The sequence below is a fragment of the Medicago sativa genome, chromosome 1 (assembly GCF_051527215.1).
Source record: "Medicago sativa cultivar Bolivia chromosome 1, Bolivia_mono, whole genome shotgun sequence".
Taxonomy (NCBI): domain Eukaryota; kingdom Viridiplantae; phylum Streptophyta; class Magnoliopsida; order Fabales; family Fabaceae; genus Medicago; species Medicago sativa.
Genome location: NC_140749.1, coordinates 27340872 through 27401819, shown reverse-complemented (window position 1 = coordinate 27401819; position 60948 = coordinate 27340872). Strand labels below are relative to the sequence as shown.

Genomic DNA, 60948 nt, shown 5'->3' with positions numbered 1-60948 from the left:
TGACTCTAGAATTACTTCATGAGGAGTAACCTATTGTACTTAAATGGTACAAGATATAAAATAGAACATCTTTCAGATGAATATTTAGCGACTAGTGTTTGCATATTGAGCATCACTAGAGGAGTTATTTGTTGAAACAAATGATATTGACTCAGTCCACTATGGAATGAATCTGAGATGAGAACACTAGAGAAAACTAGTGAAGAAGCAAGTTGATAAGATACTTGCTAGTTGAAATCCCTTAGTGGATAAAACCGTTTCCAGAAGTATTAATTTATTGTGATAGTCTGCAGCTATTACAAAATTTTACCACAATGGTAATAGGCGATTATTAAGGCACGAACACATAGAGAAATAGAGAGCTAGCTACTCTCAAAAGGAATGGTTAAACTAGATCATGTACGTACTGATAAAGAATTAGTTAATCCTTTGACGAAAGGAATTACTAAAAAGAAAGTCCTAAACACATCCAATAGGATGGGACTTATGCCCAAAGGTCACAAGTGATGGTAACCCGACCTACATGACTGGAGATCCCAAGAAATAGGTTCAATGGGTAATAACAAGTCACAAGTGATAGAACATGCTATGATAAAAGTAAGAAAGCATGATTCCTGCAGTGATAGAAGGATGAGATAATAGAAACTCTTAATGAGATCTATACTCTATTTGGAGTGGAGTACGTAGTAGTACTCTTGATAGACTCACCTATACGAATGTGGAACTAAGGGCCGGTTCCTATGGGATTCGGGGCAGAATACCTAGAGCGTTCGTTAAAACCGGGATACACGTGCAAGGCCATAAACACACTGGCTTTTAGAATACACCTTATGAAAAGGATTGTGTGTGGGTTCTATGTCTGAGATAGAGTTCAATGCTGTAAGCAACTCTTGTTAATCGGAATTTTACTCGCTATGCAAAGGTTCAAGTTGTAGGCGACACCTTTGTTTACTAGCAAATCTTATGGAGACGTTTTTGACGTTATTTATGAAACCATTTTTTAAATTCAAGTGGGGGATTGTTGGAACATGTGTGGAAATTGAGTTAAAAGACTAAACACAAATTCCCATGTTGGGTAGAACTAGTGTTGTGTGAATTGAAAAAAGTGGACGTCCCACATCGGATGGAACACACACATTAGTAGTGTTTATATAGTGGGGGTGTACCTCTAATTAATGGGGGTACATAAGCACTAGAGAAAAAATATATATTGATATATATTTTATTATTTGGAAATGATAAATTAAATAATTAATTTAATCATTATTAGAAAGTGCTTTCTTAGTCCTCAAGTTTTGCTAAAATATTTTGGTACATAATATAATATATTTTTGTACTAAATTTAATATATTTTAGTACTCAATTAAGATATTTTTTGTACTAGATCTAATATGTGAATTACTTAATCACAAAGTAATATGTTACTTGTTCCCAAAGTTTCTCATATTACTTGTTCCCAAAGTTTCTCACTTATTAGTTGTGAATTTTCCCTATAAATAGAGAACTCACATAGTGCATTCCACACAACGAAAAGAATTTCATTGAGTTGTCGGGAATTCTTTTCTTCTCTTCTCCCTCCGACTTGTGTTAACAAGTTTCTTCTGCTTCTACTCCTTTATGTCCCTTTCGGTTTCAAATAGAGCGGTTACGTACCGTATCGAGTGGCTTCGATCAATCGATTGAACCATATTTCAAGAGTGTTCTTAAGACCATAGTCCCTTTTTCGGTTTAATGCCCCTTCGGAATTAAGAGTGGTCTTAAGTTCATAGTCCCTTCGGAATATAGAGTACTATTAAGATCATAGTCCCTTTTCGTATAACTAATGTCCCGTCGGAATTAAGAATGATCTTAACAGTATATAAATTATTTCAATAATTTTCTATTTAATGAGAAATGGTGGTATCACCATATTTGAGTGGTCGTAGTGCCATATTGATGTTTTGGAGAAGTTAAAGTTAGAATGGTGGTAACACCATATTTGAGTGGTCTCAGCACCATAATAGAATGGTAATAATACCATATTAATTTGAGTGGTTTCAATATTAAAGAGTGGTCTTAGTACCATATTTGAAGGTGTAATTCTCGAACGATTAACTATAGTGCAGTAGTTAATCGAACAGTTGTAGCTGGGCTTGTTTTATCCTGGAGGCGGCGTGGTTGATAGTCTACCTTGCACAACTTTGGGTAGTGCCACGAAACGTCTTAAAGAGAGCGACCTGGTCGTAACTCAACCTAGTAACAACTTCGGTAGATAATAGAATTTGGAAATCCAAATACAATAGTTTGGAAATCCAAAAACAACACAACTAATTATTATTAACAAAAAAAAATCCTCAAAATTGAGGGACCAAAAGCATAGTTAAAAACTGCAGAGGCAAAAACTGCAAAAAGTGATATGTGGGAACTAAATTCGTGAAAAATGAAATAGGGGGATCAAAACAGTATTTAAGCAAAAAAATAAATAGCAGAAGCCTGCCTACGCATAGGTACAGCATGTGAAAACTTTTATGCTCAGCTTACATGAAAAATAAAGCTTGATTTACTATGTTTTTGCATGCAGAGTTCCCATGGAAAGAGATAATAATATCAGTAAGCTCCAATCCTTGTTAATTGAATTCTCTCTTATTTTTATTTTTTTTTGACAGAATTGAATTCTCTCTTATGAGAGCTTGAATCTTGCTCAAGGACTCTTTCAACATTAAGTCAAAATTGGATGATAAGTTTTCCCTGATTAATTTTATTTTAAAGCAGTAATTAAGTTCTCTACACTCTACTATGGATTATCTTAACTGAATATTCGACCTAAAGGTAGTATCTTCAAGAACCTCTTTCGTTTTCGGGTCAGTCATGTTGCCATGATCAAACCAAACTTCGACGACAGATCTCTCACATATAGTGCCATTGCAAAGACTGACAGGATCTACCACAACAGCTCCAGTTAAAGAAAAGATGAAGGAATTAAGTGGTGGAATATATTTTTCCCGCGAACCACATCGTTCAATTACCTAAACCCTTGTAAAGTATTGCTCCTTAACTTTCTTCATAATCCATTGCTGCATTAGCTTGAGAGAATAGCAAAATCTGCTCCAAAAAATCTACCTTCTTTCTTTCCTGTTTGCAGCTTCTTATTTTTCCCTCCTAATGCTGGCTAGATCTTAGCTGATCTCTGATGGCTCCACTGACACCCCAACTGCCCTAGCTTTCTCCTCAAGCATGTCGTTCGCAAAAGCACTATCCAATTTTCGCTCCTTAATTCCATGGTTCTGTGTATCAACCATAGTCACACGGTTCGCAATTCGTTTAGGTGCGTGGTACGAATTCGGGTACGCGATTCGCCACTCTTAGAAAATTCGGTACGTAGGGGGTATAGAGAGTCGGTACGCTGTTTGGGTTCGTGGTACGTTCAAATATAATAATCGGTACGTTAGTGGATAAAAAATGTTAAATTAACAAAAAAATAAAAGGATTGTTTCTTTTTTTTAAACAAAACTTTTCAGTGGCAATGCAAATAATTGTATTATTAATTGTATTGTGTTGACTATAAAGGATTTTTTGGTGGCAATACAATTAATGTTAATAATCAATTACAAACAATACAGATTCTTTTCCTATGCAACTGAAGTGGTGTTGTAGCAAACCAAAACACCACGTGGCCCTCGAAACTTTCCATATACTCGTTCTTTTCCTGGAACTTTTCCCAAATTACCCTTCATCTTCAACCTATCAATTAGTTACTGCAGAAACGGCCACAAAATTGGAAATTTTCATGGCATCTTGTAGAAACAGGCACAACAAAACATCTGTCTGAAACCAAAAATCACGTCTGAGAGGTTAGAACGCAGTTCTTGGTGATGGTTCGTTGGTTCGCTGTTTTTGCCGAATTCAGGTGAGAATTCTCGCGAACCAATTCGCAAAAGAACCGGGAACCGTTTCGTACGAACCAATTCGCGGTTCCTAGGAGGATGGACGAATTATGTGACTATGGTATCAACAATGTCGACTGAGATTGTCAAGCCTCAAACTCGACCCTTTACATCTCACTCTGCAGTCTGTTGACTTGATCAGAAATTCTTGATAGGACTTCGGTATTTGCAAGAAACAGAGCAGCCAGAGACCTTCCAATATCCCTAATGACTTGTTCAACCTCCTTAACTATGTATCAACACTTCATAAGTAAGTAAAAACGGCCAGTACTTCTCATCAAATTACTTGCCTTTTTTACATCTGATTCAAGAGTTTCAGAGCGACCCTTGCAGCTAGTGATTCATTCAATTCTTGAAGCTGCAATTCCTTTGGGACCGGTGCAATATCAATGTGGTGTTTTGAAAGGAGATATAAACTGTAACACTCATACTAAATTTATCTAGAATATTTAGCATGTGCTTTAACTTGGTATTGGATACATTAAATTTACAACGGAATTCCAACCGAATAAATACAAAAATCATGCAGGTTTGTACAACTGATAACTTGATACAACTGTCAAATACATGTATTTGATACATATATGATACCAAAAGAATAATCTATACTAGTACAACAGGTGCATATGAAGATAAGTCATTGAGCCTTCTGTATCGTCTTCCTTTGTCACAAACATCCTGCTGGTCTAATGAAAAAAGGGAATTGGGGTGAGACGGGATGTCTCAATGAGTTCCACCTATCCTAGGCTGTAGGCAATCTCGAGGAACCCTACGATCGCCATCTGTCAATACACAACCTAATTTAGGTTTATACTGTTCTGCTCTGCATAACTAAGCGATCGGGGAAAAACTAGGATCGTTATTGGTGTTCTAGCAAAGTCTTATCATAGTCATAAACATATCATATACATAATTGAGTTAGAATGTTAGCGTTGAACAAACAATCATTACCCGAGTGCAGTAACCCCGAATACATTCCCATACATAACCGGTGAAATTCCTATATGAGGCTAACACCGGACTCCTCTAGTCTTCACGTTGATTTCTCTAGGAAATCCCACCCAGCGTATCCTGAAGCCTCGAAGGACGCGATTTACTTCTTATGCGTGGATCTCCTAGCTAGGGAGAGTCCCATCCAGCAAACCCTGCAGCCTCGAAGGACTTACTTCTTATATTGATTAATGTAACAAGTCAAACAACATTACGTATTTATTCAAATATATCGCTAAGGGTGTTGATAGGGTCACAACTGTATTCCAGCAGAAAGATGATAAGTGTTTCGATGAGATACAAAAATATTATGACTGTCAATATTTGTCTCTTTTCGAATCTGTTTGGAAGATTTTTGCCTTTGATATCCATCATCGTTGGCCTTCTGTGCAGCGATTGACTTTTCATTTAGACGGTGATCAGCGTGTTGTTTTCAACGATGATGCAGATTTAGACTCTATGTTGCTTCATAATAGGGATAAGAATACTATGTTTCTTGCCTGGATGGAGGAAAATGGAGAATTTGATGTTGGTCGTTCTTTGACTTATATTTAGTTTCCAGGCATGTTTACATATGATTCAATTGAGGGACAATGGCATCTACGACAGAGAGGTCAATCTTTTGGGAGGTTAACTTTTGTGCTTCCAAGTACTGGAGAATTGTATTATATGAGATTATTGCTAAATGTTCAAGTTGGATGTACAAGTTATGTGAATATTCGAACTGTTGATGGTCTTGTGTTCCATACTTTTCATGAGGCATGTGGTGCTTTAGGGTTGTTGGCTGATGATCATGAATTTATTGATGTGAATTTATTGATGTTATCAAGAAGTTTATGTTGTTGCTTCTGGTCGTACTCTACATAAAAATTTTGCAAATTTGTTGCCCTCCATGTCCATGAGTGACCCTGTGAGAGTATGGGAACAGACTTGGAAGGTTTGATGGGATTTTGTATGTTAGACGTCAAAGTTTGAATATGCCAGGTTTGTTTGCGGTTGATAATGTTTATGTATTTTTTTAATGTTTTTAAATTGTTAGATATTTTGATCTTGATTTTGATTTTGATTTTTACATTTTAAAGTTTGTGGGTTTTTTTGTAGAGTCGGTAATTTCTGCAGAAGAATTGAAGCAAATTTGTTTGAAGGAGATTGACGAATTTCTTCATCCAAATGGAAAATGCTTAGCTGACTTTGAGTGTATGCCCCAGGTTGTGTAACGCCCGTCTTAATTATTTAATTAATTTAGCGAGGCTTTAAATATATTTATAAATATATGCTTATGTGATTTATGATTTAAGTGATTTACATGATTGATGTGTGTGAATTATATGATTCATGAAGTTGAGTGATTTATATGATTTATAAATGAATTATGAGGAGTATATGATTTTGTGAAGTTGTTACGTTGGGTGACTTATTTTATTATTAAATAAAATAAGATATGAAAAATAAAATAAAATAAAATACTAACAAGTTGGGTTGTGTTGTGAGATGAGTAAGTTTAGTGGTGAGAAGAGTAATACAAATGTTATAAATAGAGGGTTAGGTTGAGAGAATAAGTTTTACAACAAACGTGAACCGTTTTTGGAGGAAAAGGGAGAAAAAGTCAGAAAGAGAGAAGAACAAGAGGAGGCTGTCGATTTCTGCAATAACCAGGTAAGGGTGAGACCAACTTTCAATATTATTAAGGGTATAATTCTGTAGAATGAATTTAACATGATTAGGTTGAGTTTTGGTGATGTTATACCCTAATTTTGGACCTAAAAATACTAACTCAATTCTTCTTTTCTTGTATTTCAAGTCATTTGATATGTCTCTGATCAGTTGCATCTTTCTCTGCATTTTATTTCAATGTTATTTGCAAAGTTCACATAGAAGGGTATTTTAGTCATTTCCTATGTTAAAATTTCTTTCAATCTTTGAAAAATTGTTTGAGTCCTTTCAAATAGTTTGAGCAAGTCTTTGTTTCAATTCTATGTCAAAATCCATTTCAAAAATTGCATTTGAAGTCATTTTGAGTCAGTTTAGCCCCTAGGGGCATTTTAGTCTTTTCCTGTGTTAAAGCCCTGTTTAAATTCTAAAATTGTCTCTGAGTCTTTTAATATTGCTTGTATAAGCTCTTGCTTCAATCCCCTGTTAAAAAACCATTTTAAAATTGCATCTGAGTCATTTTCAGTCGTTTTAGTCCCCAGGGGCATTTTGGTCTTTTCACACAAAATTTCGACAGAGAGAGGTTACTTTAAAGTACCTCATTTAAGTAGTTGGTTCGTTTTAGTCCGTTTTGTCAATTTTAAGCGTTTCACTTTACGTTATTTTCCATTTTGCCAATTTTAATTCAATTTTACTTTAATTTCATTTTAGTCCCAAAAAATTCTAAAAAGTTCCTTTCCTAGTTTCAAATATTATTTTTTAGTCCTTTTTTTTCTTATTATTTCGAAATTTCATTTTTTAAGATTTTTTTTAAATTGCAGAATAGTTTTTTAATTCACAGATTGGTCCTTTTAGTTTTAGAATTTGCAGATTGGTCCTTTTGTCCAAGTTTTTGTCCAGGTCATCATTCCATAACACGTGGCAGGTCCAAAGTGGCTTAGAGTCCACATGTCAGCCTATATAAAGGCCACATCATTCAATGCGAGTCAGAGATCAATCACAACACGCCACATCACAAACACAGTTCAACTTTCTCTCTCTCATTCTTCAAATTCCAAATTTCAAACTTAAAATCAACCAACAAAAACAAAAACATCTTTTGGAAGAGAACTACGGTGGATTTGATCCCTTAAACGGGTACGTAGGCAAGGACAAAATTCCTTCAATTCAAATAAAATATAAATTCAAACACTTTCTTCTCCCTCCAATTCTTGACTTAGTAAACTCTTAGGTATAAATATCATTTTCCAAATAGCATTTAAAAATAAAGCGCGCGCGTAGAAATTAAAGACGGTTCCTATAGGATACTATAGTCGTTATGGGTGCCTAACACCTTCCCGTAGCGAAAACAACTCCCGAACCTCGATTCTCAAGGGTTTTGCTTACTTTTTCCCTTCCCAAGAAAAAATGAGATATCACCGGTTAAAAAGGTTCAAACTTAATCAATGTTTAACACCCGAAAACCAAGATAAAACAGGTGAGAATTGGGATTAGGGTTAAAAGATCGATATGATGATTAAACCATGAAAAGATGTTAGATTGATGCAAAATTAGTGTACAGACCTTAGATATACATTAGAATGTTGATTAGATGTTATTTGGATGAAAGAATCATGAAAATAGGTGAAAAGTTGTAATTTTTAGGTTTCTGGCCGTACTGACATTCATCGCTCGCAACTGCGAGCTAAGAACCAGAGCTCGCCACTGCGAGCAATACAACTCGCAACTGCGAGTGACCTATGAGCTCGCCATTGCGAGCAGGATAGCTCGCCATTGCGAGCAAGGACTTTAGGAATCCCAGAATGCACGCTTTGCTCGCTGTTGCGACCAAAGTTACTCGCCACTGCGAGTTAGGCTGTTAGTTGCCCAAAATTGTCCCGATGCGATCCTTTCGCACGTGTAGTCATGAATTGATCTTAGAAGTAAGAAAGAGGGTTGTTTAGGATACTTTCAGAAGTTCCAGGAGTCTGTTTAAGTGACTGAGATTAGTAGTGATGATGTATAAGAATTATTTATGATGATTTATGATGATAAGTTGTTATGATTCATTTCCTTTAATGTTGATATGTTATTTTAAACACTGCTATATGTTGTAATTGTTGTTGGTTGCTGCTGTTGATTGTTAAAGTCTTGAAGTTGCATGAGTCGGTCTAAGTTGCAAGAATTTAAGAAGTTGTCCATGATTATGGAGTTGTATAGGATGTTCACGTTGTTGTCTAAGTTGTAGGAGAGGTTGAGTCCATTGCATACTCATTAAAGTTGGGGGCTTTAGGCCCGGCAGCCTTAGTGCTCATTAAAGTTGGGGGCTTTAGGCCCGGCAGCCTTTGTGCTCAAACTACGTTGGGGGCTTTAAGCCCGGCAGCTTTATGCTCACATGTTGAAGAGCCTAATTACGCTCATTTACGTTGTTGAATGGTACCACATGCATTTGCATATCAAGAAGTTTCACGATGGTTTAAAGTTGTTAAGTTGTTAAGTTGTTAAGAGTTGCATTGTCAAGTTGTGTCGCATTGTCAAGTCAAGAGTCGAGTCGATTATGAAGTTGTTTATGATTATGATTATGAAGTCGATGATGAATTTGATTAAGAAGCTATTATGATGACTATAAGATGATAAATGATGTCTGATGATGATGTTTGATTATGTTTTGATGATGATGGTTGTTATGTTTTGATGATGATGTTTGATGATGATGTTGTTTATGATTGATGATGATAATAATATGATACTAAATGAATATTGATGCTGATGTTATGATGTCTTAAGTTGTTAAATATATGATGATACTTGGTTATGATTTAAAGATGATTTTGCTTATGAATTAAGAATGATATTTGTTTACGAACTAATGATGATATTTGATGATAATAAATAATTATGATTTGTTAAGATGCTAAGTGATAAATGTTTGATATGTTAATAATGTTTATGTTGTTAAATGCATTTGATGAATGATATGCTTAATTTATTGACTGTGAAATCTCACCCCTTCTGCTTGAAAATGTTGCCCTTCGTATGGGTAACTTGCAGGTATTAAAGACTAGAAGTGTTCGTGAGTGGACTCCTCACTTGTGTCTAGGTGCTCTGATACGTAACGGGATGGGCTTGCTTTCATATCTATTCCTTACGTGTCTTTTATGAACTTTTTATGAATAAGTATTGAACCAAATTATGAGATTTTCTGATAAGGCCTGCGTGCCAAGAGTTTATAATTGTTGAACTATTTTCCGCTGCGTAGTTTCAGATTTTATGATGTTGAACTTGAAGGATAATTATTATTATCTATTTTATGATTTTCAAGAAGTATGTGACATTCCGTTTATGATTTAAATACTCTGATTTTAAATGAAATTTTCAAGTTGGGAAAACGGGGTGTTACAATTGGTATCATAGCAGGTCGGTCCGTCCGGCCAAGTAGTTGAGTCGCGTTGTGTCGTTTTACAGTTTTGCACTGTATTTAAGTTGTACTTATTGTTGATTGCTATGAAGAGAACCAATACCTGATATGAACTGGTTGGAGTACAACCATGTTCATATTAATTGTTTAGTAAGTCGGTGTACTTTTCTTTCGCCGAAGAAGAAAGTGGAGCAGAGTTTTGTCTACGAAGCAGCTGAAGCAGTTAGAACGCGAAGGAATATTGATGTTTGCGTTGATGGCGTCTTTGTCCATTGAGGAACAAGCAGTGATTGATAGGTTGTAAGTGGTGTGCGATTTCCCTGAAGTTTTTCCTGATGAAATACCTGATGTACCGACGGAGAGAGAAGTTGAATTTTCTATTGATCTTGTTCCGGGAACGAAGCCTGTGTCAATGACACCTTATCGTATGTCAGCTTCCGAGTTGGCTGAGTTGAAGAAACAGTTGGAGGAGTTGCTTGATAAGAAGTTTATAAGACCAAGTGTTACACCTTGGGGAGCGCCGGTATTGTTGATTAAGAAGAAAGATGGTAGTATGAGGTTGTGCATTGATTATCGACAGCTGAATAAAGTAACCATAAAGAATAGGTATCCACTTCCAAGAATTGATGATTTAATGGATCAGTTAGTGGGTGCACGTGTGTTTAGCAAGATTGAATTGAGGTCGGGTTATCACCAGATTAAAGTAAAAGATGAAGATATGCAGAAGGCGGCTTTTAGGACGCGATATGGACATTATGAATACAAGGTGATGCCTTTTGGTGTCAGTAATGCACCAGGTGTGTTTATGGAGTACATGAATCACATTTTTCATGACTATTTGGATCGTTTCGTGGTTGTAATCATAGATGAAATTTTGATATATTCGAAGTCTGAAGAAGAGCATGCTGAACATTTGAAGATCATCTTGCAAGTACTGAAAGAAAAGAAGTTATATGCCAAGTTGTCTAAATGTGAATTTTGGTTGAAAGAGGTAAGTTTTCTTGGCCATGTTATTTCTGGTATTGGTATTGCAGTGGATCCATCTAAAGTTGATGCAGTTGCATGATGGGAGACTCCAAAGTCAGTTACCGAAGTTAGAAGCTTTTTGGGTTTAGCAGGTTACTACCAAAGATTTATAGAAGGATTTTCTAAGTTAGCACTTCCGTTAACGCAGTTGACGTGTAAAGGTAAAACCTTTGTGTGGGATGTTCATTGTGAGAACAGTTTTAATGAATTGAAGAAGAGGTTGACGACGGCTCCAGTTTTGATTTTGTCGAAACCTGATGAACCTTTTGTGGAGTATTGTGATACGTCCAAGTTGGGTTTAGGTGGTGTGCTTATGAAAGATGGTAAAGTGGTTGCTTATGCATCAAGACAGTTGAGAATTCATGAACGAAACTATCCTACTCATGATCTTGAATCAGCTGCATTTGTATTTGTGCTTAAGATTTGGAGACATTACTTGTATGGTCCGAGATTTGAAGTGTTTAGTGATCACAACAGCTTGAAGTATTTGTTTGATCAGAAGGAATTGAATATGAGACAACGAAGGTGGCTCGAATTGTTGAAATATTATGATTTTGGTTTGAATTACCATCCAGGTAAAGCTAATGTTGTTGCAGATGCCTTAAGTAGGAAGACTTTACACATGTCTGCTATGATGGTTAAGGAGTTTGAATTGCTTGAACAGTTTAGAGATTTGAGCTTAGTTTGTGAAATGTCGTCTCGGAGTATTAAGCTAGGAATGCTGAAGATTGATAATGATTTCTTGAAAAGTATTAAAGATGCGCAGAAAGTTGATGTTAAGTTTGTAGACTTGTTGGTTGCTAGTAATCAAACTGAAGATGGTGACTTTAAGGTCGATGATCAAGGTGTGTTGAGGTTTCGAGGTAGGATTTGTATTCCAGACAAGGATGAGATAAAGAAGATGATTCTTGAAGAGAGTCACAGGAGTAGCTTGAGTATTCATCCGGGAGCTACAAAGATGTATCATGACTTAAAGAAGTTGACTCTGAAGTTTATTGGTCCGTATTAGATATCGGAAAGAGTTGGAACGGTGGCGTACCGAGTGGGTTTACCCCCGCATTTATCAAATTTGCACGATGTATTTCATGTGTCGCAACTGAGGAAGTATGTTCCAGACCCGTCCCATGTGATTCAGAGAGATGATGTGCAAGTTAGAGACAACCTTACGGTTGAAACCTTACCAGTGAGGATTGAAGATCGTGAAGTGAAGAAGTTGAGAGGCAATGAGATACCTCTTGTGAAAGTCGTTTGGGATGGAGCGACTGGCGAAAGCTTGACGTGGGAGCTAGAGAGTAAGATGCTGGAGTCTTATCCAGAGTTGTTTCCTTGAGGAAAATTTTCGACGACGAAAATTCTATAAGTTGGGGAGAGTTGTAACGCCCGTCTTAATTATTTAATTAATTTAGCGAGGTTTTAAATATATTTATAAATATATGCTTATGTGATTTATGATTTAAGTGATTTACATGATTGATGTGTGTGAATTGTATGATTCATGAAGTTGAGTGATTTATATGATTTATAAATGAATTATGAGGAGTATATGATTTTGTGAAGTTGTTACGTTGGGTGACTTATTTTATTATTAAATAAAATAAGATATGAAAAATAAAATAAAATACTAACAAGTGGGGCTGTGTTGTGAGATGAGTAAGTTTAGTGGTGAGAAGAGTAATACAAGTGTTATAAATAGAGGGTTAGGTTGAGAGAATAAGTTTTACAACAAACGTGAAACGTTTTTGGAGGAAAAGGGAGAAAAAGTCAGAAAGAGAGAAGAACAAGAGGAGGCTGTCGATTTCTGCAATAACCAGGTAAGGGTGAGACCAACTTTCAATATTATTAAGGGTATAATTCTGTAGAATGAATTTAACATGATTAGGTTGAGTTTTGGTGAGAATTGGGATCAGGGTTAAAAGACCGATTTGATGATTAAACCATGAAAAGATGTTAGATTGATGCAAAATTAGTGTACAGACCTTAGATATACATTAGAATGTTGATTAGATGCTATTTGGATGAAAGAATCATGAAAATAGGTGAAAAGTTGTAATTTTTAGGTTTCTGGCCGTACTGACATTCATCGCTCGCAACTGCGAGCAAGAACACTCGCAACTACGAGCTAAGAACCAGAGCTCGCCACTGCGAGCAATAAAACTCGCAACTACGAGTGACCTGTGAGCTCGCCATTGCGAGCAGGATAGCTCGCCATTGCGAGCAGGATAGCTCGCCATTGCGAGCAAGGACTTTAGGAATCCCAGAATGCACGCTTTGCTCGCCGTTGCGACCAAAGTTACTCGCCACTGCGAGTTAGGCTGTTAGTTGCCCAAAATTGTCCCGATGCGATCCTTTCGCACGTGTAGTCATGAGTTGATCTTAGAAGTAAGAAAGAGGGTTGTTTAGGATACTTTCAGAAGTTCCAGGAGTCTGTTTAAGTGACTGAGATTAGTAGTGATGATGTATAAGAATTATTTATGATGTTTTATGATGATAAGTTGTTATGATTCATTTCCTTTAATGTTGATATGTTATTTTAAACACTGCTATATGTTGTAATTGTTGTTGGTTGCTGCTGTTGATTGTTAAAGTCTTGAAGTTGCATGAGTCGGTCTAAGTTGCAAGAATTTAAGAAGTTGTCCATGATAATGGAGTTGTATAAGATGCTCACGTTGTTGTCTAAGTTGTAGGAGAGGTTGAGTCCATTGCATACTCATCAAAGTTGGGGGCTTTAGGCCCGGCAGCCTTAGTGCTCATTAAAGTTGGGGGCTTTAGGCCCGGCAGCCTTTGTGCTCAAACTACGTTGGGGGCTTTAAGCCCGGCAGCTTTATGCTCACATGTTGAAGAGCCTAATTACGCTCATTTACGTTGTTGAATGGTACCACATGCATTTGCATATCAAGAAGTTTCACGATGGTTTAAAGTTGTTAAGTTGTTAAGTTGTTAAGAGTTGCATTGTCAAGTTGTGTCGCATTGTCAAGTCAAGAGTCGAGTCGATTATGAAGTTGTTTATGATTATGATTATGAAGTCGATGATGAATTTGATTAAGAAGCTATTATGATGACTATAAGATGATAAATGATGTCTGATGATGATGTTTGATTATGTTTTGATGATGATGGTTGTTATGTTTTGATGATGATGTTTGATGATGATGTTGTTTATGATTGATGATGATAATAATATGATACTAAATGAATATTGATGTTGATGTTATGATGTCTTAAGTTGTTAAATATATGATGATACTTGGTTATGATTTAAAGATGATTTTGCTTATGAATTAAGAATGATATTTGTTTACGAACTAATGATGATATTTGATGATAATAAATAATTATGATTTGTTAAGATGCTAAGTGATAAATGTTTGATATGTTAATAATGTTTATGTTGTTAAATGCATTTGATGAATGATATGCTTAATTTATTGACTGTGAAATTTCACCCCTTCTGCTTGAAAATGTTGCCCTTCGTATGGGTAGCTTCGAGTGGAATTGCATCGTTACTTCTCCCTGGTGGTAGAACTAGTAACTCCCAGTTTGTGATTCCATTGGATTCATCTGAAGAGTTGTGTTGTCGAATTGAGAAAGAAAGTAAAAAGGCCCTTTTTGTTGATTATGACCAGTTAGATCATATGGGACGAAGCGCCTATGATCAATCGATGGGTATTTGAGGCTTTTTATAGGACCTTGCGCAATGTAATGACCAATGTTGTAGATGGTGCAAAGGATTTACCATTTGGTGGAAAAACAATTGTCTTTGGTGGTGATTTTCGACAGATCTTGCCAGTAGTTCCTAGAGGTGGCCGGGCTGATATTGTTCATGCAACGTGTATAGGAAGTGTTGAAACTTACAAGGAATATGAGGTTGCAATTTTCAGGAGATCCAGATGAAAATGAGTCTTTAAGACTGTTTGCTAAATGGATACTTGAAATTGGCGATGGAAATTTGGGAATTGATGACGATGGTGAAGCTGATATTGATATACCTGGGGATATTTGTATCCAAACTTCTGGGAACCATATAGGTGATATTGTTGAATCAACTTACCCACGTTTGCTTGATAACATGAATAATTCAAGTTTTTTCAAGGATCGGGCTATTTTAACTCCTACTTTGGATTTAGTTGAAAAATTTGATTATTACGTCATGTCTCTGATTCTATGGGTTGTGAGTTTGAAACATATTGCATTTTTTTAAAAGTCTCTTTGAATTTGGCTGATGTAGATAATGTAAAAAAAATTCAATTGTTAATATATTGTTTTTAGTGTTGATATTGTGTGTCGCACATGCCGGCGGTCTAGTAATAAATAAATAAATTTATGATACTCCCTCCGTTTTAAAATGAGTGTCGTTTTAGGTGTTTACACACATATTAAGAAATGCAATGATTAAAAGAAAGAGAATGATTATTTTACCAAATTATCCTTATTAAATATTGATTAGTTTTAAAAGTAATATTTTGGAAGTAGTGTGCAGAGTATTAATTGGAGGGTATAATTGAAAAGAAAAAGTTATTATTGAATTGGAAACTGAAAGTGACATTCATTTTGAAACAAATTTTTTTTGCTAAAGCGACACTCATTTTGAAACGGATGGAGTATATTACATATCAAACCTAGACCTTAAAATTTTAACTGGGTCATACTTAAGTTTAGCAAAGAATTCTGCTCTTTACCCAAACGGTTATGCTCATTCCCAAAGTAAAAGTCCAAAATGCTCCTACGCAACTTAAGTTGCGCTAGTGTATTATGAGCAATAAAACAGAAATACACTAGCGCATGTTAAGTTGCGCTAGTGTATTCTGAACATAAATACACTAGCGCATGTTAAGTTGCGCTAGTGTATTATGAGCTCATGTTAAGTTGCACTATTGTATCACCACAACTTAACATAAGCTCGGAATACACTAGCGCAACTTAAGTTGCGTAGGGGCATTTTGGACTTTTACTTTGGGAATGAGCAGAACCGTTTGGGTAAAGAGCAGAATTCTTTAGCAAACCATAATTCGGCCCAACTATTCACAACCCTAAAAACAAATACGTTTGCTTTGTTTTGTCAACAGAAAAAAAAAAAAAAAATACGTTTGCTTTGTGTCAAGGAAAAACATGTTTTGAATAGGTCATACCTTGCGGCTTGCAGAGACTAATTCAACCTAGCATTGACTGTTCCAACCTTATTGTTTTCAAAGTAGGTCATACCTTGGAAAAACGATAAAAAGAAACGCAAAGCAAGGTTCAAGAGAGAGTTGTATTTAGAAGTAGAAGATGAGTAACAAGAAGAAGAAGAAGAAGAAGATCAAGAAGAAAAAGGATGTTCCGATAGAGGCTTCCAAGGACATGAGTGCTGAATATGGTGACAAGGCTTGGAACACTCTGGAACGTGCAATTCGTCGGATATACAATCACAACGCTAGGAATATTCTCAGTTTTGAAGAGCTTTACAGGTTCTTTCTCATCATTCTTATTTGTGTTCACTGTGCTTGTCTTTTAAGATATGTAGTTGCAGTAGTTATCATTGGATTTAGGGTTTTTTAAATGATCAAGTTGGTAATGATGATGATATGTCTATGGTTGTTAGTTAGCTTATTTTCATAATTAAGTATTTGGATTTAAGGTTGTATTCCTATGATAATGATGTTACTATTTGTGGTTGGACTTTGAGGCCTACTTTCCTTATTGTCCTCTCCCTTATTTATTTGTTGGTAAAATCTGAAATAATGAATCGTTTTCGCGGATAATTATATGATCTTTCTATATAAATTTTGCTACGACATAAATGAACTTTGTATTTTTTTCACCTTTCCATAATTCCATACGAGCCACAAATTTCATGTTTCTAATATTTTATCATCTATATATTGTGGATTCAGAAATGCTTGCAATATGATTTTTCACGGTTTTGGGGAGAAGCTATACTCTGGACTGGTTGCCACCATGACTTTTCATGTCAAAGAGATGGCTACATCTGTTGCAGCCACTCAAAGTAGTTCCTTTCTGAAAGAATTAAACAGAAAATGGAATGATCACAGCAAGGCATTACGAAAGATTAGAGACATTTTAATGTACATGGATACGACTTATATCCCAAAGACCAACAAGACACCTGTTTATGAACTTGGTCTGAACCTGTGGAGAGAAAATGTTATTTATTCAAACCCGATAAGGACTCGATTGTCGAATATGCTTTTGGGATTAGTATGCAAGGACTATGCTGAGGAAGTTGTTAATAGAAAACTGATTAGCAATATAACGAATATGTTAATGGATTTAGGTCCTTCCGTTTATATGCAAGAATTTGAGAATCCTTTGCTGCAAGTTTCAGCTGAGTTCTACCGGGCTGAATCACAGAAATTGATTGAGTGCTGTGATTGTGGGGATTATCTAAAGAAGGCTGAGATGCGCCTGAATAAGGTAATTGATAGAGTGAGCCACTTGTTGGACCCTAGCATTCAAAAGAAGATTACTATTGTGGTGGAGAAGGAGATGATCGAAAATCACATGCTTATATTAATCCATATGGAGAACTCTGGGTTAGTAAACATGATTGGTGATGATAAGTATGAAGATTTGAGTAGAATGTATAACTTGTTCCATCGTGTCAACGGTGGTCTCTCACAAATACGAGAAGTGATGACTTCATACATTAGAGACTACGGTAAGCAGCTTGTTACTGATCCAGAAAGGTTAAAGAATCCGGTTGAATTTGTGCAGAGGCTCTTAGATGAGAAAGATAAATTCAGCAGGATTATAAATTTGGCATTTAGTAATGGTCTGAACCTGTGGAGCGAAAATGTTATTTATTCAAACCAGATAAGGACTCGATTGTCGAATGCGCTTTTGGAATTAGTATGCAAGGACTATGCTGGAGAAGTTGTTAACAGAAAAGTGATTAGAAATATAACAAATATGCTAATGGATTTAGGCCCTTCCGTTTATGTGCAAGAATTTGAGAATCCTGAGTTCTACTGGGCTGAATCACAGGAATTTATTGAGTGCTGTGATTGTGGGGATTATCTCAAGAAGGTTGAGATGCACTTGAAATTTATTGATAGAGTGAGCCACTACTTGGACCCTAGCACTCAAAAGAAGATTACTATTGTGGTGGAGAAGGAGATCGAAAATCAAATGCTTAAATTAATCCATATGGAGAACTCTGGGTTAGTAAACATGATTGGTGATGATAAGTATGAAGATTTGAGTAGAATGTATAACTTGTTCCGTCGTGTCGACGGTGGTCTCTCGCAAATGCGAGAAGTGATGTCTTCATACATTAGAGACTGCGGTAAGCAGCTTGTTACTGATCCAGAAAGGTTGAAGAATCCGGTTGAATTTGTGAAGAGGCTCTTAGATGAGAAAGATAAATTCGACAGGATTATAAATTTGGCATTTAGTAATGACAAGTTGTTCCAGAAAGATTTGAATTCCTCATTTGAATTTTTCATTAACTTGAATCCTCGTTCTCCAGAGTACATTTCACTATTTTTAGACGATAAGCTTCAAAATGGTCTAAAGGGAATTAGTGAGGATGTTGTAGAGATTACTCTTAATGATGATGATACGTATGAAGATTTGAGTAGAATGTATAACTTGTTCCGTCGTGTCAACGGTGGTCTCTCGCAAATACGAGAAGTGATGACTTCATACATTAGAGACTACGGTAAGCAGCTTGTTACTGATCCAGAAAGGTTGAAGAATCCGGTTGAATTGGTGCAGAGGCTCTTAGATGAGAAAGATAAATTCGACAAGATTATAAATTTGGCATTTAGGAATGACAAGTTGTTCCAGAAAGATTTGAATTCCTCATTTGAATTTTTCATTAACTTGAATCCTCGTTCTCCAGAGTACATTTCACTATTTTTAGACGATAAGCTTCAAAATGGTCTAAAGGGAATTAGTGAGGATGTTGTAGAGATTATTCTTAACAAGGTTATGGTTTTATTCCGTTATTTGCAGGAAAAAGATGTGTTTGAGAAGTATTACAAACAGCACCTTGCAAAGCGGCTTTTGTCTGAAAAAAAAGTTTCTCATGATGCCGAGAGGAGACTCATAGTTAAGCTGAAGACAGAATGTGGATACCAATTTACTGCAAAATTAGAGGGCATGTTTACAGACATGAAAACATCTCTAGACCCGATGAAGAGCTTTTACGCCAGCCACCCTGAGTTAGGTGATGCCGATGGTGCTACACTTACTGTGCAGGTTCTGACAGCAGGGTCTTGGCCAACTCAATCTAGTGTAACATGTAACATTCCGAATGATATGATAGTACTTTGCGAGAAATTTCTGTTATATTACCTCAGCAACTATACCGGCAGGAAATTGTCGTGGCAAACTAATATGGGCACAGCAGACTTAAAAGCAACTTTTGGGAATGGTCAGAAACATGAGTTAAATGTTTCTACGTATCAAATGTGTGTACTCATGCTCTTTAATAATGCTGATAGATTAAGCTACAAGGAAATTGAGAAAGCTACTGACATTCCAGCTTCCGATTTGAAGAGGTGCTTGCAATCTTTGGCTTTGGTTAAGGGTAGAGATGTCCTAAGGAAGGAGCCTATGAATGAATATGTTAGTGAGATTGATGAATTCTTTGTTAATGACAAGTTCAGTAGCAAATTGTATAAGGTAAAAATAGGAAGTGTAGTTGCTGAAACGGAACCTGAACCGGAGAAACTGAAAACTCAAGAAAGAGTTGAGGAGGAGCGGAGGCCGCAGATTGAGGCTTCAATAGTGAGGATTATGAAATCTAGGAAGAAACTGGAACACAAGAATCTTGTAGCTGAAGTAACAAAGCAGTTGCAGTCTCGATTCCTTGCAAATCCAACGGAGGTAAAGAAACGGATTGAGTCTCTAATTGAGAGGGAATTTCTGGAGAGAGATAACAGTGACAGAAAATTGTATCGATATTCTGCTTAGAATTGGTATGATTGTTTATTCAGTAGGGTTATTACAGTGGCTAGTGAAACTGTTTTGATGTATCGATACTTAAATTATTTATTAACACAGTCTTTACCTAACAATTGTTCAAGTGTTACTAAATTTAATTAGTAACCATTTTTCTGATTTAGTTACAATTTTCAAGTGTTACTAAATGTCATTATTGTAGTATCCATACTTAAATGCTTGCTCTGTGTGTAAATGTTACTGCTTAGCTTTCCACTTGGCTAACAACAGTGCCTACTTATAAGGGACTTGGTTGCTTGTTATTACTGACTTTATCTACCATCTTGTCTCACCAAGTTAACATTGAACTTGTCTAGTAGATTATATGAAAAGTCTCGCATCACTTATCTATTAGATTACTAATTTAGTCTCTGATTAGTTATAATCGTCTCAATTATCAGCAAATCTGGACAATTTTTATACTCTTTATGTACCATAATAACTATCAAATTTGATCATTTTACATAGATTTTTTTTTTTGGTTACAAAGCTAAAAAAAGAGAAGAAAAACAGGAAAAGGCAGAAAGGAAAGAAATTGGTGATTTTACTAAACTTACCCTTATAAAACATTGATATATTTTCATTATAACAAATAAAAAATGAAAAATAATAAGTTGGGAGTGATGCAACTGGTATTAAGGGTTAAATATATTTTTGATCCCTATAAATATTTTAACTTTTCAATTTAGTTCGTCTAAAAAAATTCTTTGACTTAGTTCGTCTAAAAAAATTCTTTGACTTTTAGAACCCCAAAAGTATTTCATCACCACTTTTGGTCCATCCTTTTAAAACAGTTCATGTATAGATTTCATATTTTTGAATGACATTTTGCATAAATGTTTCTGTAATCCCAGTTGAAACGCTTACAGGTCCCTTTACAATGGTAACAAGGAAAGTAACTGCGCTGAAATGCTCAGAAAGCATTTTGCAGTAACTTCTGTTCCATCAAGATCAATCTTGAAGCAACACATATAGCTAATCAATTGCTTCCTCTAAAATTCTATAACCATATTATGTGAGCAGGAAATAATGTCACCCCATCCTTGAGATACAACCATTTTTCCTATAATATATTATGCAAATGTTGAGTTTGAATTGTATTCATGATTGCAGGTATATAAATAAAAAATTTAAGATTCATGAATAGATGAATATCAATGGTAGAACTGGTATACTTCCAATTTAAGAACAAAATGAGAGCAGCCTCAATATAAAAATTGGTACCATGGTGGCAATGAACTAAAATGAACAACTGATAACTCCTTCAAGTATTCTTTTGCCCAATTGCTTTCTATCCATTCCTCTAAATCATAAACTGCTATATTTTGGTCCCTCAATGTCAAGAATTGTTGTCACTTTTGAAACCTCTTTCGTTTTCGGGTCAGTCATGTTGCCATCATCAAACCAAACTTCGACGGCAAATCTCTCACTTGTAGTACCATTGTAAAGACTGACAGGATCTACCATAACAGCTACGGTTTGTAGTACCATTGCAAAGACTGATAGGATCTACCATAACAGCTACGGTTATGGAACAGAGGAAAGAATTAAGTGGTGGAATATATTTTTCCCTCGAACCATATCATTCGATTACCTGAACTGAACCCTTTTAAAGTATTGCTTCTTAACTTCTTCATAATCCCTTGCAGCATCAGCTCGAGAGAGTAGCAAAATGATCTGCTCCAAAAATATAACTTTTGCTCTTTCTTTCATGTTGGCAGCTTCTTATTTTCGCCACCTAATACTGGCTATCTCTTTGCCAATCTCTGAACGCTCCACCCCAACTGTCCTTGCTATCTCTTCAAGCATATCGTTCGCAAAAGCCTGGTCGAATTTTTTATTCCATGACTCCATTTATCAACAATGTCAAGCTGAGATTGTGAAGCCTCACACTTGACCCTTTGCATCTCGCTCTGTAGTCTGTTGACTTGATCAAAAATTCTCGACAGGACTTCGGTATTTACGAGAGACAGTGCAGCCAGAGACCTTCCAATATCCCTAATGACTTGTTCAACCTCCTTAACTATGTATCAACACTTCATAAGTAAGAGACTCCAGACCGACCCTTGCAGCTAGTGGCTCATTCAATTCTTGAAGCTGCAATTCCTTTAGGACAGGTGCAATATCAAGAAGGTGTTTTGAAGGGACATAGAAACTTTCTTTGTCGATAAGAACATCAATTGCTGCATTTGCTATTCTCGCAATCTGGCTAGTTAGAACAGCCAAAATTGTACCTATTGGTATGAGTTCCAATCCAACCATGTTAAAGGGTCCGTAGTCTCTTGAACATTTTAACTCAGAACCGAATTTCTATTGCGCAAAGGATGGAAGTTGAAGCCACAACACCAGAAAATTGCTTCTATTTTTCCAATCGATCCTTGTATAGATCATCAAAAGTTTTTCTTCATTTGCTCATTAATTCCAGAACATGTCATTGAACTGAAAGAAGGAAATGATAGCGACTAAACAAGAATCAGTCAGACCTACAGATATCATGCCAGATATACCAGTAACGTTAGTGATTCTTTTTTCGTTTTTCTACCTTTCGAAGCAATTAACTTAAAAATTCCAAAATCCACTAAAGTCCGAATAATCAATTCAAACTTAACCATAATTCAACAACACCGGTCAATAGTAACCATAATTCAACACTGGTCAATAGTAACCATTAGTAAAATAGTAACCATAATTCAACAAGATCATTCTCACCATCAACCTGATCATGCAATGTTGAATTGGTTTCTCATTCTATCATGAAATTGTTAACATTGACTCGTTTACTTAACAGTATGTTCCATTTTCTTCAGGAAATTTCATAAGAAAAACTAAATGAAGAAACAATTGAAAGAAGTCAACATTCGTAGCAGACACTATCCATTACAAATGCTTATAAGGTTTGGTATTGGTTGATATAGCTTCTTGAAAATTAATATGAAAGCAAACATTTTCATCCACCAAAGTGATACTTTCTCATTTCCTTAATTTTTCCCAATAGACAACATCCATCGTATAACCAGAAAACATGGCTGAAATATAACAGGATGGCCAAAAGTATAGATATGTCAAGTCTAAGGCGTCGTGTTTGAATTAAAAAAGCATATGATGTCCCGATGTATTCAATGTTTTAAAAACCAGAGCAGACATCAAACCGGCAAGACCTCTGCTCGGTCATGGTTCAACCAACTAATTGATCAAACCAAGATATAATAGTGAGAAAACCGGGATAAAACCAGACAAACCGCTCAAATGACAAAAACGTCGACAATGTTCATTCCCAGTTGAACAATCCAATTTAGTTTAATTTTTAAAACGTTCCATGTACAAAACCCAGTTTCAATTCACTCCTTATTGAAAATCTAATTGAATTTAGTTTTTAATAGTACAATTGCCTTGAATGTCATCCTTTGCCAAAACTTATACTGGCAAGAACATTGCGAGATATAAAAACAAATTTTAAAATTATTATTACATGTGTATTGATCTTATGATTAACCATAAATTAACTAAAATATATGTTTACAACTTGAGAATTTCGCAAACAAGGAAGAAAAAATAAACCTTTTATTTAGAGTAGTTTAGAATTTATTCATCATTATACATAACAACATCATATTTAACTGTATAATGAGTGATACTAGTACATAACCACTTCCCTCAACAAAAACAAAAACTAGTACATAACCACTAAAGAACTATCGACCCACAAGGAGCATCAGTGATTGTTCCTTTTGCGAGCTAGCTCCCTCGCCATTTCCCTAAGTTCCTCTGGTGGCGGTGGCGTATTTGTATCCTTGGGATATTCAATGTATGACTTCTGCAATATGATAACAAGAAAATACAGTTTAAAAGATGATATATCAAAATGACAATTTTAACATAATTGCATTTATTTGGGCTCAGAATGATAAGAACTCAAAGCCAACAAGCAATGACATTCAATTTGGCAAGGAATTAGCTACTAAGACCCAGACTGGATTATTGTAAAAACAAAAAACAAAAACAAAAAAAAAAAACTCCTAATGGATTAAGTTATAACTTAAGTGAGCTTCTGTTACAAGTAATGGCGAAAGAATGAAATCTATCTACATATTCTTGGTAATATCACCCTCCAGTAACAATAGTATTGTCAATCACAAATAACTAGCGGTTTGTTCAAATTCCGCTACTTCACAGTGATATAATGCTGCTATAGTCGTTTACTCGTTTTTTAACTACACTTAATACTAAATAGCGTATCGCAATACAATATCAATTTGTTCAAATCTTGCTACATTATAGGGCTGCTATATCCTAGTACCAAAAAAGTATTATGACTGTCCCGGAAAAATAGAGCTTGTATACAATCCACCATTATTAATGTATTTGGTTTCATTAGCTTGACTGAGACGAAAGACAGGCAACCTTTCTTGATCATCTATCACAATTTCAATTTTACATTAGTGTGACATGTTAGGTAAGATCTTGCCTGATCGAAATATAAAATGTTGTTTTAACTCTGCTGCACTACTAGCGCATGATTTCGTTACAGTATCATCCAATCATGCATTGCTACGTCACTAAGTTTGATTCTTACAACAATCACCTCAAAAAGTTACCCTCTTTTAGTGACATGTAAATGCATGATTGAGTGATAGAAGGGAAACTTGTAACCAATTTATTTTACACGGATAGTACATCCAAATAAAATAGAAGAAATTTACCTGAGTGGTAGAGAACAGTTAGAGCCTACAAGTTGAGTTTTAATCTTTTGAGAAACAGGGTATCGCAGCTCAGGAAAAGAGTAGAGATCAGAATTTGTTTGGCTATTGAATGCTATGAATTTCTTAGATTTCTTAGATTTACATAGAAATGCTCCAAATAACCAGGGAACGAAGGCAAGTTTAATATGTTCCAAAGAAAATGAAGAATCTAATCCTTATGCTCAACAAACATACAAAGTTATGGCAAACACAGAGATGGAAACTTCTTTATCGTCTAATCTTCATCCACATAGCTACCATGTTCATTCGCAAACTAACGGTGCTCAAGCAACAAAATGTGAAGAAGCTGAATTAGGTATATTTTTCTTGGGCTTCCCTCATTCTATTAACGATTTGAAATGTTTTACTTTTGCGCAAAGAAACTTTTTTGAATAACCATTTTATGCTTTTATTCTTCGTTCACTTTTTTCAGTGTATCTATTTTAACACTATGACTCATTGTAATGTTCATAGCATAAGCAAATTCTGATCTCTACTCTTTTCCTGAGCTGCGATACCCTGTTTCTCAAAAGATTAAAACTCAACTTATAGGTTCTAACTGTTCTCTACCACTCAAAGGTAAATTTCTTCTATTTTATTTTGATGTACTATCCGTGTAAAATAAATTGGTTACAGGTTTTCCTTCTATCACTCAATCATGCATTTCCATGTCACTAAAAGGGTGACTTTTTGAGGTGATTGTTGTAAGAATCAAACTTAGTGACGTAGCAATGCATGATTTGATGATAATGTAACGAAATCATGCGCTAGTAGAGTTAAAACATCATTTTATATTTCGATCAGGCAAGATCTTACCTAATCACACTAATAGAGATAATCTAGCTGATAGCGTATAACCTAGCTGATTGAATTTGTAGAGTTTGGTAAAGTTAACCATTGAACTAGAGTATAAACATGAAATGACATAAAATAATATATTTAATTAATATTTAATTTTTTCCAATTAAGAAGACAAGGGTAAAATTGAAATAAATAATGATAAGCTATAAGCTTTAAGCTACTATTTGCTCAAAAAAAAAAAAGCTTTAAGCTACTTGAATTAGCTTATGAAAAAGCGTTATAAGCTATAAGCTCATGAGAAGGTCAAGGGTACCAAACATGTCTGTTTTAGTTAAATGAGCTTATAAGATATAAGCTATAAGTTTTGTAATGATGAATTAAAGAATAAATCTAAGAAAAAAGGTAGAGAAAGAGAGAAGTTATTACTTTTCCGATGAATTTGTGGAGGGAGTTGTCGGTATTGCTAGCATAAACGTACATAAGAACGATTGGTACAGTTACGTATACACCAAACTTTGCAATTTCTAGAATCCCCTTCGATGTTCCCAGTGATGACATTTTTCCTTTCCTTGAAGAAACAAGATGAACTCAGCCACCAAACAACTCAGATCAAATCTCTCTCTTAAATGGGCTGGGCCAATTTCATTCGTTTGATGCTTAATGTTCTGAAAATTGCTTTTCACACTACACTCAATGTTAAGAAAGATCAAAATAACAAATTTAACCCTAAATTTCATCGATAGTTAACTATCGTAAATTCAACGACAGTTACATGTCAATAGAGTTATATTGGTAATTTTGTGGTGTTTCATAGCAACCTTTGATGCGGGAACATCAATTTTCTAATTTTATGTTCCTATATAATTTAGTCAAAAATATGTCCATATTTAATTGTCCTTTTAATCTTTAATGTGTAAAATTCGTCAATTATACATTTTTTTCAATTACTCATATTTGAAAATTCAAATTTGTTTTTTTAAACAAAATTTATTTTTTTAAAACAAAATATTGTTACCTATAATAATGAATCTATGAAGAGTCTAAATTTTATAAATTTATGTCACACAATGTGAATCTTGTTGAAGTCATAATTTAAGTATAAATTTTGATTAAAGGAGTTGGAGGCAATTTGAAGAATGTAGGCTTTTTTAGGAAATTGAAGAACAAAGTTATATTTTGATTAATATGAAGTTGAAATTTTTTATTTTATTTTACAATTATTAAAAATATTGTTTGTTATATGAGAAAGATCTATAATCAAATTTATTGAAAATAGAGAATGTGTGTTAAAAGAAGAAGAAAAAAAGAAATTTATCGGTGAATTAGAACAAAGGTATAATAAGAAAAATTACTCCAAAAATTACTTCATTAATTTAATTGTACCATGCTAGTTAAAAAGAAAGCGAGCGATTAATAATAATAACTAGGCTTAATAGCAGTTTTAGCCCCCTAACTTTTCCCAAGTTGCGTTTTGGCCCCCTAAGAAAAAAAAAACTACAAAATCACCCCAAGTTTTGCACTTGTGACAGTTTTGGCCCCCAAGGCCAATTTTGACTCAGTCTACGCTGACGTGGCACACCCTAAGTGAGGTGTCACGTGTTATTTTTTTGCCAAAAATTGGTCTTGGGGGCCAAAACTTAGGGGGCGATTTTGTAGTTTTTTTCTTAGGGGGCCAAAATCGCAACTTCGTGAAAGTTAGGGGGCGAAAACCGATATTAAGCCTAATAACTAATGATGTTTTCGTCCTTCAAAAAAAAATAACTAATGATGTTTTCGTTTCATGGAAAATTATGTGGAGGTAGAAGTACAAATGTGGAAATGTGAATAATAATTCCCTTATGACTTATCCACCCAAGATTAAGCCACGGTTGGCCTAGACAAGTATAAAGGCCCACATAAACATTTAAGCAAAAGGAAAATTTTTTGAAGATTGCTATTTAGGTACATAATAATTGTTCAAAAATACCTAAAACACATTGAACGAAAGTTAATTGTCGTTTGAACACTTTTTAATTTGGTTAAACTAATTTAAAAGTAATTTAATCGATTTAAAAAGTGCTAAAATAACAATTAATTGTCGTTACGTGTCGAATGATAGTTAATTGTCGTCCATGCTTTTTTTTTGACAAAAATAAATTATATTCATTCATTCAAATTGATAGAGTACATTAATACTATGCAAATTTGATAAAAACAAAAAGGATGAATCTGTTAACAAACTCACAACATCCATGTTAATAGCATAAAATGGCAAAGTACAAAAGCATACACATACGACTATATCCAAGTCTCCGGAATATTTGTGTATCTTGTTTTGCAACGTTGACAACATCAAAGTCGTTGATTGGATCTGCATGGATTGAACCTGATCTGATAATCTGAACCGAACAAATACCTGAACGAAACAAATAAGACAATCAACGCATCACAAAGACAACGAACAAAACAACGTCGCACTAAAACGACGAAATCATGAAAGAAAAATCGAAAGAGAAAGAGAAGAAACAAAAACGAGTTAGAGAGGTGATTTTGGGTCAAAAATTGACCATAATTCACCCCTCTTTAGTGGATGAAGTAGAAGAAACAAAGGTTTTGATGACAGCTCACAAGAGAGAACGGGGTGTTCTTACCAACTGAAGCACCGTAACTTATACAAAAAATGTTATTTAAGGTGATTAAAAAGCAACGATCTTATATTTTTCAAATGTTTCACTCTCCTTTCCATAAATGGTTGGCCAGTATGGCATGGTTTTTGAGGATGATCGGAAGTTCAAACACATTTGAAACACATGCTATATTACACATTTTACATCGGAGAAGCTATATCAAACTAATACCGGTCGAAATTGTGGTAATGGATGAATAATTACTCTAGCTGAATTTAATTATGAACATTTATATTTGGTTACTCATATACCTTGTAGACATTTGAGAGAGAAAGAAATAGAGTGGTGATATGTGTATTAGTGATGTAATAAGAAGAAAAGAAATATAAAAAAAAAAAAAATGTTGAATAGACATAAGAGAACTAAATGTGTCGAAATATTTTTTTGAAGAAGCAAAAATGGTATATATTAACAAAATCACAGGTGTCTTCTCAACATAAGGTGCACTAAGAAGACCCGTCAAATGTTACAATCTGTCAGACAAAATAATACAAGAACATAGGTCAGCCGATACCCAAGCAAAACAACGGGTTTGACCACCATCTCTGACAACCAAACACAAAAGTGGCATTATTAGCCTTCAGCCACCAATTGAAATGGAACTTAACTTTTTCCATCATCTCATAGAGGAATGAGAATTATTAAAAAAACTTGTTATTTCTTTCATTCCAAATTAACCAAACACACATAAGCCAAAGAAGCTGGAGGAATGATCGCCGCACCTTCAAACCACCTAAACAATAAGGGAACTGAATGAAGTGATCATGAAGACTGTGAGGATCGACACATGTAACCACTAACCTAGAATGCACTAGCTGCCACAAAGAGCCAAAAGTGGCGCAATGCAAGAACAAATGAGAAGCCGTCTCGGTCTGGCCACACGCCTCCGTACATAAGGAAGCCTCGGACACTATGATACCACTGTACACTGGATTAGATTTAGTTGGAAACCTGTCATGAAGCAGACGCCAAGCAAGAATAGTCACCTTCAGTGGAACCTGAGAATGCCAAATGAGATCATCTGGGATATCCGCCTGGATGAATTCCTGAGAAGTGAAAAGTTGATAGCATGTACGCACTGAGTAACCCCCTTCAGTATCAGGGAGCCATTGCCACTTATCTGGAACATTAGGCTGCAAAACAATAGTGGAAAGTAAAGTCCTACACTCCACAAGCAACTCCTCCTCCCACGCCCACAAACTCCTCTCCTAACTCCACGCCTCTCCTCCCTCCTCCCAACCAAGATCAAACATAGTAGCAACCGAGCATGACTTATTGATAGATAAGTCAAATAAACGACTAAACCGCGTACAAAAAGGAACCTCCCCTAACCACCTATCATACCACAAATATGTGTCGGCACCATCCCCCACCATGCGCACCACCGACGATGGAAACCAGCGTCCCCCACCCTCACCTACGCCATCTCTAATTTTTGCTATCTCCCTCCACTATGATGAAACACTTCGGCCCCCAACCTCCCCACCTCCTCACCATACCTCGCAACCAACACCTTATACCAGAACCCTTCCCTATCTACTAACAACCTCCAACACCACTTCCCTAACAAAGACCGATTAAACTCCCCCAACCTCCTAACACCCAAACCCCCATGCTCCTTTCGTAAACAAACAGTATTCCAACCAATCCAAGATATTTTTCTATTGTTCTCACTCCCTTCCCAATTTTTTTTTTTTTGTAAAAATAGATTCAATGGAAGAGATTATACCTGACGGAGCTTTGAAGAAGGAAAAAGCATATACATAGAGAGGTCAGGACAGACTTGAGAATAATCAAATGGCCCCCAAAAGAGAGGTAACAACTTTTCCACCCCGACAATCTAAACTTAATTGTATGCATAACATGATCCCAAAACGCTAGTCTACGAGGGTCACCCCCAATAGAAAGACCCAGGTAGGAAAACGGCACATGTCCCACTTTACAATGAAGAATCGAAGATGCCTCAGCTAACCAGGAGTCCGAAATATTGACCCCAACCAACATACTTTTTGTGGATGTTCACTTTCAATCCATACATCGCTTCAAACAATAACAACACCGCTCGTAAAGCACGGACATTAGCCCAGCTCTTGACTCCCAGTAACAACGTGTCATCAGCAAATTGAAGGTGAGAAACAACAACTGAATTCGTCGATCCCACCATGTAACCCTTGAACAAATCGGCCTCAACAGCCGCATACATCATTACATTGAGGCCCTCCGCAGCCAAAAGGAAGAGAAAAGATGATAAAGGGTCACCTTGACGAAGACCCCTTTCAAGCAGAAAAAAGGTGATAAATGCGTCGAAATATAATCACCATTTACCAAAAAAACGATATTTTAGAAAGTGAGAATTATACATCCGGTTCATATTTTTCATGTTATTTCTAGTTACTTGCCAATTCAAATAAATTAAGTATCCCCGTGAGCTTAACTCAGTTATTAGGGATATTGCATATTATATGTAAGGGCTGAGGTTCGAACTCCAGACACCCCACTTCTCGACATTTAAAGTGTGTGAGCACTAACCACTAGACTGTCTGACCAAAAAAAATTGGGTATTTCTCTTTTCCCCCTTTCTAAAGTTTTGCACTAAACCCTTAGGGTATTTTTTTGGTCTTCATGTTATTGGTAAATAAATTTTGACTTATGTTTAATGGTGACTAATTTTCGTTGGAGAATATATTGGATACACAAACTGAATTCTTTCCTCTCATCCAAATTTTTTTTGTGGTACAATCATCCAAAAAAATTATACACGCAAGAGTCGGAAAACACACTTAATAATTAATATCTAACTCACCTTAGTTTTCTCCAAAATTAAAAAAAAAAAATCTCACCTTTACTTTTAACAATAAAAATAAAGTTTTAAATGCAGTTTAATTGGACTGTTGGTTAATATAGTTTATTTCTATCTAATGTGAGACATAGTTTTCTTCTGGAATACCGCCTATGCAACAACTATTACTCTTGGTGTATGAATAGACATGCTTTGATAATATCTTTGATTTTTTTATTTTACTAAACAATATTATTTAATTTTAACTTGAGAAATGATATTTTGACAACCACTTTTTGACAACTTTCTCTCTCATACTCATATGATGTTGTTATCCTCTCTCTTCCTTTTTCTCTCTCCATTGTTTTTGACCAATAAGAAGTGAGAAAAACAAGGTTGGCAACAAAGTTGTGATCAAATCGATGTCAAAATATCATTACTTTACAAAATTTTAACTTTACAAAAGTGGTTTATAAGTTGGTGGTAGATATCTTATGCTTTACAATACTTTTTGAAAGTATGAGAATGCAACAAACTTAGATATTTGAAGGAAAAAGTTTGCAATCCATTGTGGTATTATCCGACTCGAGAGATTTGTTTCAACACTTGTGCATAGAATATACTCGATTTACACCAAAATATTATTTATTCACCTTTTATTTCAAATCAAGATGAGATCAGTTAACGTGTTAATTTAATGTTAAGAGTTTGACAATTATAACTTTAAGGTGTGGATTTGAAATTCCTTCAAGGACAGTGGTAAATTGGTCATTCATGTGACTTTAATAAATTAAAATTTCTCCATTTCCTTTTTTTTCTTCTAACAATATAAGAGTTGATTTTTTGCAGTAGCTTGCTACAAATTCTATGTACTGCACAAAAATTGGAAACATAAGAGAATAAAACACCGGTAGTTCTTATCCCATCCTAACTATTGCATTGCATGGCTCAATCTCAATCAAAAGGTCACATGACCCTTCTTGTTTCCATTTTGTTGTTTTTGATATTTTTTTGACAAATGATGTTTTGGTTATTAGTTGTGCCTTGTTTGCATAAAATTGCTCTACTAATTCTCGTCGTCTTGTCCATAATGAAGCTAGGCGATTAAAGTAATGACATTGACAATGGATAAAATCTAATACTCAATTCTTGATGGTTGAATGCATCTAATAATATATTTTTATTGGCTTAACTTTATTAAGACTTATAATTGAATCATTCCAAGCAACGTGACAGGTTACACTTCACCTCTCAATAATGAAATCTCATTTGCCTTTATTTTATTCTTTTTTAATCTAACTTAGTGCAAATTCCACTTTCTTTATTGTAGATATTTTTTACCTTTGATGTTGAAATGTAGCCTAAAACAACTAACATCTTCCAATGACAATTGACAAACGACATTATTAAATCTTTATTTTTCTTGATGAAGACATTAAACCTTGTTGAAACAACATTAGTTAATTAGCAATACTAAATATTGATTCATATTTTACTTGGCCTGGCTAATTTGTCACTAGTAGGTAGGGAATCAGAAATTATCAAGAGTTTTATATTGCACTGAGAATCGTATTATTATTATTATTTTGCTAAAACTAACAAAATGTAATCACTTATGTGCATGTGTCGTTTTTTCGTGGTTGAGGAAAGGACACGTGTTTTTTATTAACAAAAAATTATGAGAGTTGTAGATATGTAAATTTTCTTTAGGGGAAGATAGAAGACTTATTCCCTCTACAAAAAAGATATGGGACTTATTTTACCAAGAAAATAAAAATAGAGGACTTCACATCATCGAAGGAAGGTAGCCTGAACTATATTTTATTTAAACATAAAAATTGATTGAATGTTTAACTTTATGTAATTATGTTAGTAATTATGTTGATTATTATTTTGTAATTACTCTTCATTATTTTGTAATTACTCTCCTAGAGATCTATTGTAACTATATATACTCTTGCCCTTATCCTGCATCTTAGTGGACTCGTCCCACCGGTCCTTCAAGGCAGCCATGCATTTTAGGTCAGCGCCCTCAGACTCACACTGCCACGGCTTCACAAGCACCCACTGACATTGCAGCTGCTATGCATACCATGTCTCTCACTCCTTCGGACAGCACATGGTACATGGACACTAGAGTTTCATCTCATACAGCAACATTACAAAGTAATCTCTTGTCTTATTCTATTTTGAGTAATTTAAATCAGAAATTAATTGTTGGTAGTGGACAAGATATTCCAATTCAAGGGTCTGGTCACACAACTTTACCTACATCTCACAAACACAAACCCTTAAACCTTAACAATGTTTTACACACACCACAAATTATTAAAAATTTGATTTCTATGCGACAACTCAGTACTGACAATAATGTTTATGTGTCTTTTGACCTATTTGATTTCTCAATATTTGACTCCTAGACGGGGATTTATCTCAGGAGATGTAATAACCTTGGCGATCTCTATGTGGTCACCTCTCCCTCTCACTTTGCTGGTCTTGCTTCCAATCTCTGGCACAAACGCCTTGGTCATCCTAATTCTTCTATTTTGCAGTCTCTTCATAAAAATAAGTTTATTAGTAGTGAACAATTGAGTACCGAGAGTATTTGTAATTCTTCTGCATTTGGCAAACATGTTAAGAGTATTTGATGAAGACATTAAACCTTGTTGAAACAACATTAGTTAATTAGCAATACTAAGCGTTGATTCATATTTTACTTGACCTGGCTAATTTGTCACTAGTAGGTAGGGAATCAGAAATTATCAACGGTTATATACTGGACTGAGAATCGTATTATTAGTATAATAATAATTATTATTATTTTGCTAAAACTAACAAAATGTAATCTTTTTTTTTTCTTTAAACTAGTTACAAACCCATGCTTCGCACGGGTTGAATAACGTATCTTGTAAAAATATTGTTCCAAAAGAAAATGAGTAAATTAATGAATATTGCACAAACTCGGATATTCTAAATAAATCACTTTTATTGTATTTTTAAAAAACTTTGTTATAAAGGAGAAACGAACAAATTAAGGGAAATAGCTGCATTTTTCTAAGAAATTGTTGCGGTTCTTAAATGTGAAAATCAAGCTAGCATACTGCACAAATCTCAGCTATATGTACATTTCTAAAAAAATTACCAAAACATTATAAAGATTTTCTGTAGGAAAAGAGCATGTTCTATTTTGTTCAAGAGATTAGGAAAACAGCATTATAATTAACATGATACTAATTGGAACCAATGAAGGAACCAACAATATGCAGATTAACGTTACATAATAGTTAGGTTTATAAAAGAGACTGCAAGTGTCATAGACTAACCAAAAAGGGATTTTTGTCAATATTTACATCAAACAAAATGAAAAAAAACAAATGACATCCCAAAGTCAAGATTGTTTACGATTACAGTCCAAAGCGATACGCCAAAATAGTAGAAGTTCAAATAGTTGAGCAGCAAAGATCTATTTTGGATCAACTCGAACGTGCAAGTTCTTCGGTGACTTTTCGAAATCAAAGATGAGCTTACCACCTTCTTCCATCACACGTTCTCTGCAGAAATTGAACCACTGCCCACCCAAGTATTTTTCATAGCTTCCTCTTTCGACGGTAATGAGGCGACACTTGTACTTTCTCTGTGTCTGGTCATCAATGAGAGTGATTGTTTTGTGCTTTTCTTTCAGAATTGTTCTTGACACCTCGTTTGGGAAATGCTAAATAGGAAAATAACTGCAATATTAGTCTAATGCATATTAACATGGATAAGATGTATGCGAATATAGTTACATATAATTTATAAAATGAAGGTAGCATAACTGATTTTAAGTTAAAGAAAATGTAACATGACTTCTAATTTATCTTCCTATTATCTTCCTATAAAGTCTAGATAAATGCATGCATGTGGATTATATGTACCCTGTTGGCCAATTAAAATTGTTGAAACAAATAGAAATTAAGCATCACTCACGCATGTGCATTTATAGATAGCACCATTTGACATTGATGTCTTCGAACATTTGGTGCAACTCTCATAATACCATCCAAACTGGTTAGGATTGAATTTAGTTGTTTTCCAAACAGTGATGCAGTATGTATCCTAACACAAATTATGCACATGAAATAAAGAATAACGCAATATGTATTTTTAATTTGTGCGCAAAAAAACTCAAAGCATGTTTGTGCATAAAAAAAGCAAACCTTGACTAAGTTTATAAATTCGGCAATTGGCCTAACTTGAGACAGACTGGAAAAATCGTTGTATGAAGTACGTTGAAAAGAAGTCAAAATCTGACTTAAGTTCTGACTGAAGCTTTGACTCTGAGCTTGAGAAGTGTTAAGGTCATGACAACAATTCAAGAAATATGGTCAAAAAACAATCAAATCAGATTGTGAAATAATAAGTTATTCTAACACTGTACTGTGAAATCATAATGCAAACTTACTAAGTCTTAAACTTTTCAACAACCGGATGATGTAGGTTGATGAGCAGCCTCGAACCTGACCAATTGTTACATATATTTAGGTTGTCATTGACTACAAAATGGAAGCAAAGAACTCAAGGTAAATAGATGGTAAATGATAAAGCTACGAATTATTTTTCCCATAGTGTAACATCAATCACATTCCCACTGCATAAGAAAATACATCTTTCAGGTCATTATCAAACTTATACAAAATCCTATCATCTGATGCTGACAAATTAGAAAATAATACCTTTTATCTTTCAACACAATGTTCGTAGTTTCTTTCCAGTCCCAATTGGCGTTGTCTTGACAATCTCATGAAGAAACCCGATGATTTCTTTAAAAAAAAAATTACCTCTATAAGAACATTATAATCGAAGAAAACAAAAAAAATAAATTAAAGCACATAACTATACCACATAAAACGTTGGTTTTGAATTTTCCATCTTGAATTTCCTTAAATGACTTAAAGTGAAATTCATGAGTAAGAACATTAGTTAACTTGTCATACTTTTGCACCTTTGTACCATGACCAAAAACAACCTTAAAGGGATTAAATGCAATGTCATTATCAAACACATGACAATTATACAAATTATAAATCCTGTTTTCCTCGATCAAAGCCTTCCAATGCTCCAATTCTCTATATCGAGTTATTACATGAACTCGATCACCCTAAATCCGAGAAAGAAACCAAAAAATATAAATAAATCAAAATGTACACTAATAAGTAACATTGATAAATCATAAAGGAAATTACAACAAATCTTAATTAATTTATCTAACCTTTGCATAAAAAATAATGAGCTTCATATGTTGATTCTCATTACTACCAGTCACAATCCTAGAATCCAACAGTCCAAATCCTATTTTCCAAATGTCCAAATCATTTTTGAGATCCTTAATGTAGTCATAGACCCTTGACATTGAAAGTCCTATATGAAAATACAATAATACATCATTTAATTTTATTCACTTTGTTCATTCTGATATCGAAAGAAGCTAACATATTTCTATGTGATCAATTTTTGTATCATCAAATCAACCTGATCTTAAATGCACAAATTTCTGTATCATCAACTTTCTGGACCTCAATGATGTGACTAAAACAAATTCACACCAATCAACTTTCGTACGGCTCAATGATATAGGAAAGAATAAACCAAATATGAAAACTGTTACAGCTTTAGGATTACTCACAAAAACTAAAATAACTCACATGCATCAAATTTTTTTCAACTACAGTACCAGAAGCTAAAATAACAATTGTGTCAAAACCTTACCATGAGCTAAAATTCAATCATCATGTCCTCAACTATACTCCACATAACAAAGGAAGATTTTTCTACAGCCATGCAAACAATTTCTGGTACATAATCCACTAACAATTAAAAAAAACAAAAAATAAAACCCTTAAAATGCAGAATCGTGAAAAAAAGGAAGAAAACCACCCATGATGAAGCAAAAACTAAAACAGTGTCGAAAAATGAACACCTCAAGCCATAAAAATCAGTCAACTCAAGTCATGCATGGTCTCAGAACCATGAAAAATGGAACAAAATGATCTCTTACGAAGAAGAAAGTGTAACAGTGTTCCCAGTTAAACTTAGATACCGTTTGACCAAGGTTTTTTACGGTCTAAAAGTTAATTCAAAACAAAGTTAAAATAAAGGCCTTTAAGAAAGAAGCTAAAGTTGTTTGGTTTCTTAGTTTTTTTTAATTTTAAAGCTATTTTTAAGTTAAATGTTGTTTGGCAAAATATTGTACAAACTTTGAATTTTTTTTTACGGTGTCCGGGTTTCGAACCCCGGACTTGGCATATATTTATGCATTGTTCCTATCAACTGAGTTAAGCTCACGATGACAAAACTTTGAATTTATTATGAATTAACATAATAAATAAAAAAATGTTTAAAATATTTTATGAAGGCTAAAGATGTTAAAAAATAAAAGATTTTTTTTACAAATACTATATTTACTCAATAACGTTTATTTTGTGTAACATGAATACTGTTATACCCTAATTTTGGACCTAAAAATACTAACTCAATTTTTCTTTTCTTGCATTTCAAGTCATTTGATATGTCTCTGATCAATTACATCTTTCTCTGCATTTTATTTCAATATTACTTGCAAAATTCATATAAAAGGGTATTTTAGTCATTTACTGTGTCCAAGCTCATTTTAGTCCTTTACAAATTGTTTGAGTCTTTTCCATTGTTTGAATAAGTTTTTATTTCAATCCCATGTCAAAATCCATTTTAAGAATTGCATTTAAAATCATTTTTAGTCAGTTTAGCCCCTAGGGGCATTTTGGTCCTTTCATGTGTTAAAGCTCTGGTTAATTTCTTAAAATTGTCTCTGAGTCTTTTAATTTGTTTGTATAAACTCTTGCTTTAATTCCTTGTTAAAAATCATTTTAAAATTGCATCTGAGTCATTTTGAGTCGTTTTAGCCCCCAGGGGCATTTTGGTCATTTCACACGAAATTTCGGCAGAGAGAGGTTACTTTAAAGTACCTCATTTAAGTAATTGGTTCATTTTAGTCCGTTTTGTCAATTTTAATCGTTTCACTTTACGTTATTTTCCATTTTGCCAATTTTAATTCAATTTTATTTTAATTTCATTTTAGTCCTAAAAAATTCTAAAATTTCATTTTGGCCCCTTTGTGTTATTTTCTTTTAAGTCACTTCTAATTTTAGGTCAAACTTCTTTTTAGTCTTTTTTTGGTCAATTGCATTATAGTCCCCAAAGTTCCAAATATTGCAAAACAGTCCTGATTTTTGTCCAGTTTATTTTTTTTTAGTTCTTTTATTATTTTGCAGACAGGTCCTTGTAGTTTTCAATTTTGCAGATAGGTCCTTTTTCCAAAATCCAGCAAGGCCGAATTCACACAAGTCCAGTACAGGTGTCAACATTCCATTGGTTATTAAGTACACATGTCACCTATATAAAGGCCAGATCACTGATTGCAGAGACCGAGAATCAATCATTCAATGCCAACTCATCAAAAGTCACAGAAACAGAATCCCATTTTCTCTCTCTAAACAGTTACGATCAAAACACAAACAATTCTCCAGAAAAAGTTCATCCCCAATCTCAAACCCTAGAATTCCAGCATCACAAATTCAGCACAATTACAACAAATTTATTGCAATTCTCAAAGATTCGAGTTCGAATCTTCATCATCGAATTGAGAAAACTGCAATTCAAGCACAATTTCGAAGAAATTATGCGATCACAGTTCGGAGAAGTGAGAAGAAGAGGGATCGAAGCAGAATCAGACCGGTGAAGAAGAAGAAGAGAATAACTGATTTATTTTCAGTTCAAGACTTACCAGAAGCTTGCGGGAATCTTTTTGTTCGAATCTCCAAATCAAATTCAGGTAAACACATAAAAACCTTCTCGTTTTCGTTCACAATCATCATCGAAGGTTTGTAATGAAAAGTAAACGGTGAATCGAAGTGGAAATCTTGAAAAGACTTGAACAAGTTGAAAACCGAAACCCTAAATCTTAAAATCATGAAGATTCACCGTTTATCTTTCAAGTCAGAGTTCGAATTCATCATCAGAGTAGAAAATAGAGTAAATTAGGGTTTCGTTTCAAGAAATTTCGAAAAAAAGTTGAAAACCTAAGAACCGTAAAGTTTCAAAACCAAACCTGTTCGAATCAGTGTAGATTGAAACGTTTTGAACGATTTTCTTCGAAAAACATCAAGATCGAAACGCTTCGAGCAATTTTCTTTGAAAAACATCAAGATCAAAACGGTTTGAACAACTTCTTTCAAGAAATGTCAAGATCGAAACGTTTTGTGTCCAATCTATGCTGATTCATGGTTTATTTGTGACTTATGGCTTGAATCCATGTTCGAAGAACGAGTGAGAAACATGAGAGAAACGAGAGAGTCTGAAGAGAAGAAAGAGAAATTAGGGTTTGAAATGAATTAGACCGGTCTCTCCTGTGTTATATAGGTGTGAACCGGATTGGTTCATGTGAACCGGTCTGGTTCACTCCTGGATCATATGTTAACCGTTGATCTAGCTGTTTGATTAGATGTGTGGTCCTGATTCAATTTTCTGGTGTGTCTGTTTGGGCTTATCATGCGCCATGCACTCCCAGCCCTTAGATCTAGGGTTTTGATGGGCTTGGATCAATCCAGCGCCTCTGAGGCATCTGGATAGTCCAAGATCCACCATTAGCCCTGAGCTTGGGCCTGGATTTCTTCCTGCATTCGTTTTTTAGTGTTTTTTGCTATTTTCTACACTGCACCTTGCTATTTGCACCTCTGTTTCATACAAAAATCTTAAAAAAATTTCCTAAAATTTTCTATGAATTCTTGACCATTTTCTTGATGTTTTTGTGATGATGTTATGTGTTGAAACTGGAGTAAGAATATGTAGTATTTTCTTGTTAATTCTTGACTATATTTGTTAAAAATTTGTGAAGTTTCCTATGTTTTTGTGTCTAAAAAAATTCTTAAAACTTCTTAAAAATTTCACACACATGTCTTGATAATTTTGTGGTATTTTTGTGATGATTTTGCATATTGAAAATTGATAAAAGATCATGTGTTGATTTTCTTGCTATTTTGTGATGTTTTGTATTAAAAAATTTGTGAAAATTGCTTGATTCTAATTCCAATTTCTTGATAAAGATTTGTGACCTATACCATGTGATTTTGTGAAGTTTTAACCACTGTTTGCATATGCTTTTGCTGCATGTGTGTGAATTTGGTTTAATTGCTTGGTTTGCAAGTTATGTTTGTGGATAAATGATGCAAATATGCTTAAATATATCATGGATCTTGACTTGAATATGTTCTTATAATTCCCATGTCATTCATTGTAAGTAAACCCTTTAGAAAATTTTCATGATATGAGGATTATAGGTCATATATTTGTTTGGATGTCATGGTAAATTTCAAGTGTATTTTGCCACTTTTAGCTTAGGAATTTCATTAACTTTTGCCAAGTTTTAGCATTTCTTTTGCTTATAATTTTCAATTCCTATTATTCCTTATGCCACTAACTATCTCATTTCATGTTTCATTCATCCATAAGCATTCCATACTTCATCTCCTCCTTCATCTTATTTCTTGCACTTTAAGTTTCACCAAAAATTAGAATGTAAAACTTAGGAATTTTGTAATATTTCTCCTATGCTTTTAAATTCTTGCAAGACCATAGCATGTATCTAGGGTATGATGTAATAAGGACAATGGACTCTAATGATGTACACCGACACAAGCACCGACACATGCACACACCTCACTTTAGATGTATGGCTAGAATATGCATGTTTAGATGTATGCTTAGGATTGAATGTTTAGATGAATGCTTAGGGTTTACACTTAGAAAAATCAATCTTCCAAAAAATATGAACAATGTCACTCAAATCTTTTTTCATAATAAACCTTGGGATCAAAACCCCATTGTATTCTTTCTTTCATTTTCTTAATCAAATTTCAATGAAAATTAATCATACTTGGCTTTTTTTTTCCAAAAATCACTAATCAAACCTCACAATTTCACAATCTTATGCCCTTGAGGCCTCTCTCTCTCATTCTTCAAAATTCCAATTTTCAAACTTAAAATCAACCAACAAAAACAAAATATTTTTTGGAAGAGAACTACGGTGGATTTGATCCCTTAAACGGGTACGTAGGCAAGGAACAAAATTCCTTCAATTCAAATAAAATAAAATTTCAAACACATTCTTCTCCCCCCAATTCTTCACTTAGTAAACTCTTAGGTGTAAATATCATTTTTCCAATAGCATTTAAAAATAAAGCGCACGCGTAAAAAATAAAGACGGTTCCTATAGGATACTATAGTCGTTATGGGTGCCTAACACCTTCCCGTAGCGAAAACAACTCCCGGACCTCGATTCTCAAGGGTTTTGCTTACTTTTTCCCTTCCCAAGGAAAAATAAGATATCACCGGTTAAAAAGGTTCAAACGTAATCAATGTTTGACACCCGAAAACCAAGATAAAACAAATACAAATTTGTATCATCATATAAATGACTTGTTAAATATTTGAATAGGAGAAACAATTTAAGGAGCCTGAAATAATAACATAAATAATATCAAAATAGTTGGTTTTTTCTATTTCAATTATACTCTATAACAAATTTTGTTATAAGAATACCATATTTCTGGTGTCTTTAAAAAATATAAGAATTTATATTATATGATATTATATTTGTTACATTGTTGGTGTCATGGAAACAGATATGTTTAGTTTTTTGGAATAAGAAAAAGATAAAGATATGCATAGTTTGTTACAATATAAAGGTGCAATATATATATATATATATATATATATATATATATATATAAGTATAATTTTTTTAGGCATCTATGCCTTTTTTTGAAGAAAAGACATCCACAATTTTACTTTTAATTAAAATCAAAATTTTATAAAAATAATCAAACACATTATGCAACGCCAAAAAAAATGATACGCATTAGCGTAACAAAAAAACAGACACACATAAAGTATTACACTAAACGCTAATATGTGTGTGTGTGCGCATTAGCGAGGTTGTGATGATTAAATGACAGTGGGGATAAAAATATTTGTGAGATTGTGATGATTAAACGATATTGAAATTAAATATATAAGTGATAAAAAGATAATAAAATTCCTTTGAAAAAAGGTAATAAAATTAAATTTAACGGTTCAAAAAAAATTAAATGGAAGAAAAAAATAATTGAAATATAATATTAAATTGTCGAGAAGTAGTTTTTTGAAGTAGCATTCAACAACTTTTGGCCAAAGCTCATTCCATTCAATTTTATGCATTAAAAAAAAGTACATTTTTTTGTAAGTATTTAATTGATATTGTATTTGACTTAATTTTTCCTTAAAAATGTAGAGAAGTTGGAAAAAAACGGATCAAACGGTATCTTAATCTCCCACAACGGCAGTGTAGAAGCAACTGAATTTGAGAGAAAAAATTGGAAAATAGTTAAAAATAAAAAAATTGGAAAGTAGTTAAAAGTTTTTAAAAATATAAAAATTGGAAAATAGTTAAAAAAAAAATAGGTGAGGTAGCACTCAACGAAGCAACACTAAAAAAAATTATATGCATTAGCGTAACAAAAAAACAGGCAGACGAACATAAAATATTACTCTAAACGTTAATGTGTGTGTATATATTCGCGAGGTTAAAGAAAAGAAATAAAAATATTTGGTATCATTAAATGACAGCGTGAATAAAAATATTTGTGAGGTTGTGATGATTAAACGATATTGAAATTAAATATATAAGTGATAAAAAGATAATAAAATTCCTTTGATAAAAAGATAATAAAATTAAATGGAACCTCCTAAAAAAATTAAATGGAACGGTTCAAAAATAAAATAAAATAAAATAAAGTTAAATGGAATAAAAAAAACATATTGAAATATAATATAAAAAATAAAAGAAAAGATTCCCAGCGTGAGTTGAAAAGCGGTGTTTGTGAAATAAATTATCGAGAAGTAGTTTTTTAAAGTAACATTCAACAACTTTTGGCCAAAGCTCATACCATTCAATTTATTCCATTCTATTTTAGGCATTAAAAAAAACATTTTTTTTTAGTAAGTACTTAATTGATATTGTGTTTGGCCTAACTTCTCCTTTAAAATGTAGAGAAGTTGAAAAAAAGTCGGGTCAAACGATACCTTAATCTCCCACAACGGCAATGTAGAAGCAACTGAATTTAGAATTATTTTTATTCTTATAAAAAAAAAAAAAAGAATATAATTATAAAATAATAAAAAAAATAATAATTTGGATGAGGTGGCACTCTCCAAGGTTAAGGAAATATGGAATTACCAAATTGCCCCTCCTAGGGGCAAAATTGGAAATTCATATGGCATCAATTTTAATAAATAGTTAGTAGACAAAATGTAATCACTTATGCGCATGTGTAGTTTTTTCGTGGTCGAGGAAAGGACACACGTATTTTATTTATTAACAAAATATTATGAGAGTATGTAGATATGTAACTACTCCCTCCGGTCACTATTATAAGCAAAAGTTCACTTTTTAGATTCATTCAATAAATGATGTATGTAGTCTATATATAAACCACATACATCATTTATTGAATTAACCTAAAAAATCAACTTTTGCTTATAATAGTGACCGGAGGGAGTATTTTTTAGGGAGTAAATAGGCAATTACCCTCCTGAAATTGTAAATTTCGTCAATTACCCCCTGAAATTGACAAAACTTCAATTACCTCCCTGAAATTGTACAATGTTAATCAATTTACACCCTCCGTCAAATTTTTCTGTTAGTCAACATGACGTTTTGCAAATAACCCCCTGAAGTTTTGCACTTATGTACAAAATGCCCCCAAACTTGAAAATTTATATATTTTTTTTTCTTATCCTTATCCTTGTACACTAAAATAATATTTTTCTGTTCTTCTCAACCCATTCAGGCTGCGCCACCAAGGAGGAGGTGAAAAATAATCCATGATTAATTGTGTTATGGCTGTACCATCAAACTTGCTCCAGTGTTTATGGAGTTAAGTTGAAATTGAGATTAGAATTTCTCTTACAAAATTGAAGTTGAAAATTTTACTACAAATATTGTACTAAGAAATAAGAATTATAGGATCAACCTAACCTATATGAATGATTATTAATTGTTATGCATTGTGTACTGGAAGAATGCAAGACCGTAAATTAGTAGGATAGTTAAAGACTACAAATACTCTAAAACTTATTCTCTTCTTTATTCATTATGCAAAAAGTTACATATGGTACTACACTCTCAAGGATTTGGAAAATATATTCTCTCCAGCACATGCATTTCTTATTAGTTCTCATGATTTAAGCTAACAAGAAGGGTGACTCATTTAGCAGAGGTACGTTTAAGATGGTCAAATGTGGTTTGAGGAGCTTCATCAGTCCACAAAAATGCATCTTTCTTAAGCAGTGCAGTTCAAGGTGCTGCAATTGAGGAATGATTTCGCACAAATTTGTGATAAAAATACTTTGAGACCTAGGAATCCTAGCAACTGTTCATTGGTAAGATTCCTATTAATATCTTGAGTCAAGGATAAGAAAAAAAATATATAAATTTTCAAGTTTGGGGGCATTTTGTACATAAGTGCAAAACTTCAGGGGGTATTTGCAAAACGTCATGTTGACTAACAGAAAAATTTAACGGATGGGGTAAATTGATTAACGTTGCACAATTTCAGGGGGTAATTGAAGTTTTGTCAATTTTAGGTGGGTAATTGACGAAACTTACAATTTCAGGAGAGTAATTGCCTATTTACTCATTTTTTAGGCGAAGATAGGAGACTTATTCCCACTAAAAAAATATATGGAACTTATTTTACCAAGAAATAAAAAATAAAAATGGAGGACTTCACATCAATGAAGGATGGTACGTGAACTATATTTTATTTAAACTTAAAAATTGATAGAATGTTTGACTTTATGTAATTATGTTAGTAAATTATGTTGATTATTATTTTGTAATTACTTTCCTGGATTTGACTCTATCTATTGTAACTATATATACTCTTCATCATTATCAATGAAAGGCACGATATTGATTTCCTTCAAAAATAAAACTATATTTTATTTTATATTATTTTAAAGACACACCATGCAATAGTTTTCGTGTATTTAAAAAGAGGGGTGTTACAAACACTCACTTTCTTATTGAATAAAATCAATGTGAATCATACACATTGGAAATAGACCTTACCCGAGCTTCATTTGGTAAAAAAAATCGGAAATGGTTGATAAGCTAGTTTATTATTGATTGGTTTAGCAAATGTACTGAACTTGTCGTCAAGTAATAATATTAAGGCTTAAATATGTCATTGGTCCCTTCACTTTTTTTTGTTTGGGATTGGTCCCTGCACTTTGTAAAAGTTTTGTTATTGGTCCTTATGTTAAGTCCAAGTTAAAAAAATACAAAAACTAACGGCTTTTGAGGTGAGGATTGCCCCCACTTATAAACACATGTTCAGACTATCTTTCGTCCAATGTGGGACTTGGATTTTTCCCAATAAGAAGACATGATACAAAAGAAATAAAACATACTTTAAGAACAAAGGTTGAGGAGAGAGACTCATCTTGATGCTCTTAGCACTTGCATTCCTCTTGAACCACCAAGTTCTAGATGAATTTTTGTGAAAGATGATAGTTGTATTTATGGATATATTTTCAGATGAGTTTGGGTTGAAAAACTGCGCTTTTTCTCAAACCCGCAAAGAAAATACAACAAAAAGTTGTATTTTCTCGAAACACTGAGACATAAAGCTCTTTGTCCTACACGTCTGGGGCGCGTGACCTCAACCTCCTGTGCTGTTTTTGCATTTTTCTTCGTCTTTTCGAGTTTGTTCCTTCTCTAATTTGGTCTTGGGACTTGATATATAATTTTTTTAACTTGTAATGTTTTCATATGCTTCTAGAACTTCATTTCATGTTTTCCAAAACTTCCATGATGTGTCTTGTTTTGTCGAATTATATGATTTGTCACTAAAAGACTCAAAACACATACGAAATTGTATGGTTTAAGGAATAAACATGATTAAACGACTCAATTGAAAACATTACAAAACGTCCCTTAAATCATAAACAACTTCTCTAATACTCCTATTTATTGACTCAAATGATTGATAAAATTACTCAAAAATATGTTCAAAATAACGTAAAATGAAATGTCATCATTTATATTGGACATTCTCTTGTATTAATTATCTGATTCAAACTTCTCCTACTTATATTGTTTTCTCGGCCTTAAAAAAAAATTATAATTACATTTACATTCTATATAAAATGAATATATTGAATCAATAATATAATGAATTGTTTATAATTATAAAAATAAAAGGAAAATTTTGTTGAAAAAATTGTTAACGTCTTGTAATATTTTATCATATACTTAAATAAAAATAAATTGATTATTAAAATTTGATAGTTAAGCTTAAATTTTCGATACCTCAAAACAAAAACAAAAACTTAAATTTGTTGTAATTAATTGAACTAATTAATCAAAGTTGGCAGAACACCCCGCTCAAAAACTTAGTTTAGGCCTTTCTTTAGGTCGGCATTGAGCTGAACTATCATTGATTTTGCTATCAAGCAAATGTCATTTTAGTCCTAAAAAAAAAAAACAACTGTCATTTTATGTCCCGTTGAAGAGAAAAAAATATGTCATGATTACTTCTTTAATTATTGATTTTTGGTTAAATAATTAAGTACTATGTTTTGAAAAACAACGATCCTAAACGTTTCCTACCCCAGGTTTTCTGTTCTGCTTACGAAGCATATATTTCGCAAATAGTATAAATTAGTAAAATATCTTCCTTAATAAACAATTCTTTTTTGGAGTAAAGTTAATAGATCAATTTAGCCTTGGTAGAAACCACATATATATAAAATTGAATAACTTAAAAAATAAATGAAAATAGAAAATATTAGAAACCACATATATATAAAATTGAATAACTTAAAAAATAAATGAAAATAGAAAATATTAGAAACCACATATATATAAAATTGAATAACTTAAAAAATAAATGAAAATAGAAAATATTACGTTTAACTTATACAATTTTTATGCAATTTCCGTTGTAATTTTTTTTTTTAATACAATTTTCATTTATTATATTATTAACTTCTTTAAGAAGTCAAAATGAATTAAATTAACCGTAAAGAGAGCCATACCCACACAAAAAGTGTTAGGTTAGGACTATCAAAGTAGTTTAGAAGCAAGATTGCGAAAAAAGAGAACCGATAACTAAGAATGGAGCATTACCTAAATTACATGGGTAAAACAATGAAGTGGATTTATCTACCACCGAAAAAATTAAAAGCTAAATATTGTTCTTTGTTTTAAACCACTAGAAAGAGAAAATTTTAATTTATCGAATAATTACTGAATAGACATTTCCTTTTGACAAAAAATGCAACAATTTTGTTCCTTCCGTAATAAAACACAAGCCAACCAAATCAAATGAATTGAAGAACGCCTCTTCCTAGAATCACCTCCTAAACATTCAAAATGTTTAAAGTAATAAGTATGTGCGGTCTGTCTGCTAAACAAATGGTCAACCATCAACGAAGAAGAGATCATAGTGCCTCAAGACTCCACAACCCACAATAGATGGTCTACACTTTCCTTCTGCCCACACCCACTCGCGCACAAACCTAAATTAACCTGAATACATCCACGACAAATCAAATTGTCTTTTGTTGATAATCAATTTTGAAACAACCTCCATGCAAACAAGGGGACCTCATATGTATGTGTACATACACACACATACATTTATCATAATTTTATTTTTTCGTAAATTACTTATATCATTGTAAATCTTCTCCATCAGATATATGTATTATGATTGAGTAAACTTTATAATACATTATCACATATTTATGTGCAATTAGTTCTTGATATATTAATCAATAAAAAACTAACATGATTATCACATATATATTTATATTAGAGTTTCAGTCTAATTTTTTTTTTTAAAACTTTGTGGTACACATTTGTTTTTTGTTTTTCTCTAAATTTAATTTAAAAAACTTCTAATCAAATACTTATAATTTATATAATATGGTTTACAATATGTTAATTTCTTTCATAAATAACACTATTCTTTAAACTTGACAGGTCGTATCAATTCATATGATATGTGGACGCTCACGGCAAGGAAAGAACCGGCAAGTCTTAATCGTAAATGGCTTTTTGCTCATTGGTGGAGTTTTTTAATTTATCAATGACATGATATCAAAGCTTTACTTTATACACATTGACTATAAGAAGAATACATATGTTGTAGTGAGATTCCCTTAAATAAAAATGATGGAGTGAGAAGTTCGTTGCCCTATTGGCTGCTAGTTAGTGGACTTATTTGGTCCCACTTTTTGAATTGCAACTACTAAACCACTAAGTGATGATGAAAATAAGTGAGCAAGGAAAATAAATATTCAATCATGATTACAGTAACCAAATCAATGGATCTTGATCAGGATATCCTGTAATCGGGAAAATGGTGCAGAGTGAACTATAGATCCTTTGATTGAAATCGGATTGTACAAGTTTAACACTAACAAATATATTAATATTAGTTGATAATTTTCTATGACCTCTTCTCGAACCTTGCGTATGCGGGAGTTTTAGTGCACTGAGTTGTCTTGTCCTTTATAATTCTTTATGGAAAGGGAAAAAAGACAAATAAAGTGTATTTTACTAACTAATATGTGGTGTATTTGATTGGAATGAAATGTTATTCTTCTCAATAAAAGAGCTTCCAATATTGATGAGGTGGTTGATTGAACTAAGCGATTATCCTACTCTTGCATATATAGGGAAGATAGGAATAAAAATAAGTTTTTCTTCAATTGGTGAAATGACCCACTCATATGTTATAATGTATTTGATTTAGCCTTGTTATAATGAGCTCTGAGTACCCCTTTTTTTTTTAATAATATTATTTATTTATAAAAAACAATCAAATGGATGGTTGAGATTCGCATGTCATGTGGTCGCTATTTAACAAAAAAATCAATTTCCTGATACCAAAGTTTTGTATAAGTGTTGTAAATTCCGATATACCAAAACAAGAAAAAGTAAGTAAACCCTAAAAAAAATTGAAATACTTGGGTGCCATAGTTTTTTGGTGTCATTGGTGACATATGTTCATTTTAGATGAGAGAGAATGATGAATGAATGATTAAAATAAATTATTTAGTTGAGAGAGAATGTGTTGTTAGGAGAGAGATAGACACAAAGGTACCAATGGCACCAAAAAAACTATGGCACCCAAGTGCTACCTAAAAAAACCAAGTACTATTCCCTAGCAACAAGTCAGATTCGCATGTGTAGTATCTATTTAATAAAAATCAGCGGTCCAGATAAATTAATAATTAAAAATATATAGCCACAAACCCTTCATCCTTAAAAAAAAAAAAAAGACTAATTCCCTTCCTTAACAAAAAACCAAGACTACTTCCCTAAAACAACATTATGTTTCACATATTTCAGCCTTCCATTGAAGACCCATTCTAGTTATAAACACTTCTGCTCACCATATATAGTGGTAACCTTTCTTTAATTTTTCTATAAAGATAGAAAAACATATCACTTCCTTCAATTTTAATCATTTTAGTGGACAACTGTTTCCTTGCTAAATGGCAAACAAACTTTATTTGCTCATTACTTTTTTAGAAACGATAAATGCATATGATACACTACAAATAAAAATATCTTAATCTCTTAGTTTATTTATTAGATATAAATATCTTAATCTCCAACGCCACGATAAACGCACCACCTGCAAAAAAATATCATCCATCCCCTAGGCATGTTTTTGAAGATTATATGATTCCTCGCTTTTCAAATAACCAATGAATAAAAATATTTGCATATGTTAAATTTGTCAAAGACCCTTCCAGATTCTTTGTCCCATCCAACCCAATGAATGAACATATGGATTGATAAAATTGCGCCCGAGCCAAACCATCGACTTAAACCAAACATTGCACACCACTTCGCAACTAAAAACAAATGCGAAGTTGTGTTCTTCCCTTCTTTGACATAACATACACAAACTTGGGGCATCCGGATGAAAAACGTTCCTCCTTGCACACACAAACTTTGTAGTTGATTAAAGTTGATTTGTCAATATAAACCAAACGAATACCGCACCAAGACTAAAATTATTCTATTTTAAAACTCAAAACTCAAAATAGTTTAAAACTTTTATTTGAAAAATTGTTTAACAAACAAGTTTCCAATTTTAAATTTTTAAAAACTAAAAATAAGTTTTAAAAAGTGTTTCAAACAAACTTTTAGTCTTTCAAGTTTTTCTGATTTTTTTTTTATCATGGATACAAAATTATTCTTCAATTTACACACCTTTTTGTTATTGTTTAATCTTTTATTTTATTTATATATACAAATTTGATAACTGTTATAAAATAATCAAAGTATCAATATCATTTTCAGAATTATTACAGCACGAAATGACTTCTCGTTATGTAATTAGGACATGAAGAATATGCTATGCTTAATGTTTAAATTACATAAACTTACTAACACCTAATTTTTGTGCTGGTCCAATAAAAAACTAAGCCACCACAAAATGTAGGTAATTTTCATTACCTACAAAAATAAATAGTAAGCAAAGAGAATAAACATAGTCACGTATCTATGCATGCGTGATTATATGATATGATGTGGAGGGTGTGAATTTGATACTGACCTTTTTTTGTTTTTGTTTTGACAATGGTGATACTGACCTATAATCGTTTCATTTAATTCATTTGTCGAACATATGATTCATATATTCATAGTGACTTCTAGAAAGCAGGTCAACTATATTTTCTCCATCTGGCATTTTTAGGGCCGCAAAAGATTTAAAAAATTACAAAATAGCGTATGATTCATTTTGTTATTTTCTAACTGTGTTCGTTGGTACGTACACAACTACTCAATATATAGTTAGAAAACAACACAAAATAATGCAAACACACACCCCTTGAGATTCTTGATGTATACGTAGGGTGGGACTCTGGCTATTACCTACCAATCGTCGAAACCTAAAAGCATCCACCATTCATATACGATTCTGCTGTTTTTTATATGCCCTTAATTTTAAGCACGTTAATTAACGTTAATATCATATATTAATTGGTCCTATACTTACGAGGAAACATATGTTGGATTAATTATTTAATTAATCAATTATGGATCGACAATAATCAATTATTATAAGTTGATGTCATAATATAAATTATGGTCTATTGTGTTAAGCACTAATTATATGATGAATTTGAGTGATTGGGCTTTTGTTACTAAATGGACCGTGATGGGTTGGACCATTTAGATAAGCCCAATGAGAGGTCCCTGCCCTCAGCCGTTTAGCTATTTAAACGTCATCCCATTAGACGGTTAATTATTCTGAAGATTGGTGAGAAAACCTAGAGCTAGACGGAATGAGGGTAGTTACCCTCTCATAGTTGTCGGCGTTGTCTACGGTTATCCTTCATCAACCTAATTCAAAGGTACACAATCTCTTGTTCTTTTTGTTATTGATGATATGCTATAATTTGTATCTAGTGATCTATAAAACTTTCATCAATTGGTATCAGAGCCAACTAGATACATGTTATGGCTAATCTTTAAATAAATTATAATACGATTGTTATGTTTTGTATCACGATCACAATTTTGCATTACGTGATTGAATACTATATACTGCAAATCCTATTAAATCAAAGAATCACATTTTGTTGAATAGCATGAACCTTAATTCTTGTATGCTAGCATTCTTCATGTTTATAAATCATGGATTTGATATTCTCTACAGTTATATTAATTGTGTTTACCCTTGATCGGTAATTTTGCTATGAATGGTATATTGCTGTGTGATCTGTACGATCTCAAAAAAAAATTTATTTTGAATCATTATGATGCGTTACTGAATCCACCAGAAACCATGTTTTTTCCTTCTTCGGGGTTCGGTTAACAGCCCAATTTTGGTCTATGATCTCCCTTAATAGATTAATGACTCTTCAAATTTAATGAGGGCTTCACTTAATTGATCAATTCAGAACCAAACTTGATTTTGTGATGAACCCTAATTCTTCACATCCGTTGATTAAGAGATAATTCCCAAGATTGATATATGGCTTCCCTTTGTCTCTCAATCGTGATTTCAACCCCACTTGAATCATCGAATTTCGTCCACTAATGAGTGATATCCAATCGGATCAATCGTGGGTCGTTTCGACCCGTTTTAGGCCATTCGGGCGGAGAAGAAGTTACCTGGCGCGTGCAATACACACACATATAAAATTCCAATTTTGTTGAAAGCCCTCACGTGTCATCTGCTTTGGGGCGCGTGAGATGTTTAGAAAATTCCAATTTTTTATCATGTTAATTGCCAAATTATAGTTATTTATTATTCTATACTGTTTGGTAAAGTTTTTTTTGGAATTTTATTTTGATGCAAGTAGATCAAGATTAATGTGTTGAGGAATTTTATAAACTCAAATTAATTAGTAAATATTATATTATTTTGGGATAAAAATATAATTTTTTTCTTCCACCCAAAATATTCGTAAGGAGATTTGATTTATTTTGTACTCATAAAAATTGGGATTTAAATTAGTTTATGAGATGTCTAAATAATTGATGTATACTAATATGAGAATCATATGTTCTTTTAAATCATGCATTCTTTAGATTTGAGTCTAAAATATAACACTTATGTAAATTATTCTTTTTAAGTGTTAGTATTGTGAAGAATCTTTAGACTCAGTCTTATATTCTTGTCTCAAATATCTTGTATAAACTAATATATTTTTGAGAATTGTTGATATTGTATTTTTTGATGCATGGATTTCAAAATTTTGTCAAATCTTGAAAAGATCATATATCGATTAAATTGAGAATAATTTATTTCAAATCATGTATTCTCAATATTTGAGCTTAAACTGTTTTTGAAAATTCTCTCTTATATTTACTATTGTGAATTTATAGAAGGCTCAATTTTGTTAATTTTAATTCCAAGTTTAATTAATTTATATTTTACGATTTTAAATATTCTTGGCATTATAAATATTCTAATGTAAGATATTCTTGAATTCATATTGTCTTAGCATAAAGATCCAAAGTTCACTAATTGATCATTTCTTTTGGCGACATATTTAAACTAAGACACTTGTCTTTGATTCTTGTCACAAATTGTTTTGAAGGGTCCTCATAATATTTTGTTTTCAAAATGAGTATAGTGAGTTGTATATATATGTCATTTATATTAATTGAATCTAAAATTGGCATATTTCTCTTTAATATACATTATGCTTTCTACTATACTCTCTAATCTAGACCCGTAGTTTATTACTCTAAATTTTGTGACAAACACCATTAACTATATAATTATGTGTCTTGTCGCAATTAAATGTTTGGATCAGAATAATATTAAACTATATATATAGTGAATAATGCATTGTTGCATTTTTTATGCTAAAATTCTAATTATGAATTAAAATTTGTACGTCTCTTTGTTGTTTATCTGTTAATTATTATCAAAACAACTTATTAAGAATTGAGGCAATTTTTGAAATATGTATATGTATCATCCTTACATCTGAATTCTTATATAAATCATATTGATTTATAATTAGAGTCTCACATATGCTTATTTATAATTGCTTATTCTCTATTGATGAATATTTTTGAGATGACTATATTATAAGATATTCTCGTTAAGTCATCAAAATTCAGTGGCTCTAAGTATAAGGATGAATGTCACACTCTGCGAGGTAAGTTGTTATTTAATTATTTTATCCTCTTGTGACTTATTGCTTATTATTGCACATATGAAGAAATTTAGTTCTTCTTCTCTTTTGTTGTGCAATTATGATATCCTATATAGAAGTGAAATCCTTTTTCAGAATATTCTAAACAGAACTCTGTTGTTATATACTATTTTCTTACTATAATGCTCCATTTTGTATTTGTGTTTTTTCTAATTTATAGTGGGAGTATTGAAAAATTTTATTCTAAGAGTTCTTTTCTGGATAAATTAGAAAACTATTTGACACACTTCTATTCCAAATAACAACTTTTGTTATTATACTACTTCATATAAAAGAAATTCTAAAGTCATATTTATGATGTGCTAATTTAAAATATTGTTAAGCACATTTTTCTATCATTTGAATATGACCGAAGTTGAGTAAATTTAAGTATAATTGTTTATGCATGATATTATTGTATCATATTCTCTTAAGCATAAACATTATTTATTTGTATAATTGTAATCTCACCTATCGTGGGTACAATTATGCAAATTTTGTTAAATAGATTAGCATTATATTGGTAACAGTCATACCCTATCGGTGTGTTGTTATTAATATAATTGTTATTATTCAATGTACCTAAAACGTTTATACTTATGTCAATTATAATACTCTATCAATGTTTAAATTTTGTAAGACATAAGAATGGTACATTGTGATGATATAGTTCTTACTTATTATCGTTAAGATCCTTGAATGAGATTAATATAAGTAAGTTACATAGTTAAAAGACATGTAGAAAATTGTATAAATTTTGCAATCCAATATTATTATATTTTGAATTAAATTTCTACCTAACTGTGATCTTATATATATATATATAAATATTTTGGATTGCTAATATCCCTTCGTTATGTGAGTGACGGACATACCCTATCGGTGTGACGTTACTTAACATATCATTTTGTGATAGAGAAATAGTTGAATATTTTATTTAAAATATCTTTCAAACTTTTTAATTCAACTATCATTGTCTATTCTCTATCAAGTGGGAGAATCATTGTTATGTATTGTGTAACGTGATGGACATACCCTATCGGTATGACATTACTTAACATAATCATCCTTTTGTGGGTAAGATAGTTTAACTCTCATTCTCCACCAAGTGGAGAAAATATCATTCTTCAACAAGTGAGAAAAATTCTACATGTCAACTAACTATATCTCATAAACAAATATATTTATTTGTTTTCATATTTTTAGATATGAAATTTTTGTAGAGACTTATATTGAGGATATTAGTTATGCTATTGCTATTCTTTAATACTTATGGAAGCTTATGACTATTTTCTCTTATATCCTCAATAATAATAAAATATAAGTCTTGTGTATTTCCGCTGCTTGTAACCTAATTGTTTCTCAAATTTGTGTAAGTATAATTGTAGCATTTGAGTTTTGAGTGAGTTATTAAAATTGTGAACAGAGTCTTATATCCTATTTTTAGAGACTCATCTCACTCATATGATGATAATTTTTTTATATAATCATCATACTCTGTCATATAACGGTTACTATGTTTATAAAATTCTATGGAATTTTAATTGTGAAAAGGAGATCTTGTGTTATAAAATTCTTAAATGAAAATTTACGTTCTCCTTAATTGTAAATGCATAATATGTGGTTAACTACGAAACCCAATTCTTGATAATATCTGCCATTGATAAAATATGTATTTATGGGGTTTCATATTATCTTTGAGTTACCACTTGTGTTAATAATTCTGCTATGCTCATGTGCAAAATATGTGGTTGAGTTCATGAAACTCTATTGGCTAAAATTATATAACCACTTATGTTGATAATCTTGCACTAGTAATTGAGTATCCCACTGTTGAATATTACATTATTATAATATTTTGTATCAGTGATCACTAATGAGAATCCCACTTACTCTTGTTTATATATATGTGGGATCAGTGGGAGTGTGTACACAATATTATATATTATGAGCTCAAATGAGAATTCTCACTCTTGTTATATATATATATATATATATATATATATATATATATATATATATATATATATATATATATATATATATATATATATATATATATATATATATATATGTATGTGAGATCAAGAGAAATGTGTACACAATATTATTGTCGTTATCGTCATATACTCTTGTGCACACTATAAAATATGGCATAGCTTAAGAGACTTTAAACTTTAGTCTCATTCTATTATATTGAGATATATGTTAAAATTCTATCGATCTCAATGAGCATCATAATTGGATGCTTAAGTCAATTTTGTTGGAATATGCACAATAACTTCTTGGCATGCAAATATACATTGTGCTTCTGTTTTGCCAACATTCTACATTTTTGAGGTCATAAATAGTAAGTACAATGTATAATATCAATACTCCTGTCGAGTATGATATTATGTTCTTGTGGTACTTATAATTTGAGATAATCATAAATGTTCTTTTGTTATTGACATTCTAGTGGCCACATTAATCCACATTTTTTTCTTTAAACTACGTGTCTATGTTAATCCAATTTGGGGATTATTGAATTTCCTATTTTGCTTTTATGGATTTTCATAGTCACATTTTTTTTTATAAAACTTGGATTAATTGAATGTCATAGAACATTTATCGACTTTGACTAAATGTAATTACTATCTCTTTATAGGCTATCCCTATAAGTAATTACTACTCTTATACCTATGTGGATATATGACTTTTATGGAATTGAAAACTCATTGGCAGAACCACTAACCACATACTTATATATGAGTATTGTAACTCATAATGATTTGATTAAGTCTATGTTATTTTGGGTTAGTGGGAGTTTGTTATAGCATTTTTAAAATGCTTGGGCTATTCTTTAGTGACATATTCTTTTTAATTCAAACGTGTCACTATAGATTCATCATTTGTTAGAAAAGTGAGTCTTTGATCTGTATGATTTGTTTTCCCTATCGGATTCAATTTCTGCAGCATTAAAGCTTACTTCTCTTTTGAATGATTAGTGCTTTGACCATACATGTAATTTTAAATTTTTAAATTCTTTATGACAAGTGAATTTTTTTATTTTTTCAGTAATTGAGTATTGTCATCCAAGTGGGAGATTGTTGGATTAATTATTTAATTAATCAATTATGGATCGACAATAATCAATTATTATAAGTTGATGTCATAATATAAATTATGGTCTATTGTGTTAAGCACTAATTATATGATGAATTTGAGTGATTGGACTTTTGTTACTAAATGGACCGTGATGGGTTGGACCATTTAGATAAGCCCAATGAGAGGTCCCTGCCCTCAGCCGTTTAGCTATTTAAACGTCATCCCATTAGACGATTAATTATTCTGAAGATTGGTGAGAAAACCTAGAGCTAGACGGAATGAGGGTAGTTACCCTCTCATAGTTGTCGGCGTTGTCTACGGTTATCCTTCATCAACCTAATTCAAAGGTACACAATCTCTTGTTCTTTTTGTTATTGATGATATGCTATAATTTGTATCTAGTGATCTATGGTTAAACACTAAAACTTTCATCAACATATACCAACTTATAATTACGTTGGTTGGTACAACCCTTTTAAAAATAATAAGAATAATTGAGTTGTACAAAGTAGCAAGATGTATGTTTTCTCTGTTTTCTAAATGGAGAGGATCTCAACTCATACTAATGAGTTAAGATAAGATAATGACCGTAATTTCCTCTCATAAAAAGAAGTATCAACATAATTCTTCGATATGATTAAGTCATTTATACATTAGTTTACCAAGAAAAATGTGATGGGGACCAGTCAGATTTTCAATGTGAATTTCCGTTTCCTTATAATCGTGAAGGTCCAATCTTAACCATTGATATAAAAGGTAGTATACGGGTTGAACCTAACTTACTAAATATGTAATGTGAATCTTCTAATCTTGCATGAACGGTGTTGAAATTATCCTGTATCTTGTTTTAAAATGCTTCAAGCATCTCCATGAATTTTCACTCTTGAGGATTAATCTTTTTTTTTTTTTTTGTGGTGATCAGGGTTTGAACCCCAAACTTTACATATATTATGAATTGTCTCTACCAACTGAGTTAAGCTCACGAGGACGTGGATTAATCAATTAATTGAAGGGAAACTATTCATCTTGTGTATTTTATATTTTTCGGCAAAGATTAATCATATTAAATAGTTTTTTTTGACAAATAATCATATTAAATAGTTCTTCAAAAAGAATCATATTAAATAGTTGCGAATATTTGGAATCAAAAACATTATAGTTCTTAAAAAAATCATATTAAATAGTTGTGAATATTTGGAATAAAAAAGCGCGCGCGCACATATATGTGTGTGTATATTTTTTTGAAGGAGTGTGTGTATATATATATATATATTCTTTTAAAAAAAACATATTTTTATTTATCTTTAAAAAAAAAAAAAAAAAAGAGGACAAATTAATCGTGGTTGTTGTAAAGCTACACGATAGCCCTTGGCCGTGGGCACTCCCGAATGGACCTTTTAAAGTTGCAATATTCGTGAGTTTGACTAGCCAATTAAAATAATATTCAATGTTGAAGTATTAATACAAGAAACCTCAAAATGCATTATCAATTTCTCCACTCAAACACAACCATATGCATTAATTCACAGTGAATCCGTGAATTTTCCACGAAATTAATATACTAAAAGTGAAACTTGTTGCAGCCACTTCTACAAGTCAACTTATAGAGCAAATATTCAAAAGGGTTGGTTTCATTGTTTGATGCTGATGTATGTATCTAGTTACAATCAAAAAGGGTACGTGAAATATATAGAGCCAGCTAACCATATGGTTTGCATATTCTAATTCCAGATTGTAACACGTTTTTTGGAAAATCATCATATACACATCAAGCAAATATTACAACTCAACATTCGTAGAGGACACGGCTTTGATAATTAAGTGAGAGAGCTAATGAAATTGCTATACGTTCTTAATTATCAAGATATTTATTTATGTTTTCTTAAAAAAGACATCTTTATGGGGCGGCGGCAGGGTGTACTATATTTATGAAGGTACAAAAATTCTTAAATACAAACAGTAACAAAAAAAAAAGTAAAGACAGTAACCTAAAAGAAGAAGAAATCAATATGGTGTATTATTAATTGACTAATACCTCAATTTCGTCCTTGAATTTTGACAAATCGGCCAAATTCGTCCCTGAATTATTCGAAATAGCTATTTAGTCCCTGAATTTTACAAACGTCCATCAAATTGGTCCCTCCGTCAAATTGCTCCGTTAGTGGTGATGACATGTCCTCTTGCATGCTGTGTTGTCCTGTACACGTGTCAACAAGGCAGCCACGTGTACAAGAACTAAATTGATGGAAATGGTAAAAATTCGAGATTTAACTTTTCAGTGTAATTTTTCCTGTGTTTCCAATTATACCCCTCTATGATAAGGATCGATTTGAGACTTATTGTCATAATTTAAGGACTAATTTGATGGATTTTTCTATCATTTAAGGGCTTTTATGATTGATTTTATTTGCAGGGAATGAGTACAAGGAGATATGGCATTCGAGGACCAGTGATTTCAAATGACATGCATAAACAAACACCACTGAGGGGTCCTGCTCCACAGAATCCAACTGCTCCTGAAATTATTAGAGTTCCAAATCCAACTTACGGGCCATCTGCTTCTACTCAATCCCAATACATGGAGTTTATCCCAACTCCAGGATTTCCAAAGCATTGATGCTTTTTTAAATTATGCTTTTAGACTGGTTTAATTATTGCTTTTTGGACTTGTTTAGTTTATGGTTTTTTGGATATGCAATCACTTAAGAACATCAAATGATTTGATGACTTGATGGATATGTAATTTGCATTTTTTGGCTATGTAATGACTTATGAACATCAAATATATGACTTATGATGGTATGCAAATGTATGCTTTTTTATAATCAAAGTGTCTGTCTTTTACTTTTTACTTTATTTAGCAAAAGTATACACCAAGGATCACAGTGATATCTGTTGCAAAAATTCAAGGACCTATTTGATGGTATTTTTACTAATTTGAGAATCGATATGATGGATATGCATATAATTCAAGGACCATTTTGATTGAAATTTTTTGACAGAAGGGTTTGATTCATCCATTGACAACCTCTTTTCATTACAGCTTTGCAACATTACATGGACTTGGCACAATACAATAGCATTCTAAACAACTCAATCAAACATAATACTCCTATCAATATCTTAATCAACCTAAGCTCACTTCCTACACAATCAACTTTATCCATCAACCTTGCCATCCAAACCTCTTCTCTGCCCCTATCATTTGGCTTCTCTATCAACCTTGCATTTCTTCCATGACCAGCACCATTGTTTTTAAAATAGCCTAGTTCTTCAGCTTCATCAACCCACACAAAAAAATTTACAATTTTCATCATCATCCTATACAATCAAAAAAACAAAATCAGTACTATTTAAACAAACCATTCACACATCACATAACCATTGTTAAACAAACCATTCACACATCACATAACCATTGTTAAACAAACCTTAGGCAGAGGGCAGGCATAGAAATGCCTTCCTGGGTTTTGGACAGTGTTTGCTTTTCTTACAACACAAATTCTAGGACACCAACAATGAAGCTCTCTCACATCATCATTGTACATAGAGCTTGAAGATGAAGACCAGCTGTTGTAGTTGTTTTTGCCCATACGCCCACCACCCATCATATCTGAACACCTCTCTTCAACAATGACCAATGATTTTTTAATTTCGAATTGAATCAACAAAATTTGGGTTTTATGTTTTTTGAATTGGGGAAGAACACCTACTCAATTCATGGAAGAATTTTGAGGGATTTTGAACTATAGGTGACAAATAATAACATTAGGGTTCCATATTTATATCTTTGGGGAAGAAAGAGCCGTTAATTTTGAAGTGGAGAAGAAGTCGTTACTGTGTACAAGGAGAAAGAACCGTTTGCAATTTTCTGAAAATCCATCAATTTGGTCCTTGGAAATTTTCTGAAAATCCATCAATTTGGTCCCTTGCTTGCGTGGCATCTGACGTGGTAAGCCTTGTAAGAGGTTAACGTTACACGTCACCTCCGTTAACAGACCAGCTTAACGGAGGAACCAATTTGCTTGACATTTTGTAAATTCAGGGACTAAATAGCTATTTCGAATAATTCAGGGACGAATTTAGCCGATTTGTCAAAATTCAAGGACAAATTTGAGGTATTAGTCATTATTAATTCAGGAAACTACTA

At 32.9% G+C, this 60948-nt stretch overlaps 4 protein-coding genes and 2 pseudogenes across 4 annotated transcripts; 2 read left to right on the top strand and 4 right to left on the bottom strand.

Moving 5' to 3' along the window:
- Window positions 1–2606: 2606 nt before the first annotated feature.
- LOC146953923 (uncharacterized) lies at window positions 2607–4909 on the bottom strand (annotated as a pseudogene).
- A 9535-nt stretch (window positions 4910–14444) lies between these two features.
- On the top strand, window positions 14445–15184 carry LOC146953922 (uncharacterized). Its single transcript, XM_085743085.1, has 3 exons — window positions 14445–14649; window positions 14702–14785; window positions 14865–15184. The coding sequence occupies exons 1-3, from the start codon at window positions 14445–14447 to the stop codon at window positions 15182–15184; spliced, it is 609 nt and encodes a 202-aa protein (XP_085599211.1).
- A 927-nt stretch (window positions 15185–16111) lies between these two features.
- Window positions 16112–20106, top strand: LOC146953921 (cullin-3A-like). The gene is made up of 2 exons (XM_085712584.1): window positions 16112–16430; window positions 16857–20106. Exons 1-2 carry the CDS (start codon window positions 16252–16254, stop codon window positions 19900–19902), a joined length of 3225 nt encoding a protein of 1074 aa, XP_085568710.1. The 5' UTR covers window positions 16112–16251; the 3' UTR covers window positions 19903–20106.
- Window positions 20107–21237: 1131 nt separating this feature from the next.
- Window positions 21238–22191, bottom strand: LOC146953920 (uncharacterized; annotated as a pseudogene).
- A 1268-nt stretch (window positions 22192–23459) lies between these two features.
- LOC146953919 (sporulation-specific protein) lies at window positions 23460–26118 on the bottom strand. Its single transcript, XM_085712575.1, has 2 exons — window positions 25896–26118; window positions 23460–23743 (listed from the first exon to the last, which is right to left on the bottom strand). Exons 1-2 carry the CDS (start codon window positions 26025–26027, stop codon window positions 23642–23644), a joined length of 234 nt encoding a protein of 77 aa, XP_085568701.1. The 5' UTR covers window positions 26028–26118; the 3' UTR covers window positions 23460–23641.
- Window positions 26119–28798: 2680 nt separating this feature from the next.
- LOC146953918 (uncharacterized) lies at window positions 28799–30338 on the bottom strand. The gene is made up of 3 exons (XM_085743067.1): window positions 30108–30338; window positions 28937–29268; window positions 28799–28868 (listed from the first exon to the last, which is right to left on the bottom strand). Exons 1-3 carry the CDS (start codon window positions 30336–30338, stop codon window positions 28799–28801), a joined length of 633 nt encoding a protein of 210 aa, XP_085599193.1.
- Window positions 30339–60948: the final 30610 nt, after the last annotated feature.

Excerpts from the sequence above, each read along its gene's own strand:
- LOC146953919 (XM_085712575.1), bottom strand. The coding sequence starts at position 26,027 with ATGTCATCACTGGGAACATCGAAGGGGATTCTAGAAATTGCAAAGTTT. Across the intron at positions 23,744-25,895 it reads TCCACAAATTCATCGGAAAA|AAGTCATACATTGAATATCC; the intron begins GTAATAACTTCT and ends ATCATATTGCAG.
- LOC146953918 (XM_085743067.1), bottom strand. The coding sequence starts at position 30,338 with ATGTATGCGGCTGTTGAGGCCGATTTGTTCAAGGGTTACATGGTGGGA. Across the intron at positions 29,269-30,107 it reads GTCAATATTTCGGACTCCTG|CCTAATGTTCCAGATAAGTG; the intron begins GTTAGCTGAGGC and ends ATTGTTTTGCAG. Across the intron at positions 28,869-28,936 it reads TGGCAGCTAGTGCATTCTAG|GTGGTTTGAAGGTGCGGCGA; the intron begins GTTAGTGGTTAC and ends CTTATTGTTTAG.
- LOC146953921 (XM_085712584.1), top strand. The coding sequence starts at position 16,252 with ATGAGTAACAAGAAGAAGAAGAAGAAGAAGATCAAGAAGAAAAAGGAT. Across the intron at positions 16,431-16,856 it reads AGTTTTGAAGAGCTTTACAG|AAATGCTTGCAATATGATTT; the intron begins GTTCTTTCTCAT and ends TTGTGGATTCAG.
- LOC146953922 (XM_085743085.1), top strand. The coding sequence starts at position 14,445 with ATGTTGCCCTTCGTATGGGTAGCTTCGAGTGGAATTGCATCGTTACTT. Across the intron at positions 14,650-14,701 it reads CGCCTATGATCAATCGATGG|ATGGTGCAAAGGATTTACCA; the intron begins GTATTTGAGGCT and ends CCAATGTTGTAG. Across the intron at positions 14,786-14,864 it reads CTTGCCAGTAGTTCCTAGAG|GAGATCCAGATGAAAATGAG; the intron begins GTGGCCGGGCTG and ends TGCAATTTTCAG.